This window comes from Loxodonta africana, chromosome 18 (assembly GCF_030014295.1).
Source record: "Loxodonta africana isolate mLoxAfr1 chromosome 18, mLoxAfr1.hap2, whole genome shotgun sequence".
NCBI lineage: Eukaryota > Metazoa > Chordata > Mammalia > Proboscidea > Elephantidae > Loxodonta > Loxodonta africana.
The window spans coordinates 38373897-38445985 of NC_087359.1; the positions used below are offsets into that span (position 1 = coordinate 38373897).

Genomic DNA, 72089 nt, shown 5'->3' on the forward strand with positions numbered 1-72089 from the left:
TCTCATGTCCTGAGATCTCTATCCTGCAGTGAGGAGTTATTCTTGTCTGGAATTCATACTTCTTTCTACTTACTTTTTAAAAGCCATTTATTCCAAGCCCCACATCTATAAAATGAGCCTCTGCCCAGGATGGACTAGGGACAAAAATCCATATTGGGACACCTTCAATCTATGTGGTAGCATCCTGTGTATCCTATTTTCCCGTTCACATATTTCCCCAGAGGCACTTTTGATTTTTTTAAAATTAGTTTTCAGTCTGATTTGCTCCAGTTTACCACGTAGTTTATTTTCATATTCTGTTTTATAATGGCCTCTGGGTGTTACTTTTTTTTTTTTGTACAGCTCTTTTCTAGCCTTTTTGGTTTCTTCAATTTGAGCTTAAAGTCTTTCAAGGCAATCCTCTTCACGGATACAGTGAATACTGTTTCATGTTTTGGAATATTCTAAGGATATTTATTCTTAACCCTTTTGCAGTAAAGTAATAGTCTGCTGTAAAGTGCCCACCTCTTTGGATAGTTCATCTTCCTTTAGCTTGAGTTTTGTGAGAGGCTTCAAGCAGTTCATGTGTTCTCATAAGCTCAATTACTTCCTTTTCAAGACCATCATTCTCAAGTTCTGGGATTAGTACTGCTGGGCCTCTCGTGGTTCACATCATCAGGGAGTCTACAATTTTTTAAACCTTTTGGGGATTTTGGGATATGGGGAACCGAAACTTTCCATCTAAAGAGAATCTGAAAATGTGAGAGGCGGTGCTCTGGTCACTCTGGACAGTGTCACCTTTTTGCCAGGTTCCCTACCCAGATACTGAGGGGAGGGGGGATCCAAGGTAGACTTTCAGCCTCCCACCAAGAGTTCAGCCAGAGAACAGAGAAGGGGTGGGAGACTCCCACTTGGCGCAATTGGGTACCTGCCCTGAAGAGAGTGGGGTCTTTGGAGGAAGGAAGGAAGAAAGAAAGGAAGGAAGGAGGAAAGACAGCAGGGTGGCCTCTTTTCTCTGTCTTTGTCTGGCCCCTGTGCTGAGCCAGCCCTGAGCCGAGGAAGGCTTCCTCTAGCTTTTCTTTTTTAATTCCTGATTTTCTTTTTCCTTTTGCATCCTTTGATTTCTTTTCTAGACTTGTACCCACTATATACACCTGCTGCCATTGAGTCGATGCCTACTAGACTCATAGTGACCCTATAGGACAGAGTAGAACTGCCTCACATGGTTTCCAAGGTGCAGCTGGTGAATCTGAACTGCTGGTCTTTTGATTAACAGCCAAGCTCTTAACCACTATGCCTCCAGGTTTCCTCCCCAGAAGCCACATTTAAATTGTTTTTAATTTAATTTAATTTTTAATAATAAGGAGCCTGGATTCCAAACACCCCTCAGCTCTCTCCAGCCCCCAGAACCCTGTCCCGGCTGGTCTTTGAAATTCCCTGGGACCTTTCAAATGGTAGGTAAAGTCTACATCTCAGCCTGGATTTTTTTTCTGCTCATGCCCAGGCTGAGGAGACTCCAAACTGAAACAAAATAAAGTCCTATTTCTCTCTCTGGCCTACTTGAATTTTTAGTTTCAAGAGGAAAGGAATTTGTTGCAGTTTCACAGTGGGTGAGAATTTAATAAATGTAGGCGGTGGTGGGTCACCCTCCTCACGAGGACATACGTGTCACCCCGTGAGGCATCTGAAACAGTGCCCACAAGCAGCCACCCCACAAACAGAGCAACAAACGGCAGCTTCATCCTCACACACAGATGCCCTGACCTACGGTTTGAACAAGCCAATTAACCAGAGGCTGGTTAATTCTTTCACCAGAACCAAGGTAGGGAGTCCAGAGAAGCCTCCCTAAGAGAAACTGATGGTAGTCTTTGACAGACGGACAAACGGGAGAAGAGGGTTGACATTTGGAGTTAAAGAGATAAGAGAATTTCAGCGCACGCAGAGCCTAGGGGATGTCCTAGTGAGCGGGACGGCTGTGCCTGGTGTGTGTCTTGGACAGGAGGGCAGCTGGCGCTAGATCAGCCAGAACTCATGTTGACACAGACACAGATCACCCAGCTCAGCGCCACTAGATTGGTCTTATAAGATGCCAAAATAACCAGCCGGCTTGGCCAGTTCCGGGAGAAATCAGCCAGAGCCATTGTTTGAATTTTCCTAGACAAAACCATACTTGGTTGGCCAGAATTTTCCCTTTCCTTGGGTTAACTCTTGTAGGGAGTTAGTCAGGCTCCCTTTGCCCTTATCTAGCAGTGGAGCTCCAAGGCCAAGAGCTGACTGATCTCACAGGCATAGTGGGGGGAATCTCTCACCTCTCCTGATTCAATATTGTAGGGAAAGTGTTTTGGTTTGTTGTTTATAAACGAAACAATCTAGAGGGATCAACTCTCATCGAATTTCCTTCAGTGAAACTGAGGTTACAAGCTGAGCAGCAGGGCCAGAGACCACCCCACAATTTAAAAGTCCTAAAATGAGTTTTTATTTTTATTATTAATCTTATTTTTGGTCATCTCCTCTTGCTTGGTGTGACAGTGCCATAGCCACGTTTACACACAGAAAACTGGAGCATTTGGGCAAATACTCAGATTCCAAGCCCCCTCCCCCATTTTAGCCACACCAGTGAAGTAACTCTCTGGTGGGGCAGTGGCTAAGAGCTTGGGCGCTAACCAAAAGCTCCGCAGTGCGAATCTACCAGCCGCTCCTTAGAAACCCTATAAGGCAATTCTACTCTGTCCTATAGAGTCGCTATGCATCAGAATCCACTTGACAGCAATGGTTTTTTCTTTCATTCTTTTAATGAGTTATGGGACGCCAGGATGGAAGGGGGGATGAGATTCCAAGGGCCCTGCTCAGCTGCCGCTGATCTTTCCTCTCTTGAGCAGCTTCTTTGTGGGGCGACTAACAAGGGGTAGCAGAATTGCCAGTAGAGGGGTAAAGGAGGCAGAGCACTGCCATCAGTGAAAGACAGAGAGAAGGCAAGAGAGGAAACTGCTGGTTTGGGGGTTAATTTGTCAGTTTACAATTTCCGTGACGTTGGGAAGATCTTTCTAGCCCCTGGGAGGCTGCTCTTTGAGCAGAGCCTGAAACAAGGTTTCTCTTGGTTGCCAGGAGCCTGGGGATGGAGGGAGGGTTGGGGAGGATGGCGCACTGGCTTTCAAGTCAGAGATCATTCCCCTCCCCCGTTCCGCACCAGGGCTCATTTTGGGGGCTCCTGGCTTTTTTTTTGGCAAGTGGGAGAGCCTTGTCCATCCACCAACCCCACTCCTAGCCTGGATGCTCTCCATCCCAACTTGAGCTGGACCTACCTGTCTGCTCTCTCCCGCGCACGCACAGTTATCCCTTCAAGGTTGCCAGATATCCCACAGACCCAGAAACTACCTCCAACACCCCCTTATCTTCTTGACCAAATCCTGGCAATTCTCTTTATCGCACTGTACCTCCTTTTCCCTATATTTTTGACAAGGGGACTCAAGACAGCTAAGGAGAGAGTCCAGGGAGGAAAAGGCAGGATTTGGGCAAAGTTGTGGAGAGGGGGTAGACCCCAGATCCACGTTTCTCCTGCGTGGACGAGAGTTGGAGTTGGTCGCTCCAGGGACAGGAGAACAAGCGCCCATCCGGCAGTCACCCCAACCGATGGGAGCAGTGGACCCACAGGCGCTACCCGGGCTGCCTCCCGGCTCTCGCCTCCTGTTTTAATTTCGGTCCCCAGCTCGGTGCAGAGAGCTTGGGAATCCCCGGCCCACTGGTTTCCTCACCAAATCCTCGGATAACCGGCACAACGGGCCGGCTTTGTTTCCAATAACGTGCCGGGAGCCGGTCCAACCCGGTGAGATTGCCCGAAGCACGGCACCAGCTGTGGGGATGGATTGCGACAATGAGGGGCTCTCCGTTTCCTTCCTCTCGAACCTTGGTTTGGGCCCTCATCTCTAACTGGAGGTGGGGTGGGGTGGGGAGTGGGAGGCAGCCGAGGGGCAAATAGTATTTACTTCCTTGAGGGTATGGAGTATGCTATCTCTGCCCGTTCTTCATTTTCTGTTGCCCTTCGGTTCCTCCCGAGGCGCCGGCCTCTGGCGAAGACCCAGCTCCCCTCGGTTGACTTCCCTGCCCAGGTCGCCGACGCAGAAACCGTACCTTCTTGGGCGAGCGCCGCCGGGTCCGAGGGCTAAAAGGTCCGCGATCTACACAGCCAAGACTACCCGGAGAATTCGAGAAGCCCCGGCAACAAATATGCTTCAACTTGAAAATGAACGATTAGAGTTCGGTTTAATTTTTGGTCCGAATGGTGTGAATAATTTCCCCTCTTCAGTCTTCAGGCGGCGATCTCTGCTGTATAGATCTAATTTGGGAATTAAAAAGAGTTTCTGTATTTCCCACCTCCTCCAGGACATTTTTTTTTTTTTTTAAGCCGGACTACCAGTTTAAGTAACTAGCTTTAGCATTGTTCTCCTTGAGTTAAGCTTTGCAAGTTCGCGGGCGGGAAAAAAGAAAAACAGAACTTGGTTTTTATTTTTAAAAACGACTTACCAAGTCAACTGTCCGATTTTTATTAGTTGTAATTATCTGAGAAAAGTCTACATTTTAGTTAAAAGATTGTGTAGACCAGACCTTAATAAGCAGAGACAGATTATATATAAAAAAAATATTTTAACTTGATTTATATTTTCAAAATTAACCAAAACAAACTTGTATTGGTGATATAATTAAAATTAACACTATTAAAATAATAATTCCCAGACTTTAGATATTTTAAAAGATAGAGGGTTTATGCTAAAGGAAAGAATTCAAAAGTTACAAAAGGACATACACTGAAAAGAAAAGTTGGTCTTCCACCACTCCTTCCTCCAGTTTCTCTTCCCAGGAGCAACCACGGTTCCAAGAGTCCTCTGTATCCTCGAAGATGTGTGTATAAACATATCTTTTTAACATAAATGGCAACATACCATCTACGGCTTTATATTTTGCCTTTTATTATAAAACTTAACACATCTTAATGAAGGCTCTGTATCTGTTCTAATGCCTACTCCTTTTTAATGACTGTAGATTATTTTATTATATGGATATACCTTCATTTATTTAGGCAGGCAACTGACTATTGATGGGTATTTAGCTTGCTTCCATTTTTATTTTCCTTTTTTTTTTTTTTGGCTCTTCAAACAAATTATTCTGTTATATATGCAAGCAGACATGTACAATGTATTCTTCAAAATGGCCTGTATCAAGGGATACGTGCATTTTAAATTTTCCTAGCACTCGAAATACTTTCGTAGGTTTAGAAGCAATTTGTGTGTCCTTTTCAGAAAAGCAGCTGTTGGTGTCCTCCCATTTTTCTATATTTTCTAATTTGCTTTTATGATATTTTACTGAAATGTAATGTTGTAATTTTGTTTTCATTTTGTTAGTAAAGATTATACATATGAAGGATCTAAAATCTATACATATTGTATCTATATGTACTGGAGTTTTTCTGATGATCATTTCCTGGAGGTGGAGGGCAGATTGCAAGGATGTGGAATTTGGACCCACTATTGCCCATCGGATTTTTTCCTATGGAGTTCCATTTTTATTGGAAAGTGGGGAGGTTTTTTTCCTTAATAATTTCCCCATCTTCTCAGACTCTCTTTAAGTTTAGAAGACCCAGAAAATCCCTCGCTGGCTGTGATGGAAACAGCTTGAATGCTGCAGAACTGGAGACCTCAGCCCCGGTGCCCACCACAGACTCCTTTCCTCTAAGCCTCAGCCAAATCCAGGGCCAACACCCTTCTCTAGTTCCCACTGCCCCCAGGTCACCAGACTGTCACCCCAAGACCCTTATAAAAACTAAAAGAAAATTGCCTGAGGTCTAAGATAAGAGCCCACCAGCCATCTGTCAGATGGCTTTTAAAGATTCGCCGCTTCCACCCAGCAGAGACGTGATGGTCTGGTGCCTTCGACTCCAGTTCCTGGAGAACTGGGAGTTGACAGCAGGTACCCCCTCGGCGCTCCCAAGAACTAGTGGTCACCATGCTTATTTATGTCCTCAGATGATGGGGTACCTGGGATGGATAGCAAGGACCAATCTGTGTATGGGAGGGTCAGCAGGGCAGGAAAGGGGGGCAAGATAGGAAAGCGAGGACTTTCATCCGAGAATACGAGGATCGGACAGCACTGCAGAGGCCACGTCTACCTATCTTGAAATGTGCCTGGTGAGTAGTCGGATCTCAGCGCTCAGCCAGACCACCCCGCATCCTGCAGCCCAAAAGACCAGACCCTGGCTTTACATTCCCAGGTTTGCTGCAGACACAGACAGCCCTTTGCAGCTACACCGGATTTTTCCCTGGCTGGTCAAGGCACTTTCTACCTGGTCGGTGCTTTCTTGGGGGTTTATTCCTCAGCCCCGAGTTCCTGCCACTTTCAGGAATTCTTTGGAACCCAGAGTGGTTTACATTCATTTATCCTACCTAAGACATAGACAAGAAATTGGGCAAAAACAAAGGCAGGTCTTTAGAAGAACTCTGGCCTTACAGAGCTCCAAGCTCAGGAGCTAGGTCTACCCGAGCCCAGAGAGAAAATCGCTAACATTTACTGAGCACTTACTGCGTGCCAGGAACTGGCTAACAACTTCGAAGGCAGGGGAACTTCAGTCTGAGCTAAATCCCTCATGGCACTCTTTGAGGTTTAAAAACCAGATGTACTTTGTCCAAGGTTTTGTTACAAATTTTTACGCCCTCAGAATTGTTGGAAGTGAGGTGTGTATTTGGTTAATCAAATTTTAAAGTTTTTTTTAATATTCAGATAATGACTTACTATCTATTTCTTTTTGTCGAAAGACCCCACCCCAGGAGAGGTCTGAAGGGCTTTCTTAGGTGCTTTCTGACCAAACATTTAACTTTTTGGGCCCATTATCAGATTATTTCAGTTGGGAAAATATACTTCTGATTTATCCAAACAATTGCTTGAATTAGTGTAAACTGCACACTTGAGTTTAGGATTCTGCCCTCAATTTCCCTTCCCAACCTCTTCCACCACCCTGCCTCTCAGGAAAAAGCCAGGCTTCCAGGGGGCTCTAGAGTCTCCTCTTTCCTGAAAGAAGGTATGGGGAAAGGAGAGCTAAGGAAGGATATAAGGCGGAACCAGCGTGTTGCTGGTAGCAGTGGGGGTGCCTGGAGAGAGCAGCTGTGGGGAACAGAGACCAGATTTGTAATGGTGGCTCCCTCCACCCTGGACAGATGGTCTGTGAACCTGGGACCATGACCCACAGTGGCTTGGTCCATGTTCTGTGATACTAGGGGGAAAACAGGACCATCCTGATGTTTCCCAGCAACTGGTTGTTTCAGTGTGTAGACACTGTCCCGTCAGTCTGACCTCCATTTGTTTATGAGCAAGTTTAAAAGTTTAAAAAAGTAAAGGAAAATAGGAAGTCCCCATATTCAGGATTGAGGTGAGAGGGATTTTAAGCTTCAATTTCTGAAATCATTGTTGCCATTTTTTGCCAATTTCCCCTTTCTGTCTCTTAGAGCTTCTTGGAGGTGGTGTCTATGCAGGCAAAGCGGGCTGTGGTAGTGGAGGTAGAGCAAGGGGAGAGACAAATTGTGTGTCACAGAAAATTGGCTTCCCATTCAAAAACGAAGACTGGGGCCGGGTAGTAAAAGGCCAGTGTGGTGTACCAGAGTCCAGCTCCCCCGGGGAAGCGCAGGCACACCCTGAAAGACCCCCCAGCTTGGGTCAGGGAAAGGACAGGTAGAGAAGTCTAGAAAAGCAAAGAAGTTAACGATGTTTGGCTGTCTGGGGGCTTATCAGTTCTTCGCAGTCAGGCAGGGGCTGAGCAGACAAGGTGGGGCAGATGACTGCTGGGCTTGGGGCAGCGCAGGTGAGGGGCTGCCTGGGGGCCGGACTGCCTCACTGATGCAATCTGGGATGACAAGGTGGCTGAGCCCTGGGGACATGCCTCTTCAGAGACCCCAGGTGGAAGGAAGGGGGTGGCTGGTGAAATATTAGTCCCCTTGGGCTCTGAAGGCCAGGAAGAGGTTAGTTGGAAGATGCAGGTGGGAAGAGGGAGAGGCTGCTACCTCCTTCTTTCCCCCATCCTAGGATTCATTTCCCCCAGCCCCTGGAACCTGATCCCCTGGCTGGTGTAACCTTGCAAGCTCTGGATTTCTTTCCCCAGCTCCTCGCCCCTGTTCCGCAAGAGTGGAGGAGTCTCTTAGCTGGAGGCGAGGAAGGAAGGGCAGACATTTCTGCCCATTCAGTGGAGATTGCTCCAGGCAGGTTCACGCCAATCTTAAAGTGACTTCGGGGTGGAGTGAAGCCAATAATCGAAAACCCCTCTCCACAGTCCTGCAAGCCAATCCTTGGCAGCAGTGGCCGGCCAAGGCGGAGCAGCGCCCGAGGTCCTTCAGAAGGGCCCTTCCCAGTTCTCCCAGCATCGGCGGGCATCCAGGCCTGGCCCGCGCGTTGGGAGGACTGGCCGGGTCTCGGGTCTAGGTGTGGATGGCTGGGAGCTGGGGAGTCGCGGAGGCGTTTATTGGGGGGCGGGGTGGGATTTCCAAATGGAGATTTCCTCACACTTGGCCCGGCCTGAGGCCGCTGGGTGGGGGGCCGGGCTCGGGTGCCTCCCTGCGGTCAATCAGGCTTCTGACCTCAGCGCCAAAGCGCCATCCTGGCCTCGCTCCGGAGGGTAAACATCCTCTGCACTTTGGAAACTGGTGGGACAAGAAAGGCGAAGGAGTGGGGAGAGGAGGAGGGAGGCCGAGGGAAGGGGGTTCTGAAACCCTCGCACTCTCCTGCCGGGAAACCAGCGGGGCCTTCACACTGGGGGCAGCCTCCCTGCCTTTTGGAGGCGGCGGAAACAGCTCGTTTCTCTCGGGTCAGATAAAGAAGCGGTGCACCCGGGACTTGGAAACCCGACTACGGAAATGCTCCAAGCCTTGGGAGGATGGTAGGGAGGGGGCTGCGGAAGTACCAGCCTGATTCTCCGGTGCTCAGAGTCACCTGAAGGACGTTTCTCTGAAGGGAGACTGCACATCTATGAAGGGATAAAAACGCACAGAGGCGATTTTTCTGAGGAAAAGAGCAGAAATCCTCACTTCTTTGGAAGAGGCTGTGTTATTAAACTTTAAGAACACAGTTACCGTGGCTACCATTTTTAATGTTGAAGACCGTGTGGAGAAAGGCTCTTTTTACTCCTATTTCAAAGACACTCTTGGGCCAAAAGCCCAGCTTGGAAAAAGCTGTGAGGCAAGACAGACCAGAGCTAGACCGCATCCCACGGCATAGACCCCATTCCACTGCCCCCAGCTTCAGGTCATGAGCAAGTGTCTTCATCTCCCTGATCACTGTTTCCTCATCTTTAAAATAGTAACAGCAGCTAGAGAGCTGATGCTAGAGTCAAATCCACACAGTCAGAAGCCCAGCACAGCATAGTCCAGCGCACAGTGTCCACAAAAATGTCCCTCCAGCCTTAGCTTCCTCTTAGACTTTGCCAAGTCCTCAAGTGCAGGGTCCCAGAGAAACACTCAGCCACTTGTCCTCTGCCCAGTCCCAGCCAAGCGACTATAATGACTGAGAACTGCCTCAGAGGAATAGTCACACCCAACCCCACTCTTCTTCCCACAGCCCCCTAAGCAGGAAGGAAGGAAGGAAACGAGAGAACCGATTTTCCTCCCTTATAGCAATCAGGTGGTAGTCCTCCATTGCCAGAAACCCAAGAGGTCTGAAAAGACATAGATGCCTTTAAACTAAAGTTACTTTGGGCAATGACTCTTCTATCAGTCTGTGTTTCCGGCGCCCCATTTACTTCGCAGATGAAAATAATTCAGGACAGTGGCCTGGTAGAAAGCTCTGCCTGGGTCCAGGAGATCAGAAAACCGTCCTTCGAGTTGATCTCCGGACTAGCTATGACCTGGATATTTCCGAGGCCGGGTTTCCTACTCTGTAAAATTGGCGTAACCGCTATCCTCACCCTGTATTCTTCGAGAGCCCTTATGGGAACAATGACAAGATGGAGGTGACTGCGCTGGGACGCGCAGCTCCGTTCACGTGCGTGGCCTTACACTGATCTCCATACCAGAAACAACTCAGCGCACGCAGCTCATGTTCAAACAATCGAGATCCGGGAAGGATGGCGGCGGCGCCAAGGTCTCGCTTGGCCTTGGAGTCACCGCAGGCCCTGTTCAGTTTGTCTCCGACACATACTGGTTTACACCACCTACCGGGTCTAGTGTTCCTGTGTGTAAATGGGGTGGTTTTGAGGATAATAGTGCTTGTAAAGCGCTTTGGGCTAGTGCCTGGCGCATAATACACGCTAAATAAACAGCAGAGATGCGTCTTCGTAAGGGGAAACCAAAGGAAGCCCCGTTCACGTCGCCCGGGAACTGACTTCCCTTCTCCCGGGCTTTGGGGTCGGAGACCGAGCCAGAGCCGCTTGGGCGAAGCCGGCAGGAGAACGAGAGAGGAGTGCTTGATAACGGGGTTGGCTAGCCCAGCCCGGAGCATTTCTACTGGGAGCTCAGGCGCAGCTGCCCCAACCTCTATCCCTAGTTCTTCCAGCCTGGGGCGATCCCCTTTCGACCTCGCTTGGGCGAAGCCCGGGCTTCCCCGCGAGTTGCCCTTTCTTCCCTTCTGATTGCGGCCGCAGTGTCAGGTCCCAGGCCCTGACGCCGGAGCCGGGATGCGTCCCCGCGGGAGAGCTCGCGTAGGCGCCCTCAGGCGCAGTGTCAGGGAAGCGCGTAGGGAGCAGCCGCCTTCCGACCCGGGACTCTTCTCCGCCTGTGCGCGGAGCTCAGCGCCCGGAGTCAGCCGCACTCCTTCGGGTTACTTGGAACACTTGGGCGGTGGCGAGCCGGGTTTTCTTCTCCGCTTGTTCTCAGCTCGCCCGGCTGTGCCGCCTGTCCCGTGCGCACCTTCTCCAACAGAGCTTCCAAAGCAGCCCGGTACTGACTTCGCTCTCCTTCCTGGGGACCTCCAGCTCCACCTGTCCTCTAAGTCCCCCCTCCAGAGACCAGAGAATGGGATGACGTGCTCCAATCACTACCTCCACCTGTATCTCCCGGCTCCTTTTGCGGATGGCGGCATTTCCCTGCAGGGTCCCCAGAAGCAAGACAAATGAAAAAGCTAAGGGGTGGGGGGACGTTAATTGGGTTGGAGCCGGCAGTCCAGCAAACCATTCCACTTTCCTTTTCCTGTCCTTTCATCCCCTCAAATAGGGGAGTTGGAGAAGCCATCGGGAAATCTGCTGAGGAATGGGGACCCAGAAAGGGACATCTGATCCAACAGCGGAGTTTTCTTTTCTCAATAAAAGCCCAGTCCTTCCATCAGACATGAATACAGCTACTGTGTATCTCTCCCTGAAATATCGTAAATTTCTCAACTGGGCGGCAAAGGCATATGAATCTTACCAGGTACACTGGGCCCCGGAGACACCAAGGGGCTGCCAGGTCATAAGGTGCCTATTCAGGCTATGTCCAAACACAATCAGATTATGATGTGAAAGCTGGAGGTCTTTAGATCTTTTGCCTTTAAAGAAAGAAAGGAAGAAGAAAAACAAAACAAACAAAAAACCACTGTTGAAAGAACCAAATAGTCGAGAAATTTTGTAAATATATTCACTTCATCAGACCTCCATTTGTGTTGGTGGGTATGGCAGACAGAATCAGGGATATCAACTACCTGTTTTCCTGGTTTAAAAACAAAACTAAGACCCTCTTCCTTTGATCTTCAGCTTCTGAGCTGCAAAGTGGAAAGAAAGAACTCAAGCCCCATTTAGACTGTGGGAGCTGTGTCCCTGAAGGGACTGTGGCAATTGACATGGGAGGGCAGGGTGGAGAAGTGGAAGGAGGCAGGGAATGAGAAATGCAGCAGATACTGAGTCAGAGGCCTCAGGACCAAGCCTGTGTCCTTGATGTTCCTAAGCCTCAGTTTCCTTGTCTGTAAGATGGGACTAATACTGATCTCACAGGACCGCTGTGAGGAATACACAAAATAACACTATGAAAATGCTTTGGATATGCTTTATCATTATCAGTCTTTCCTTGCCTGGATCAAATCGAAAGGGCCTTATGTGGAGACCAGGACAGGGAGGGCAGGGGTCCAGCTTGGATCCCACCAGGGATGTGTATGAACGTCCTCATGGCTACTGATGCCCTGACACGTGGGCTCAGTCGGCTGACTCTTGGTTTTAGCCAATCCAAGGGGAAGTGTGAGCCCACGCAGCGGGCCTGCCTCAGCCCCTGTTTGCTTTGGCCACACTGTGAGGGCCTTGCTGCCTTTGCCAACAGGATTTTGATGTTTGCTCTCCTGCCTGGAACGGCTGCTGAGGCAGCTGGCATCCCGCTCCCCATTATCAGTCTCACACTAGTACTCCCAGCAAGAGGGCTCTGCCTCATGCTACTTGCTCCAGCCAACTTCCTGCTGCTTCAGCCCCTCTCTCAGATGAATGGGGTCCCTTTTTATTATTGCCATAAGACTCTTAGGTTTGGGAAAGCAGGCTGGTGGAGGGATGTCACAGTCTTTCTCTTTAAAATGGCTGCCCAAGAAGTACATACCCAGGGACTAAGAGGAACCAGGAAGTAAGCCAGGAAAAGAAATCAGACAGAGACTCAGAGAAACCAGGAGCCAAGCCCAAGACTTTTAAAGAATGGCTTGCTTTCCCATATTTCTTTCCCTATGCTTCCTGGGGATAGTAAATGTTGAGGGGTCAAAAGGAAGAGGAGGCCCTTGCTGAAGGTCACCCCAGACCAGTCAGAGCTCATGGTTTGGGAGAGTCATGGAGGAAGCATGATTACCAGGTGGCTGTTGGGAAGAACACACGCTTCAAACAGTCACGTCCTCTCCCACCCCGAGCAGCTCCTGGAGCCCCCAGCCACCTCGCCCACATGCAGTGTGCCTTCGGGAGGCATGAAAACCCTCTACATGATATGCTGCCTACTTGGCTTTCCCAGGCTGCTGGTTAATAACTTAGAGTCACTACTACAGAATGTAAAATAATTGAAAGCAATGCATAGTAAATTGCAGTTTCAAGGTCTTCATTGCCTTCCTAACAATTTGCAAAACCCATTTTATTGCTTTTTCAGATTCCTGGAGTTGAAATGCCACTTCATGCTGTAATTAAGCTAAGTGACATGCCAGCTGTAAAGGCAAGGGTTGTGAATGATTACTTGAGCCGAATGTAATCATGCAGAATGGGTGGGGGAAGGATGCTTGGAACAACTGCCAATCTGCCTGACTTACGCCCCCTGCCAGGGTAGAAGGAAAATTGGAGTCTGAAACCACCCTTTAAGACTAACAAGAGTCACAGGGCATTTGAGGTTAGGAGCCATTCAGAGTGAGGTGAGCCAGATAAATGATTCCCAAACCTGGTTTTGTACTGGAACCCCCTGGGGGAGGGAGCGCTTTAAATCTGGGTACTCCCTGCCCCAGGTTGATTAATTTGGTCTAACAGGGACTACATGTGTCATAAGCTGTCCGGGTAGTTTGGAGCCTGAGGGTCAGGAAAATCTACCCAGTCCAAGATGGCCATTTTTAACTTGCTCTTCAGGAAAATTATTTTTCCATTTAGAAAAATTTCCTTCAGTTTTGCTCTTTTAAATCCATCTAGGGACAGGTACCCATCCAACTGCTTTATGGAACAGATACTCTCAGTTCCATTCCCCAAAAGCTCCTTTTCCTGATGTTCCTATTTCTTTCAGGAGACTCAGCTCTTTTGGAACCATCTTTGCTGCTTCCTTTTCCTTCTCCCCTCCCGACATTTAGCTGCTGTGTCGCAGCTCTACAAAGATGTTTTCTTCATCTGCCTTCTTCTTTTCGTTTCTACAGCCAACCAGCCTAAGAGAGGCTGCAGGGGCTCGAAACCTGGACTACCGCATGAGCCCCCTCACCACCTTTCCTGCCTTGTCTCTCCCCTTGCCAACCATTCCTTCTGCCATCTAACACCATGTCATCTTTCTAACATTGTTATGGATTGATCCCCAAAAGAAGATATGTTGAAGTCCTGGTACCTGTGAATGTGACTTTGTTTGGAAATAGGGTCTTTGAAGACGTTACCAGTTAACATGAGGTTAACTTATGAGTGGTGCCCTTATAAAGCAGGAGAAGAGACACAGAGAAACACACAGAGGAAAAATGGCCATGTGGTGATGGAGGCATATTGGAGTGAACTACAACTCTTGTCATACAAAGGATTGCCACCCATCACTAGAAGCTAGGGGAGAGGCACGGAATGGATTCTCACTCAGAGCTCTCAGAAGGAATCAACATGGCTGACACCCTGATATCAGACTCCTAGCCTCCTGAACCGTGAAACAATAAAATTTCTATTCTTATAAGCCACTCAATGTGTGGTATTTGTTATGGCAGTCTTAGGAAATTTATACAAACATTAAATAACATCTTTTTCCCATTCAAAAACCTTAAGTGGATTCCCACTACCCACTGAATTAGGTAAAACTTCCAAGGATAGCATTTTAGACCTGCTACAGTATTATTTCACTTAGCAAATATTTACCAAATCCCTACTATGTCCTAAATACATGCTAAAATCAGGGAACATACAGATGCAAAGAGATGGTGCAGCCTAGTGGTGAGACAGCCATGCAAACAAGTTCACTGTCATGATGATGGCAATATAAACAAAGTATATCTGCATTTCCAATATGGTCTGTAAACTATCTTTTCATCTACCAATTTTTCTGATTCAGCCAAATTAGACTAGACCATATTTCCTGATCATGTTCAGGGTTGTTTTTATTTCTTTCTAGGCTTTATACCTCAAGCCATACCTCATATCCACCTGAAGTACCACCTCCTCCAATGAAGCCACTTTGGTCTTCTCATCTGGCTGTGAGAGCATTTCCTTCCTTATCTGTGAACCTCTGTTATCTAACTCCACTGAACACTGCTTGGGGGCAAGAACTGCCACAAGCATCTTATATCCCCTACAAACGTTTAGCAGGCAGTTACTCTGCATAGCCCCACAGGGAAACAAGCAAGAGGCAGGTGGGGTTAGGAAGACCACCTGCCATTTTGCCTTCTCAATGAATAACCCAGAGCTGTTAAGATCTAGATAGAACTGGCTACACAATTTTCAGAGTTCAGTGCAAAATGAAAATGCAGGACCCCTTGTTCCAAAATTATAAAGAGTTTCAAGACGGTGACAGCAGAGCATTAAACTGAGTGTGGGACCCTTCTAAGCATGCAATCCTGTGCAACTACACAGGTCAAATGACCATGAAGCCAATTCTGTCTCCAGGATCAAAGATGCTGGCACCAAATTGTCCCTTAGATATAATTTTAACTTCACCTTATTAAGAAACTTTTTTTTTTTTTTTTAAATCAGCTCAGGAACCTTGATTAGTTGGGACTGGTGACTAGGGAAAAGAAGGGAGAGGAGATTTAGAGCTTCTAGGAAGCCCATGAACTCTCTGGATGCTCCATTTCAGCAAGTCTTACATCTTTTGCTTGGGTCAGGCTGTGATCTATGGCAATCTGATAACCACCACTGGGAAAATTGGCCTCTGTTCAGTCTATGTCTTCTGAATGGCATCATGAAAGAGTTGGTAAAGTAGGGTTTGAAATGATAATTAAGCTTTTATGTGCCTGCCCTGTTGTAATCAGGAACTCCTTCTGCTATCCAGGTGGGCCTTGACTTGCTTTCTAAAAAGATCCCTATACTAGGAGTTCTTGAAAGCCAAATCCAGAGGGGGATGAAGGTGTTGTGTATGTACATCCATTTCATGGTTGGACGCAAATGATTTGAGTCTGGCTTCTCCATTCAGTACCTTGGATAATGAAGGTCTTTTATCTGAAGGGTATTGTGGGCTTCAAAAACCCAGTATCCCCAAATCCTCTGACATCCTTGAGGCCAGAAATTCATTCCATCAGAAATCCATAAGGCAAAAGCTGGGTCAACACTGAAGCAGGTGCTTGACTTCAGACCTCCCGCTTCTTCTTCCACCCTTGCCCCATATGCCTCCAGAGTTGTCACCAGGAATTTAACTCAGGAAGAACAAGTGAGGCAAAAATCTTGGATCGTGTTCTGGAGAGGAGTGAGCTGGCAGATGAGGAGAGGGTGAGCTGTCATTCCAAGAGTCTAGCCAGGCCCATGCAGGGGTAGAGCAGCAATAGTGCTCCAGAGAGGGGTACCTCTGTCCACAGGCTCCCGGTAAGGAGGACAGGGTTTACTGCAGACCATTCATACAAGGAAATACTTCAAATGCTTTTGACCCATTTTCAATGGTCTTGGAGCTGTCTTAATGAAGGGTGCCCAGGAGAATTATCTCCCCTACCTTCCCTTGCCAATCTCTGCTGTATCAGGCTCATCAACCTGGCATTGAGCATGGCAATTTCTTTTATTAATTTACACCTGAGGGGAAAATGCTTTGTTTCCACAGGTCAATGGAAGAAACATCTACATCTCGCCTCACCTCTGTGTCTGCCAGCCAGATTGAGTTGGGCTAGTAAGGGAGGCAGCAGGAAGATGTTTGAGCACTCAGGTGGCAGGGCCTTGGGCTGGTTGGAGTGGTAGGAGGTCTGGTCTTTACCTGGTGAAGTTGAAACTGCCCTATTACCTTACTCACAGCTCAGAGTTAACCATCATGACCAGCTCTGTACCTGTCTTTTTTGGAGTTGAAGACCAACCAACACAGGCTTGTTGGTGGGCTGAGGGCTTTGGGCCTGTAGAAATTGTGAGTCTGCCTCTGAACCTCCCCTCCAACCCACCCATCCAAGGTGTAGTACTATCTGTAAGAGTGTTCTGGATGGTGATGCCATGTGAGGAACTCATAAGCATGCCACTGTGGGGCAACTGGGTGTGTCCTGGGGCAGCACTACTAGCCCCCAGAAGTCTTGGTCCTGCAGCACGGTGAGCTAACTGGGAGGGCACAAAAAGCAAGACTCTTGGCCTCAGTGGTGCTAATTGGAGGTATTTACAAGACCAGGATATCTGGGTGAGGAAATAAAAATTTCAGTTGATTCTACGGATATCGAAGACCCTATGAAAAGAAACAAATCATTTCCTAGAAGCAAGAGGTAAGAAGAAAAAAAAAAAAAAAAAAAAAGGCAGAGATCCAGTCTGATCCTGGGGGAAAGAAAAAGAAAAAAAAATTTCTTAGATTTTCCTAAAAAATCACCTCCAGAATATTAAAGTCAAGTAAGTCATCATCACCATTCCTTACAAGAGGATTAGGAAGCCCTTAGGCAATTCACATCCATTCATACCCATCATGAATAGAAACTTATTTTAGCTACACTACATTTATTCGTCTTCCTGCAGCTTTATAGCCCTGAACATTTGATATGCATCACTGAGGAGTAGCCAAGATGCCTGACTGGAGGTAATATAGAGTAGAGGTTAAGAGCACACGCTTGGGAGCTCTTACTTACCATTTGTGTGTCCTTGGACAAATTAACCTCTTTGGTGTCCTCACTTGAAAAGAAAATAGTAATGATATCCACCAATAATGAATGCAAAGCTTTTGGTACACGAAAAGCAAGCCCCTCTTGATCCAGCCCATGCTGGACTCATCACCCTCAGCATCATCATCACCACTGCCAACTACCACTTATTCAGTGGGGTCCCAGGCACTCCACTACAGAAAGCCATTTAATCACCCTTAAAATTATATAAAATGGGTTTGCTGCTCCATAAAACTCAACTGTTTTAACCCTGGGATCAGTAATGTAGAGGAAGGATAATAAGATTATAGAAATTTGGACATAAAAATGGAAGGATTTTGTCAGGGCTCCCTTCCTTACATGGGTCAGGAATGGCTCTAAGTTCCTAGCAAAGTGGTAAAGAGAAAGGAACACTGAACTAGTTGTCCAGAGTCTATCACTTATGTAAGGTTGGGCAAGTCATTTAGATGTCCCTGAGCCTTGGTTTTCTTCATCTGTAAATTGGGAATAAGGTAATAATGCCTTCCTTACATGAGCTATGGCAGGTAAACTTGATACATGTAAGGTATTACAATTACAATGACCAAGAAAACCACTGTTTGGACCTCTGCACTGCCCTTTCTTCATTCAACCACTGCTTATTCTGCACTACCCTGTGCCAGGCATAGGTGAGAATCCTTATTCTCCCACCACACCCTGCTCCATTTGTAAATCAATGCATTGATAGAGGGGCATTCTGCTGTATATAATCAGTCTTTGGCAAGTTTGCTTTGTATGTATTAGTCCTTTATAGTCTGTTTAGTTTGGAGAGAATTTTTAGATGCCATGATTTGACCTAAAAACAGAGGGTCAGCTTCTGAGATCTGGTAACCCCACATGGTTTTCGAGGAGGTCCTGCTTCGTCTTGGCCGTCTCTCTTCTACCTGCAGAAACGCCTTCACTGAAGAGCCATTTATTATGCCTTCAGTTCTAACTGAAGACTAATATTAAAAATGTCATTTGGAAGAGAGATAGTGTGGCTGCTGGAGCATGAGGTTTGGGAATCAGAAAATCTTTGCTCTATCATGTAAAAACTGTGGGACCTTTTGTATATTGAGCCTTAAGCTCTTTGAACCTTTGGGTTCAAAGTTTTTTTTTTTTTCCTCAAGTGCACACTTGTGATTGGAATTAAATTAGATAAAGTAAATATCTAGCAGAGTGTTGACACATGATAGGCTACCAAAAAAGGATAATGCCATGGGTTGAATTGTGTCTTTGAAAAAGATATGTTGAGGTCCTCACCCCTGTACCTGTGAATGTGATCTTGTTTGGAAATAGGGCTTTTCTTTTGTTACCAGTTAAATTAAATGAGGTCATACCAGAGTAGGGCAGGTCCTAATCCTAATCCCTTCTAAGTGATGTCTTATAAAAGGGGAGAAGAGACAAGGAGGAAAAAGTCACACACAGTGGAAAGACAGACACCATATGAAGACTGAGGTAGATGCATCTGTAAGTAGCAAAGGAACACCAAAGATTACCAGCAGCCAACAGAAACTAGGAGAGAGGCATGGAACAGTTTCTCAAAGTCTCCAGAAGGAATTAACATGGTCGAGACCCTGATTTGAACTTCTAGCCTATAGAACTATGAGAAAATCAATTTCTGTTCTTTAAAGTCATCTGCTTTATATTTTATTGTGGCAGCCCTAGGAAACTAAGACACTATTATCATCATTAATATTAGTAAGAAACGTGAGGTGGCAGAATGAATAGGTGGAGCACAGGGAATTTTTAAGGCAGTAAAACTATTTTGTATGATACTATAATGGCAGATATGTGACATTGTGTTTTTGTTGAAACCCATAGGACTGTACCCACAAAAAAGTGAGCCCTAATGTAAATCATGGACTTTCATTAATAATATCTATATTGGTTCATCGATTGTAACAATGCAAGATGTTAATATTAGGGGAAACTGGGGGCAGTAGGAGGAGTATATGGGAACTTCCTGTACTTTCTGCACAATTTTTCTGTAAACTCAAAATTGCTAAAAAAAAATAAAGTCTGTTATTAAAAAAAAAAAATTGTCAGTGCCTTCAGCTATTGTCCATCATGGCAGAAGAATCTATAATATAAGACTCCACACAATAAATTGCTCTTAAAAATTAGAGCCAGGGAAAGGCGTTTCTCATAAAGAACTACTAAACTTATTTTTACTCATCTAGGAGAAAATACCAAAACCTTCTCTGCCTACAAAATCCTAGTTTCTGGGGAAGCCTGAATCCAAACTGGACTTTAGTAAAGAATGACATGAATAAGCAGTATCTGATGTCATACCTCTTTACCACGCTTCAATTGAGAGGAAGGCTCTCCTGGTTCCCAGCTCACTACAATCTGAAGCTGGTGCTGAGTAACCATTCATGTGAGTGCCTATGTGTACTGGGATGTGTCAAGAGCTTAGGAGATACAGCAACCAACAGAACCAGTCTTAATCTTTGTGGAGACACAGCCTTGGGGTAGACACAGCCCCTGCCCTCAGGGATATCCCAGACCGAAGGTGGAGACAAAGTTCCGTGCCCTTAGGGAGTCTCTTGTCTCGTTGGTAAGACAAAAAAGGTAAAAATATGATGCTATGTTTAGCCTTTTCTGCCAAAAGGTTCAGAGCCAAATACAACTGCCAAGGCAGGAAGCACTTTATCTTGCCTTTCTGATACAATTATCTTCTCCCTTTCTCTGCTTCTGATCATTATTATTTCATTTAACAGTCCTATTGAATAATAATTTATATTGCAATCTATCATACCCTCCCACTTTTTAAATAATAGAAGCATAAATAGCAATATAAAATAGCTGCTATCCATAAGGTTTTCATTTAATTTAACTGATAACAAAAGAAAAATCCTATTTCCAAACAAGCTCACATTCACAGGTACAGCAGTTAGGACTCAATGTATCTTTTGAGGGGGACACGATTTAATCCATAGCATTATCCTTTTTATTGTGTGGTTTAAAATTGGAAAAGGTGTGCGATCAGGGTTGTGTCCTTTCACCATACTTGTTCAATTTGCATGTTGGACAAATAATCCGAGAAACTGGACTATATGCAAAAGAATGAGGCATCAGGATTGGAGGAAGACTCATTAACATTCTGCAATATGCAAACTACACAGTCTTGCTTACTGAAAGTGAGGAGGACTTGAAGCACTTACTAAAGAAGATCAAAGACTACAGCCTTTGGTACAGATTACACCTCAATGTAAAGAAAACAAAAATCCTCACAAGTGGACCAATAAGCAACATAATGATAAATGAGTAAAATACTGAAGTTGTTAGGGATTTCTTTTTACTATGATCCACAATCAACGCCCATGGAAGCAATAGCCAAGAAATCAAACAATGTATTGCACTGGGCTGCAAAAGACCTCTTTAAAGTGCTCCACAGCAAAGATGTCACTTTGAGGACTAAGGTGAACCTGACCCAAGTCATGGTATTTCAATTGCCTCAAATGCATGCAAACAATGGACAATGAATAAGGAAGACCAAAGAAGAGTTGATGCATTTCAATTACGGTGTTGGCGAAGAATGTTGAATATACCATGGACTGCCAGAAGAGTGAAAAAAAACCTGTCTTGGAAGAAGTATGACCAGAATGTTCATTAGAAGCAAGGGTGGCGAGACTATATCTCACTTACTTCGGACATATTAACAGGAGGGTCCAGTCCCTGAAGAAAGACATCACGCTTGGTAAAGTAGAGAGTCAGTGAAAAAGAGGAAGACCCTTAATGAGAAGGGTTGACATAGTGGCTGTAACAATGGGCTCAAACATAGTAAGGATTGTGAGGATGGCACAGGACCAGGCAACGTTCCATTCTATTTGTTATACATAGGGTCACTATGAGTCAGAACCAACTTGATGGCACCTAACACAACAGCATTTTTAATTAAGATTCCAGTACCAGAAAGTCACCAACCTTGTGCTTAAGCCAATGGGTGTGGGATCTGTAAGGATTAGGGAGTTTGGTTCCAATAAGAGGCCCACAGGTCAGGCCTGGCTTTAACAGGTTCCTCTGCCCAGGCCTGGGGCAAATGTAGGACAGTCTTACTACCCACACCTGAGATACTTGTTCAGAAGACAAATTCCCAGGGCTTCATCCCTGACCTCCTGTGTCAGAATTTCTCAGGCTGTGGCCTACGAAGCTATAGGCTTAATAAGGGCCCCCAGATGATTCATATTATCAGGAAAGCTGGGGAATCATCAGGCCCAGTTTTTCTCTGAACATGGTAAAGGTACCATCAGAGTCATTTAGAGGAACTTCTTAAAATGCAGATTCCTGGGCCCCCACCCCAGACCTACTGAATCAGAATTTCTGGGAGTAAGGCCCTGGAATATGCATGTTTAATAACCACCCATGGCGGTTGGCATGGATGCTGAAGGTTACTTGCTGGCCTTCCTGCAGTATGAGCAATTGGTCACAAAAGGGCCAGGTCAAGAGTGTCTGGCTGGTGCATGGCTATCTGGCAGAGGTGAGAGAGATGATTAAAATGTGTAGCCTTCTTCTATAGGCAACCAATCAGCACAAATCCCTCTACATGCAATACTGTGTTGTAGAGTTCTCTTAAGTTTTTACATACAAGCTTCCTTGAGAAGCATTAAAGTTCTGACAGAGGGCTTCTTTTCATCTTCTTGGTCCCTCGATACCATGGAATCAAAGCTTTGCTGCCTGTTGTTCTGTGGCCTCAGTATGCTGCACTGGAGGCCAGCCTCTAGGGCAAGTGACCTGGACTGGCACAAACATGAAGGGTGTGAAAATCAACTCCTCATGGCTGACACAGTTCTACTTTTGGGACCTGCATTTATGACTGTCTCAATTTGAGCCCCAAGTGTCCACAAGACCAAGTGCAAGGGGTGGGTGGATTAATCATATCAGAAATATACATCCCGATCAGGTCCTATTTTGACTCAGGTGAATCTTAATTGTCTACTTACCTGTACACCTTTATCAATCCAACTATCAATCTACCCAACATTCCAAAAATATAGAGAAAGTGCCTGCCAATGCAACAGGCACATTAAGGGAATATAGATGGGCCTACCTAGTTCCTCTCACATCCTTTTTGACCAGAGATCAGGGACTGACTGTATGCTTCCTGATCTGATATACTCGGGACCCTCACGGCACTTGTATGGCTTCTGCCAGGTCTGGGATCCAGTCGGGCTGGAGTGGCAATCACAAGTAGGTCATTCACAGAAACGTCCCGGCTGCGAGCACTCTGCAAGAGGAGGAGGGAGGACGCATCCAGCTGCATCTTCTCACCAGAGCTTCTGCTATGGGAGTAGGACTCCTGGGGCAGTGCCATGTTTTCTGGAGAGGCAAAGTCATTGACGTTATCAATTTGTGCTGGTGGGAAGACCACCTCCCACTAGGGTCCAATGGTCTAAAACTGGCTGAATTGATTCTAAAACTCTCCCAGAATCAGCCATTGCTCTTGTCCTCCAGATAGTTTCTCTTCCCAGTTTATTCATTTAAGCTCAAAACACACCTCTAACTGGTACAGACTTGGCTGAATGGGCTTCATCTGGAAATGCTGAAGAGGGTGCTTAGACAAAGCATTCTATTTTTATCTTCCCAATGAGACTAGAGACCCCCCAAGGACACGGACTATGTCTCTATCACCAGTCTGGGGTATCCCTGAGGGCAGGGGCTGTGTCTACCCCTAAGGATAGGATCTCCCAAAAGATTAGGACTGGCTCTGTTGGTTGCTGTATCTTCTAAACTCTTGACACGTCCCCGTACACCCAGGCACTCACGTGAATGGTTACTCAGCACCAGCTTTGGGTTGCAGTGAGCTGGGAACCAGGAGAGCTTTCCTCTCAGTTGGAGCTTGGTGAAGAGGTGTGACATCAGCTGTTGCTTCCCCATGTCATTCTTTACCAAAGTCCAGTTTGTGTTCATATTACCCCAGAAGTTCTGGGATTTTATAGGCAGAGAACGTTTCAATATTTTCTCCTGGATAAGGTGCTGGGGGGTCTCCTGCTGCTTGTATTGAAAGGAGACCATCGTGTCCACCTCTGAGCTGCTGCACTCGGAGTTGGCTGTTAGGGTCAGGTTTGGCAGAGCCTCAGGGGATGTTGAGACCTGGGTGGTGAATAATGAAGACGTTTCTACTGAGGTTGAGGGCTAAGGTCAGTACAACATTAATTCTAAGTAGACCTGACAAGCTGAAGATGCATGTTGTAATCCCTGGAACAACCCCTAAAAAAAATGCAAAAAGTTATAAGTAAAAAGGCAATTTTGTCATTGTTATTAGGTGCTGTCAAGTTGATTCCAACTTGTAGCAACCCCACGTGACAGTGTAGAACGGCCTCATAGGGTTTTCTAGGCTGTAGTCTATATGGAAGTAGATCACCAGGTCTCTTTTTCCATGGAGCTGCTTCATGGATTCAAACCAACAATCTTTCAGTTAGCAGCTGAGCTCTTAACCTTTGTGCCACCAGGGCTCCTTTTAAGGCAATGTTGTTGCTGCTGTTAGGTGCCATCAAGTCTGTTCCGACTCATAGTGACCCTATGTACCTTAGAAAGAATCACTGCCCGGTCCTGCACAATGCTCACAATTGTTGTTATGCTTGAGCTCATTGTTGCAGCCACTGTGTCAATCCATCTCGTTGAGGGTCTTCCTCTTTTCTTCTGACCCTGTACTTTTCCAAACATGATGCCCATCTCCAGGGACTGAACCCTCCTGACAACATGTCCAAACTATGCAAGAAGCAGTATCGCCATCCTTGCTCCTAAGGAGCATTCGGTTGTACTTCTTCCAAGACAGATTTGCTCATTCTTCTGGCTGTCCATGGTATATTCAATATTCTTTGCCAACACCACAATTCAAAGGCATCAATTCTTCTTGGGTTTTCCTTTTTCATTGTCCAGGTTTCGCAGGCATACGATGTGACTGAAAATACCATGGCTTGGGTCAGGCGCACCGTAGCCTTCAAGGTGACATCTTTGCTTTTCAACACCTTAAAGAGGTCCTTTGCAGCAGATTTGCCCAATGCAATGCGTCTTTTGATTTCTTGACTGCTGCTTCCATGGGTGTGGATTGTGGATCCAAGTAAAATGAAATCCTTGACAACTTAAATCTTTTCTCTGTTTATCATGACAATGTTTATTGGTCCAGTTGTGGGGATTTTTGTTTTCTTTGTGTTGAGGTGTAATCCACACTGAATGCTGTGGTCTTTGATCTTCATCGGTAAGTGCTTCAAGTCCTCTTTACTTTCAGCAAGCAAGGCTGTGTCATCTGCATATTGCAGGTTGTTAATGAGTCTTCCCCCTATCCTGATGCCCTGTTCCTCTTCATATAGTCCAGTTTCTTGTATTATTTGCTCAGAATACGCACATCATTCCTGACTTTAAACCATGCAGTATCCCCTTTTTCTGTCTGAACAGCTGCCTCTTGATCCATGTACAGGTTCCTCATAAGCACAATTAAGTGTTCTGGAATTCTCATTCTTCTTGATGTTATCCATAGTTTGTTATGATCCACACAGTCGAATGCCTTTGCATACTCAATAAAATACAGGTAAATATCCTTCTGGTATTCTCTGCTTTCAGCCAGGATCCATTTGACATCAGCAATGATATATATCCCTGATTCCATATCCTGTTCTGAATCCAGCCTAAATTTCTGGCAGTTCCCAGTCAATATGCTGCTGCAGTTGCTTTTGAATGATCTCCAGCAATATTTTGCTTAGTGTGATATTAATGATATTGTTCAATAATTTCCACATTCAATCAGATAAGCTTTCTTGGGAACAGGCATAAATATGGATCTCTTCCAGTCGGTTGGCCAGGTAGCTGTCTTACAAATTTCTTGGCATAGACAAGTGAGCACTTTTGGCACTGCCTCTGTTTGTTGAAATATCTCATTTGGTATTCTGTCAATTCCTGGAGCCTTGTTTTTCCCCAATGCCTTCAGTGCGGCTTGGGCTTCTTCCTTTAGTACCATAAGCTCCTGATAATATGCTACATCTTGAAATGGTTGAACGTCAACCAATTCTTTTTGGTATAATGACTTTGCATATTTCTTCCATCTTCTCTGATGCTTCGTGCATCATTTAATATTTTCCCCATAGAATCCTTCACTGTTGCAATTGGAGGCTTGAATTTCTTCTTCAGTTCTTTCAGCTTGAGAAATGCCAAGCATATTCTTCCCTTTTGGTTTTCTATCTCCAGCTCTTTCTTTGCACATGCCATTATAATACTTTACTTTGTCTTCTCGAGCTTGTCTAAGACAAGGAGTATTATCAGAAATAAAGAGGAACCTCTCATGAGGATAAAAGGGTTAGTACATCGTGAAGACAATTATAAATGTGCCTAATAAGAAAGCTTCAAAATACATGAAACAAAACTAAAAGAACAGAAGGGAGAAATAGACAAATTCACCATCATAACTGAGATTTTAATATCCTTCTTTCAGTAAATGATATAAAAAATAGACACAAAAGAAAAACATACCATGCTCATGGGTAGGAAGACTCAACATTGTGAAAATGTCAGTCCTACCCAAAGTGATCTACAGATATAACGAAATCCAATCCAAATACAACAGCATTCTTTATTGAGATGGAAAAACTAATCACCAACTTTATCTGGTGTTTTAAGCTGGGTTCTGTAGAGAAGCAAAACCAGCAAAACATATAAATATATACAGAAAGAGAGATTTATATCAAGGAAATGACTCACGAGATTTTAGAGGCTGGAACGTTCCAAGGCTGTGGATCTACATACAGACTTCTCCTGATTCACCCAGCCACAAGGGCTGGCGAACCCAAGATTGGCAGGTAAGCTGATAGCTCAAGTCCCAAGAACTGGAGATCAGACGAACAGAAGGCAGCTACAGGATCCAGCACACACAAAAGCCAGCAAAGTCCACCAATATTTGGATACAGGCAACACGCCCGAGGAAACTCCTTTTCAATTGATTGGCTACTCACAGCAGATTCCATCACAGGGTGATCACATATAAACACTGAGAATCATGGCCCAGCCAAGCTGACACACAATCTTAACCATCACATATGGAAGGGAAAGAGGCCTTGGATAAGCAAAGCATTATTGAAGAAAAAGAACAAAATAGGAGGCCTCACACTACCTGATCTCAGCATCTACTACACAGCCATGGTAGTCAAAATAGCCTGGTATTTTAGAATGAAAGACACATAGACCAATGGAACAGAATCAAGAACCCACATGCGAATCCATCCACCTATGGTCAGCTGTCTTTGACAAATGACCAAAGTCCATTAAATAGGGAAAAGAGTCTTTTTAACAAATGGTGCTGGCAAAACTAGATGTTCTTCTGAAAAAAAAAAAAGAAAGAAATAGGACCCATACTTCACACCATATATGAAAACTAACTCAAAATGGATGGAAGACCTAAATATAAAACCTAAAACGATAGCCACCACATGTTGGTCAGTTTGCTGTACTGTCAGTTTGCTGGCTTGCATGTTTCTGTGATACCGAAAGCTTTGTCACTAGTATTTCAAATACCAGCAGGGTCGACCTTGGTGGACAGGTTTCAGTGGAGCTTCCAGACTAAACACAGACTAGGAAGAAAGACCTGGCAGTCTAGTTCTGAAAAAAATTTGCCAGTGAAAACTTTATGATTAGCAGCAGAACATTATCTGATACAGTATCGAAAATGAGCCCCTCAGGTTGGAAGACACTCAAAATACAACCGGGGAACAGCTGTCTCCTCAAAGAAAAGTTGACCTTAATGATGTGGATGGAGTTAAGCTTTCAGGACCTTCATTTGCTGATGTGGCAGGACCCAAAATGAGAAGAAATAGTTACAAACATCCATTAATAATTAGAATGTGGAAGGTATGAAGTATGAATCTAGGAAAATTGGAAGTTGTCAAAAATGAAATGGAATGCATAAAGATGGCTATTCTAGGTATTAGTGAGCTGAAATGGACTGGTATTGGCCATTTTGAATCAATCATATAGTCTACTATGCCGGGAATGACAAATTGAAGAGGAATGGCATCTAATTCATCATCAAAAAGAACACTTCAAGATCTTTCTTAAAGTACAACACTGTCAGTGACAGGGAAATATCCATATGCCTACAAGGAAGCTCAGTTATGAACCAATCACTAAGGCCAAAGATGAAGAAATTGAAGATTTTTACCAACTTTTGCAGTCTGAAATTGATCAAACATGCAATCAAGACGCATTGATAATTGGAATGTGAAAGTTGGAAACAAGGAAGGAGGATTGGTAATTGGAAAATGTGGCCTTGGTGATAAAAACAATTTGGGAGATTGTATGATGGAGTTTTGCAAGATTACCAATTTCTTCATTGCAAATACCTTTTCTCAACAACATAAACAGCAACTATACACGTGGACCTTGCCAGATGCAATACACAGGAATCAAACCGACTACATCTTTGGGAAGAGACGATAGAAAAGCTCAATATCATCAGTCAGAACAAGGCCAGGGGCTGACTGAAGAATGGACCACCAATTGCTTATATGCAAGTTCAAGCTGAAACTGAAGAAAATTAGAACAAGTTGATGAGATCCAAAGTACAACCTTGAGTATATCTCACCTGAATTTAGAGACCATCTCAAGAATGGATTTGACGCGTTGAACACTAATGACCGAAGACCAGATGAATTGTGGACATCAAGGACATCGTATGTGAAGAAAGCAAGAAGTCATTAAAAAGACAGGAAAGAAAGAAAAGACCAAAATGGATGTCAGAAGAGACTCTGAAACTCACTCTTGAACGAAGAATAGCTAAAGTGGAAGAAATGGTGAAGAGGAAGAGCTGAACAGATTTCAAAAGGCAGCTTGAGAAGACAAAGTAAAGTATTATAATGACATGCACAAAGAGCTGAAGACAGAAAACCAAAAGGGAATAATACACTTGGCATTTCTCAAGCAGAAAGACCTGAAGAAAAAATTCAAACCTCGAGTTGCAATACTGAAGGATTCTACAGGGAAAATACTAAACGATGCAGGAAGCATTAAAAGATGAAAGGAATACACAGAGTCATCGTAGCAAAAAGAATTGGTCAATGTTCAACCATTTCAGAACTGATGGTACTGAAGGAAGAGGTCCAAATTGCACTGAATGCATTGGTGAAAAACAAGGCCCCAGGAATTGACAGAATACCAACTGAGACATTTTGACAAACGGATGCAGCGCTGGAAGTGCTCACTTGTCTATGCTAAGAAATTTGGAAGACAGCTATCTGGCCAACCAACTGGAAAAGATCCATATTTGTGTCCATTCCAAAGAAAGGTGATCCAAAAGAATGTGGAAATTATCGAACAATATCACATACAAGTAAAATTTTGCTGAAGATCATTCAAAAGCACCTGCAGAAGTACATTGACAGGTAACTGTTAGAAATTGGAGCCAGATTCAGAGAGGATAAGGAACCAGGGATATCACTGCTGATGTCAGATGGATCTTGGTTGAAAGCAGAGAATATCAGAAAGATGTTTATCTGTGTTTAATTGACTATGCAAAGGCATTCAGTCGTGTGGATCATATCAAATCTGGATAACATTGTGAAGAATGGGAATTCTTGTACACTTAACCATGCTCATAAGGAGCCTGTACATAGACTGAGAGGCAGTCGGTGGAACATAACAAGGGATACTGCATGGTTTAAATTCGAGAATGACATGTGTTAGGGTTGTATCCTTCCACCATACTTATTCAATCTGTATGCTGAAAAAATAATCCAAAAAGCTGGACAACATGAAGAAGAATGTGGCGTCAGGATTGGAGGAAGATTCATTAACAACCTGAGATATGCAGATGATACAACCCTGCTTACTGAAAGTGAAGAGGACTTGAAGCATTTACTGATGAAGATCAAAGATCACAGCGTTCAGTGTGTATTACAACTCAACATAAAGAAAACAAAAACCCTCACAACTAGACCAATAAGCAACATGATGATAAATGGAGAAAAGATTGAAGTTGCCAAAGATTTCATTTTACTTGGATCCACAATCAATGCCCATGGAAGCCACAGGCAGGAAATCAAAAGATGCATTGCATTGGCAAATCTGCTGCAAAAGACCTCTTTAAAGAGCTAAAAAGTAAAGATGTCACTTTAGGGACTAAGGTGAGCCTGACCCAACCCATGGTGTTTTGTATCGCCTCACGTGCATGTGAAAGCTGGACGATGAATAAGGAAAACCAAAGAAGAATTGATGTCTTTGAATTATGGTGTTGGTGAAGAATACTGAATATAACATGGGCTGCCAGAAAAATGAACAAATCTGTCTTGAAAAAAGTACAGCCAGAATGCTCATCAGAAGCAAGGATGGCAAAACTTCCTTTCATATACTTTGGATATGTTATCGGGAGTGACCAGCCCCTGGAGAAAGATATCATGCTTGGAAAATTAGAGGGTCAGTGAAAAAGAGGAAGACCCTCAATGAGATGGATTGACACAGTGACTACAACAATGGGCTCAAGCATAACAGTGATTCTGAGGATGGCACAGGATCGGGCAGTGTTTCGTTCTGTTGTACATAGGGTCACTATGAGTCAGAACTGACTCAATAGCACCTAACAGCCGCAACAAAACGGTAAAGACCATGGAAGAAAAAAATAAGGACAACACTAGGGGCCCTAATACATGGCATAAGTTGAATACAAACCATAACTAACAATGCACAAACACAAGAAGATAAACTAGGTAACTGGGAGCTCCTAGAAATTAAACACTTCTGCTCATCAAAAGGCTTCGCCAAAAGAGTAAAAAGAGAACCTACAGACTGGGAAAAAATTTTGGCATGACATATTCGACAAAGGTCCAACCTCTAAAATCTATAGAATACTCCAACACCTCAGTAACAAAAAGATAAATAATCCAATTAAAAAATGTGCAAAGAATATGAGCAGACAGTTCACCAATGAAGACATTCAAGCAGCTAACAGGCACATGAGGAAGTGCTCAAGATCTTTAGCTGTTAGAGAATTGCAAATCAAAACTATAGTGAGATACAAACTCACCCCTGACATGAATAAAAAAAAAACAGAAAATAACAAATGTTGAGAGGTCGCAGGGAGACTGGAACTCTTATGCACTGCTGGTAGGAATGTAAGATGGTACAATCACTACGGGAAACAATATGAAGCCTCCTTAAAGAGCTAGAAATAGAAATACCATACAATCCAGCAATTCCACTCCTAGGAACATATCCTAGAGAAATAAGAGCCATCAGTCACATGAATAGACATATGTACATCCATATTATTGCAGCATTACTCACAATAGCAAAAAGATGGAAACAACCTAAGTGCCCATCAACAGATGAATGGATAAACAAATTATGATACATACACACAATGGAATACTATGCAACAATAAAGAACAATGATGAATTCGAGAAACATCTGACAACATGGACGAATCTGTAGGGCATTATGCTGAGTGAAATAAGTCAATCACAAATGGACAAATATTGTATGAGACCACTGTTATAAAAACTCAAGAAAAGGTTTATGCACAACTTTGATGGTTACAAGGAAATCCTGGTGGCGTAGTAGGTAAGTGCTATGGCTGCTAACCAAAAAGGTCAGCAGTTCAAATCCACCAGGCTCTCCTTGGAAACTCTCTGGGGCAGTTCTACTCTGTCCTATAGGGTTGCTATGAGTCGGAATTGACTCGACAGCAACAAGTTTGTTTTTCGTTGGATAGTTACAAGGGAGGGCAGGTGTGAGGAGGGAAATCACTAACTAACAACAACAAAAAGGTAGACATGAACAGCTTGGATAAGGAAAATCTAAATGACACTATCAACCACATAGATGTAACTGACGCAAAAAGCTATACTCAACAACTGCAGAATACACATTCTTTTCATATATACATGGAACACACTCCAAGAAGAATCATTTGTTGGGCCATAAAACAAGTCTTCGTAAATTTTAAAGGACTTAAATTTTACAGAGTATATATACTAACCATAAAAGAATTCAATCAGAAACTAACAACAAGATATCTAGAAAAGTCCCAAATGTTTAAAAATTAAACAATACACTTCTAGATAACCTATTGGTCAAAAATGAAATCACAAGGGAAATTAGAAAGTATTTAAAACTGAGTGATAATAAAAACGCAACATATCAAAACTAGTGGTAAACTCGTGTTTATAGTTTAAAACACTTATATCAGAAGGGAAGAAAAGTTTAAAATAAGTAACCTAATGTTCTACTTGAACATTAAAAAAAAAAATTAGGTAACAGAAAATTTACAAGAAAATCTCCAAACACGTGGAAATTAAACAAGACACTTCTAAATAATCTAATGGGTCAAGGAGGACATCTCAAGGGAAATCAGCCTTCTGCACTAAACAAAAATGAAAACAGAACATATTAAAATTTGTGGGATACAGCTAGAGCAGTGCTTAGAAGGAAATCTACAGTACTAAATGGTTACATTAGAAAAAATAAAGGTCTCGAAGCAATAATCTAAGATTCCCACTTAAGAAACTAGAAAAAAGAGATAAAAAGAAACCCAAAGTAAGCATAAGAAAAGCATTAATAAAGACGAAGAAATCAATGAAATCCAAAATAGAAAGACAATAGAGAAAATCAATGAAACCAAGACTTGTTTTTTTTAAGATCAATGAAAGTGATAAACTCATATCAACACTTACAAAGAAGAGAAAAGAAAAAATTTGCTAACATCAGGAATGAAAGACAGGCTATTGTTACTGATGCTGCAGACATTGAAAGGATAATAACAGGATGCTACAAACAACTCTTCACATATAAATCCAACAACTGAGATGAAATGGATCGATCCCTCAAAAACCACAAACCACTAAAACTCACTCAGGATAAAACGGATAACCTTGAGAGTCTTATAACTGTTAAAGAAATTGAATTTGTAGTTTAAAACTTTCCAATAAAGAAATCTCCAGGCCTAGAGATTTCGCTAGAGAATTCTACCAAACATTTAAATAAGAAATAATACCAGTTCTACACAATTTCTTCCAGAAAATAGAAGAAAAGGGAACACTTCCCAACTCATTTTATGAGTCCAGCGTTATTATTCTGACATCAAAGACCAAACAAAGACAGCACAAGGAAAAAAAAAGAAAAAACAAAACAACAGACCAGTATCTCTCATGAACATAGACCCAAAAATTCTCAACAAAATATTAGCAAGTTGAATCCAACTATATATATATATATATACACACACACACACCATGGACCAAGTGGGGTTTATCCCAGGAATATCAAACAGGTTCAAAAATACTTAAAAATCAATCAATGTAATCCGACATATTAGCAGTCTAAAGAAGTAAAACCACACAATTACATTAATTGATGCAGAAAAAGCACTTGACAAAATTCAACATTCAGTTATGGTAAAAACTCTCAGTAAGCTAGGAATAGAAGGGAACTTCTTCAACCTGATAAAGTGCATCCGTAAAATGCCTACAGCTTTCGACGTTAGAAAATAAATCAATGTAATATACCATATTAATAGAACAAAGGAAGAGAACCCCATGATCATCTCAATTGATGCAGGGAAGGCATTTGACAAAACCCAACACCCTTTCATGATTAAAAGACTCAACAAGCTAGGAACAGAAGGAAAATTCCTCAATCTGATAGAGGGCATTTATGAAAAACCCACAGGTAACAGCACACTCAATGGCGAAAGAGATTTTCCCGTATGATCAGGAACAATATTGTAATAGAAGTTCTAGCTAGAGCAATTAGGCAATATTAGGTATCAAATTGGGAAGGAAGAAATAAAACCATCCCTTTTTGCAGAAGACATGATCCTATATATAGAAGACCCCAATGAATCCACAAGAAAGCTACTACAGGTAAAAAATGAATGCAGCAAAGTGGCAGGTTACAAGGTTAATATACAAAAATCAGTCAGGTTTTTATACATCAGCAATGAGCAATCTGAAAAGGAAATTAAGGAAATAATTCTACTTACAATAGCATCTAAAATACCTAGGAATAAATTTAGCAGAGGAAGTGAAAGACCTGTACACTGAAAACTATAAAACAAAATTAAAGAAGACCTAAATAAACGAAAAATCTGTGCTCATGGATCAAAAGATAACATTTTTAAGATGTCAATACTACCTAAAGCAATCTATAAATTCAACACAATTTCCATAAAAACTCCAACAGCCTTCTTTGCAGAAATGGAAAAGCCAATCCTCAAATTTATATGGAATTGCAAGGGGCCCCAAATAACCAAAGTAGTCTTGGGAAAAAAAAAAAAAAAGAACACAATAGGACGACTCACATTTCCTGATCACAAAACATAAAGCTACAGTAATCAAAACAGTCTGGTACTAGTATAAGGATAAGACATATAGACCAATGAGAGTCCAGAAATAAACATGTACATCTATAAAAAACAAGTGATTTTTCGACAGGGGTGTTAAATTCACCCAATCAGGAAATAAGCTCTTTAATAAATGGTGCTGGGACAACCGGTTTTCCACAAGCAAGAGAAGAAACCTAGACTCATATTTCATACCATAAACAAAGCCACTAATGAACTTTGGTCTCTATACATTTACCTAGTCTAGTTATTTCATGTAAGTGAGATCATACAATGTTTGTTCTTTGTAACCGACTTATTTCAGTCAAAATAATCTTCTCAGGTTCATTCACATTGTAGCATGTAATAGAGCTTCATTTCCCTTTAGGGCTGAGTAATATTCCATTGTATGTATGTACCACATTTTGTTTATCCATTCTTCTGTAGGTGGGCATTTAGGTTGTTTTCACAAAGACATACTTTGATATATATAACCCAATCACATTTAAATATGTTTTAAATACATGCATTAAAAATCCCTACTAAGTGAGCTACTTGCATCAGGTGGACACATGAGACTATGTTTGTTGGCATCTCCTGTCTGGAGGGGAGATGAGAGGGTCTGGAGGGGAGATGAGAGGGTAGAGGGGGTTAAATTTTTAAGCTGACAAAATGGTCATGAAAAGAGAGACTGGAAGGAGGGAATGGGCTGTCTCATTGAGGGGAGAGTAATTGGGAGCATGTAGTAAGGTGTACATAAGCTTTTATGTGAGAGACTGACTTGTATACTTTCACTTAAAACGTAATAAAAATTATTAAAAAAAAATCCCTACTTTGCAAACAAACATACAAAAAGATATACGTTAAACACATTAGAATGGTTGCGTGTGGGGGTGGATGAATAGGAGAATGGAAGGTGAGTACAGGGACAAAAGGTAAAAATATATAGATAAAATAAGCAAAGGCACTGGGTGAATCAGCTATGATACAGTATCCTAAATAAAGGGGTTTGATCAAGTCAACGTTCTGCATCTGAAATCTAAAAAATAATAAAATGTTGCCACCTTATTCTTTTAAAAAATCTCTTCAGAGTCAAGTGGTACTGCTTTAATTATCTTAGGCTGATGAGAAAAGAGCAAAGGCAGTCTTAAGAAGTAATAATAATATTAAAATTATAACTAACACTTCCTGAGTGTTATGTGCCAGACACCATCTCATGGATCTACTCAGTGGTAGCCATTCTTACTGAAATCCCATTTTTCAGTTGGGGAAATTGAGGCTTAGGGAGATTAGAGTGACTAGATGGAAGTAAAAGGAGACTCAAAGATCCAGACAGAGGCAACTGGATTCCAAAGTATACTTACTTTTAAGTGTTTTTCAGACCATAGGTTGTAAATGTATTAGTAGGTCATGAAATTCATTTAGTGGGTTTTTTTTTAATTATTATTTCAAAAGAATAGAATAGCACAGAATAGAAAATATCAAATTAGCCACCATATGTAATAGGGCTAAGCATTGTTTTAGAAACTTTTTTCCAATTGTGTATATGTGATGGATTGTGAGACAAAATGTCTTTCTTACTGTTGGCTATAATTAAATTTTTTGAAAAACACTGTACTGACATTTGAACCGAGTAAAGGCCCAACAATGCTGAAGATTTTCCTGTAGTTACAGGAGAGGTATCACATGGGTGTTGATGAACCTAACTAAGTGTGATGAACGCAAAAGAACCTGAGCTGTAGCAGTCAGTATCACATTCCTGTGGCATCTTAGTTTCTGCAAAACAAGAACATCAGCTGTAACATTAAACTAATGTTTTTGATTTAAATTTTATTGGTGCTATTTGTCTTAAATTTGTGAGCTTCTTTTGGTTTTGTAATTGCCTAAGAGCTATAAGCATAAAGACTTTATATCTGGTTTTATTTATATACTTAAAGAAATACTTTATATATATTTAGGAATATATGTATATTTATATATTGGTAACATATATTTATTTATAAAATATATTGTATATGTATTTATATACATTTATAAAATATAGTTTATTATATATATATATATATACATATATATATATAATTTATCTAAAATGAGGATCTCAGAGCTTTTTCCCCCCTTCAAAAGGTGTTGGTACATCACTGGAGTTTGAGAAATACCATTCAGGTGGTAACCTGCCTAAGAAGCGAGGGATGGCCTTTCTAAAAGCCCTCCCAGGGGTGGTGCAAATGGTTTGTGCTTGGCTGGCAACCTAAGGGTTAGTGGTTCGAATCCACCCAGTGGCACCATGGAAAAAACAGGCCTGGTGATTTGCTTCCATAAGGATTACAGCCAAGAAAATCCTATGGAGCAGTTGTACTCTATAACACTTTGAGTCTCCTAAGTCACATATCAACAACAATAAAAGCCCTCCCAGGCCTGTACTCCTAGAGCAAGTATGCCATTCCAAAACTAGGGCTTCAGAAATGGGGAAACTGAGGCCCAGGGAGGGTAAGTGGCAAGTCAGGGTCAGAGAGGGGTCCAGAAAGCAGGACTCCTGCCACTGGTCCCAAAGCTTAGCGCTCAGGAAAGTGGACTGCTCTACTTACCACAGTGCCAGTAAATATGTTCACTGCAGAGGCGGACTTGGTCCCCTTGATCCTGAGGTTGGGTTTACCAAGCTCCATCCCAGAGCCATTGAAGCTTGAAGTCCTTAGGTCGGGTACAGAGCTGTACTGCCTCGCAGACGAAGGCTTGGGGAGAACAGGGCCACTCTCCGTCTTTGGTGCCTCCTGGTCGAGGCTGTTGTCTGTCTCATTTTTCTTTACATCGCTGACACTCAAGAGCAAGTCAGGTGTGCAGGACACTAACGTCAATGGCTGGAGGTGCTGGGAAGGAGGAAACCAAACACAGCCCTTGGAAACCCAGCTCTGTCCACTTCTGTATTCATCTGCACCCAAGAAGAGGTGCTAAGGAGAGGAGGAGAAGAAAAGCAATCTCTCTAATCTGGGGCTCTGACCTGGGGCTCTAGGACCCTGTAAGGGCTCAGGGGTGGATTTCGGGGGGGTCTATGAGTCACTTGAAACTGCAGTTTTAAAATTGAACATTTGTGTTCTTTAGGGCAGGAGATACCATAGTTTTCCTCAGACTCTCGAAGGGTCTGCGAACCTGACAAGGTTAAAACAAACTACTGTAATCCCATCTCTTCGGGGTGAGTCTTTGAGAAAAAGGGGATGGACTGAAAAGTCAACTGAATCTGTCCACTGAGCTGGAAAAGAGAGCTAGGCAGAGAAGGGGGAAACCAAAGACTTAGATTATGGAGGTAAATTACTCCCTAGAACAACTGGAAGCAGCCCAGCAGCCTGGGGGCCGGTCCACACTTGGACCAAGCAGGGCCAGTTATCCCCAGGTAATGTTCTGAAAGTCCCACCTCCCAGAAGCTCTTGCCAGCTGCCTGCTCTCTTAGCTGTGCCCCGGCCTGCTGGAGGGGAGCAGTCCAGTCAGGGACCATGAGCCCATACAGTGCTGGAGCCCGCTCCCCAAATCGGGACCATGCTTAGCCTTCCCTAGTGATTCTGCTGCCTCTACACTGATTGGAGGAGGCGAGAGGACGGACCAAGACAGAGTCGTCTACTGCCTGCATGGAAGGGTCCTCAGACAGATGCTGGGCTCTGATCACCCGCTGGGCACCTTGGCACTCCCCCACGAACCGGTCCCAGCCTGGGAAGGGTGCTGGGGATGCCTGCTGCCCTCCTATCCGGGTTTACTTGTTTGGAGGTGTCGGTGGTGGCCTCCCGCTCCTGCCGCTGTTTCTGCCGCAAGCTCCCCGCGTGCTTTCCCCTCACTTGCTCGCCTGCTGATTCCCCCTGCATCTCTGTTTTCTTCTCTTTTGTTTGGAAGGCTTTTTTCTCTTGTTTTAGTCTCAGCTCCTGGATCAGCTGCCTGCTCATTGAGGAACAAAGGAGTGTTGTGTGAGTTAGGAAAGGGCTGTGAATCCAGGGATTCTCCCTGAGGAATGGACAAGATGGAGCAGGGAGATGGAAAGAAGAGGCTCCCAAGTGCTCTGCACATCTATCCCCAGTGTGTCCAATCGGCACTCATGATTGAAGACCAAAGAGCAGGGAGTAGTCAGTCTTCCAACCATGCCATTACCAGTCTGGGGAATAGCATTCAAATAGACATGTGGAGTAAGGGGGCTACGCAACCCTCTACCACACCACCAGCCCTCTGCCCACTTCCCAGTAGGCCATTTCCCACACATGTCAGTGACGGGAAGAGGTGGAGTAGAGAAGCTAAAGGCAGGGCTCCAATGGCAGGGGCTCCCATGTTGGGCCACTTCACGTGCTAGTCCTCTCTGGTCAATGGATTCTGGGAGGGGACAAGGGTATTATTATGTTATTAGTGGAAATAGCACCATCTTGTGAGTCAAAAGATAGGGGGTTCTAGTCCCTCTTGTGTCATCATCTTGCTTGACTTACCCTTCAATAAAATGAAGTGGTGAGTGAGGACTGGACTGGGTGGTATGAGTCCCTTCAAGCTGTTAGATGTTACATGTGCATGAATCCATGAGGTAGCTCTGAGGGGTGGGGCATTCTGGAGTGGGGTAGGGGTGTCTTCACTCTGCTTGTCTCAGGGATGAGTTTCTAGAAATGGCCATCCATCTACTTAACATCATTCCACACCAGGGTCTTACAGCTCCTGGTCCTTATGAAATCAGAGCAAATGTTCCTCTGGCAACTTCCAGGTTGGGGACTGAAGCTCAGAGGCTCTCCTCTTCCCTGCTGTCCCAGGCCTGTCACCCAGCAGGCCAATCCCTGCAACACCCAGCCCGCCTCACCCCAGGGGGCCTTCCTACCGGGTATACAGCTCCCGAGCCCTGGAAGCAACAGTATTCTGGAAGAGGGAGTTGTTATCCTGGAAGAACTTCTCATACTTCTCCGAATTCAGACTGGGATAAATCAGCCGGAATCCTCCACGGTTTTCCTTCTCATACTTCTCGGTTTTCTCCAACCACACAGCTTGGAAACCCTTGACTTCCTCAATCCTGTTGGGAAACAGAACACAGGGGTGCGTTTAGTTTTCTTAAGACAAAGCTTGGGGGATTATGGTACTTCGAAGGAATATGTCCAAACTGGCTGGATGTCATCTAGGGCCAGATGGAGGCCTTGCACATAATAGCGGTCAATCATTATTTGCTACATAAATGCAAGTATATTTCCCTCAGAAGACAGTCTAGCTCTCCTGGGACAGCCATTGTCATAATGCACTAAAAGCTGGTTAGAAGAGTCTTTCTTCCAGACCACCAAATTCTCTCCTGTTACAAGTAAAACCCATTTCCCCCATGGCTTAGTTCTGATGAGGCTAACTGTTCCCACCTTCCCGTTCACATTCACAGCTCTGATTACCCTTCTCTAGAGAATGGCAGCTTGCGTTTTCCTAAATTTGAGAGCCTTTTGGATGAGCTTGGTGAGTTTTTATGATCTCACTCCTCCTCACAGACCCCGGGGGAGGTAGAGGTCAGGTCGGGAGGATTGATAAGCCGCCTTTTGCAGCAGAGAAACCAAAAGCCGCTGAGATAGCCAGGGCCAAGTAATGATGAGGACACTGATTCCGAGGAGGCTCTGGTTGCTCCTTAACATGACTCTTATTGCCTTCTTAAGGAGTTTAGAGACAGCATGGCACAGTGGAATGGGTTGTGGGGTCCCAGGTGGCAGACCGTTGGGCTCTAATCCAGCCCTGCCACTTACCCACAAGGTGATGGGGCAACTCTGTTCCCTTTTTTGAGTCATGGTTGTTGAATGAAGGCCCCAGGGCTCTAAAAGCACCTACGAAAGGCAAATGCTGGCCAGCAAGAAGCAGAGGGACATTAAAACCAAAAAAACTAAACCCAATTTCAACTCATGGTGACGTCACGTGTTTCAGAGTAGAACCGTACTCCACAGGGTTTTTAATGGTTTTAATCTTATGGAAGTAGACTGCCAGGCCTATCTTCCATGGCACCACTAGGTGAATTCAAAACACCAACCTTTCAGTTAGTAGTTGAGTGCAAACCATTTGTACCACCGAGGTAAAGGGACATCAGCTCCTGCCAACACAGTGACATGGAGGAGGACAGACAAATCTTTTTCTTTTTTCAGTAAAAAAAAAAAAGTATGGTTTCTTTTTTTATATTGGTAATTACAAAATCTTCATATAATACTAGTAAATTCATATCCATTATATATAGTTTACATCTATAACTTACTTTTCCATTTTTAGAAAGAGAAAAATGTTCGTAGTAAAACTATTCAAACTGCTACATTCTGCAAATATAACTTATCTTCCAAATAGGATTATCATTTGTTAGAAGTCACCACCTGCTACCCAACTCCAAGCAAGATTCTTAATAGTCTCTAACACAATTTACAGTGCCAGCCACTCTGATAACCTTTTTCTATGCATTACCTCATTTAATTCCTTCCAACAACCTTATGTATTATTAGCTTCATTTCACAGAAAGAACACAGGCTCAGAAAAGTGCCATAAAGCCCACATAACTAATAGGGTGTCATATCATAACTTGGACCAGGACAGGCCAGTCTTATTGGAAAAAGGGAAGTCATGTAGAATGGGATTCCCTGGGGAAGGGGGAGGGCTCCTGTACCTGGTCTCCCGAGAATGACATTGCTGCAGGAACCGCCCCCGCTGTCTCTCCTCTTCCAAGACTTTCTTTTTGTCACAGGTTCCCAGGTTGATCAGAACCAAGGTGTCATACAGCAGACTGTCTTTCACCTCTTTGTCCAACCAGGAGTCGGTGGAGAAGCTTGGAGAGTGGTTGACCTATGAGAGCAAGATGGCAGCTGGGAGCTGGCCTGTCCAGAGTAAAAATGGTGCTTCTTAAATGCTATCAAAGCCTGCTTTGGGGCCCTGGCTACCAAGGCAAGTAGAAGGGAGAAGAAAGAGGGTCTGGACTAGAGCCACAGCAAGGAAAGGAAAAAACAGAATTCCCTGTAGTTTAAACAGCTTTTATTTCAGTCCTTTCTTCTTGAGAAGCATTGAGGTTTCCCTCCACCCGGTGTGCGTATGTTCATACATGCACTGTCATTCCCTAGAGCAGGATGGGAGGGGGCAGCCCAAAGGGACAGATTTTTGGTGGTAAAAGTAGAAAGAAGAGATACATCAAGAGCCTGACCAGGGTTGAGAGAGAGACAGGTGGGAAGAGGAAGAAGACTCTTTCCCGCACACAAAAAAGTCCATATTGTTCAGAGGCAGTGGTAAGACTTCCAATGTGACTTTTGTAGGATCCTAGCAGTCTCAAGAAGGCTTGCTCCTGGTGGCTAATTCTGTTCTCTGAATAAAAGCTCCAAAAAACCATATCCTCTTTCCCACCCACAGCTGGGAACAAGGGTTGAGAATGGAGGAAGGCCAGGCCCCAGGAATCTGATCTATAATTTTGGGTTCTTTGTTCTAAAGTCTGGCTCTGGGTCACTGGTACCCGGTACTTGCATCTCTAACTTGCCCCCCAAGATGCATTCTGAAAGGCCTCCTTGAGAGTGTTCTTGAGGACAAGTCCAACTGAGAAGAGAGGCAGCCACCAAGAAAGTTTGTTTTCCTTCTCCTCTCACCATCCAGTGGGCCTGAGTGGCTCTCCCACCCATTTCCATGGCAGCAGACACCAGGCCGCTTTCTGTTGGTGCTTGGAACTGAGTGGTCCAGGCTCCTGAGAGCCAGGCATGGCAACTCCTGCCTCATACTGAACAGTGAACTCAACCTAATTTTGACAAAGAACACCCATTTAAGAGATGACTCTGTTACAAAAGGTAGAGCTATCTTTAGAATCACTCTGTGCCCAGGATCAGGGTTTCCAAGTCCGGCTGGACCTGGAGAAGGCAAAAGCGATTCTCCAATTCCCTGCCGTCTACCCCCCTCTGGTGGCCACTTCTGGACTAAAAGAGATGCTCCAGGTGCAGAGAATACCAGGGAGGAAGTAGCTAGAAAAGTTGATTAAAGCAGTCAGGTGTGTCTGGAAAAGCTGGGGGACCCAAGTAACTGGGCACAGTTTTCACCCCTCGCCCAAACCTCTCTACCTCCAGCAGCCAGGGTTTGAGCTTGCAGTCCAACAAAATGTCGAAGCCCAGGATTTCAAAACAGGCACTGTTGAGTGTGTGGCTGGGGAAGCAAGTGTGGTAGTTGTGCTTGATGGCTGGGTGAGCCGAGATGATCGTCTTGATGATGACATCCTCGATATCTCTCCATATCTGCTCCACGTTGTAGCCATGGGTCTCCATGTGGACGTTGAAGGTGGAGAGTTTCCTAGAAGAGAACCACAAGCAGGGCAGCTGACCTTTGGTCATCTAAGGCCGTGGCATGCTGGAAACCAGAAACTTCTAGAGAAGATAAGTCTCCAGCATCAGTAGGGAGGAACGCCCAGGAGCCAGGGTGAGACCACGACTATGTTAGCACATGACGGGGTCTGCAGGAGTTACAGGGCCACATTCCTCAAGCCACCCGAAGCCCTGGAGTGGGGGTGAATATAAAGACGTATAAGACATGGCTTGGGCACTTTCGGAAACCCTGGTGGTGTAGTGGTTAAGTGCTACAGCTGCTAACCAAAGAGTCGGCAGTTCGAATCTGCCAGGCGCTCCTTGGAAACGTATGGGGCAGTTCTACTCTGTCCTATAGGGCCGCTATGAGTCGGAATTGACTTGATGGCACTGGGTTTGGTTTTTTGGTTTTGGGTACTTTCACTGTGGCCCAGAAAACACTCGTGGGCTAGGGCAGGGATTTGGTATCCTGAGTGGAAAGGGTAATGGATAGGAAAAAAAAAAGATACCCTACATGGTTTTGTCTTGGTGGCAATTGTTTCGCAGCCCTTGGTGTTCATTAGAATCACCTGGGGAGCCTTTTAAGAATACAGATACCTGGGTTCCACCTTGGCTACCTGAAGGAATTCTGGGAACACTAAAGGCACAGAAATGTTGTTTTAGTGCTGCCCACAGGGAAAAGGCAGCCAGGCATTTTCACAATAGGGTTATTAACTACCCCAGACAAATCAGGACTGTTCAAATTTTGGCACTGAGAGTCCCACATCTCAGTCCCAGGCAAACCGAAATGATTGGTCACCCTATCATAGAGATCAGAGGATGTCTCTCCTGTGTGGAAATATCTGAGTGGATACTTCAGTCATTTCCAAGCTGGGCAGTACAGAGAGAGGGTGAATCTGACAGATCCGAGAGGTGGGGACATATACCCACATCCTTACACGCACAAGCCCGTGGACACAGAGCGCATAAGTGGGAAGTGGACACAGGAGGAGAAGATGCAGAAGAATGAAAAGCAGAGGAGAGAATGAAGATAAGAGACATGGTTCACCCAGGCAATTCAAAAAGCTCATGAGACCCCAGAGATTAGGGTCAAATAGGAGAAAGCAGGGCCAGCCAGCCGATGAGCATTTGCTAAGTACTTTCTGTTCATGCAAAACTTTGTGCAATGAGGGGATGCTAAGAAACCACCACCTATGTCAGGGAAGCCTAAGGACATTTGGGGAATCAACGCACATATGAAAGAACCAAGAATGCATTTATATAAAGACAGATAAGCAAAGGTCACTCAATATAGAGGCCCAGCTCCTCTACCTGCTATTGTCAGGAAATGGAGCATTGCACATAAATGAGTTTTCCAGATCACTTGAAGCCAATCCTTTCAAGTGCAAAAAAATGTATTTAATTTGCCTAATTGGGAAATAAATCTTCCTGAAATAGATTATACTCTCTTCTGCCTTCTTATAACAAAGGTTATAAAACATAACATAACCTTTTCTTGATAACTCAGACACATCACAATGAATATACATTATTGGGTACTTTCATAATGCCCTGTGGTTATTCAGTTCAATTTAATACATCAGATGTGCCAGGTACTCTACTGGGCCTTGGAAATGAAAGATAATGATGACCTAGTCTCTGCCCCAGAGTCCTGCCAGGTTTTCAGTTTTTCTATCTTTTCCTTCACTATGACTAAAGGATTACCCCTACTTAGTTTGCAACCTGGTAGGGGACTTACTAGAAGTGCAGATGGCCTCAAGCTGGAGAGGAAGGAACTTGGGGAAGGCAAGGCAATCAGTATGAGAATCATACTGTCTCAAAAGATGGTGAGAAGAAAGAAGAAAGAAAGAAGGAGAAGGAAAGAACTCTGCAAGGCAACATGAAAGCACCTAGAAGACCAGGCACCATTCCAACCCTCAAAGGGCTTAAGTACAATTGAGAGCACAAGATAAACATGCAAAGAACAGTTAGGGACTATGGCCACCATAAGGGTGGTGGGACTTGAGATAGGAAGGTCACATGGACAGTTAGACTCAAATTCCACAGCTTGTCCTTAGAGATGGAACACAACCTTCTCATCTGATAGGTGAGGAGACAGAGGCCCAAAGAAAGGAAGGGTTTAACCCATACTACGGTGGTTAAGTTACTGGGCTAGAACCTACGACCAGATCAGAGGAGGCTACGTAGAAGCTTAGTGAGACAGAAGAAGGGCCTTTAATGATATTTTAGATTATTGATGAGCAAAGGCAGAAAGATGAGAATGAGCAAGACCTATATACTGAATGTGAGCAAAAAAAAAAAAGTATCCTGGTAGAATGCCATGGAGTGAAGAGCACAGGTAGTATGGCTTAGTGGTTAAGGGTACAAATTTAAGAGGCAGATGGCCTGAGTTTAAATCCTGGTTTACTGCTGCCTATCTGTGTGATACCTTTCCATGCCTCAGTTTCCTCATATACAAAATACAAAATCCCTACTTCATCATGTTGCTGTAAGAAATGAATGGATTGAGGTACGTAAATTGCCTAGAATGGTGCGTGGCATATAGCAAGCACCTGAACAAATAAAATGTGGGCTATTAATGTAGAAATAACAGGGGAAAATGGGGTCTGGTCAAATTATGGTAAATTGGGCAGAGGAATTTGAACTCGATGCTCTAGGCACCTGGAAGCCATAATGTTTTCTTTAGAGTAGAAGTAATGAGTATACAGAATGTATAATAGTAACAGCTTGCATTGGCGGTTATTCTTTTTGAAGCCCATTCATACACCTCATCTCACTAGATCCTTATGGCATATCTGTGAAGCAGGCCAGCTGGTATCCATATTTTATTATCTCATTTTAGACATGAGAAAATGGAGGTACACAGAGGTTAAGCAGAGTGCCTGGTGCTAGGGAAAAGAACATGGAGGCCTATGCAGTCATCTGGGTTTGAGGTTGAAGAGAGGCTGGGCCTGGTGGAAAGGAAGGGACTCTGAGAGACATCTAAAGGATGAACTTCCAAGGCTGAACGGCTCTCTGGAAAGGGAAATATCCAAGATGATACCAAACCCTTTAATCCTGGAATTTGTTGTTGTTAATTGCCATCAAATTGATTCCAAGTCTTGGCAATCCCATGCATGCAGAGTAGAACTGCTCCATGGGGTTTTCAAGGCCGTGACTTTTTGGAAGCAGATCACCTGGGCTGTCTTCCGAGGCACCTCTGGGTGGGTTAGAACTGCCAATTTTTTGGCTGGTCAAGCGCTTAATTGTTTGCACTACCTGGGAACTCCTTCCTGGAGATTAGAAAGTAGAAATGGGAAAGCTGAGCAGAGGAACCAGTGTGCAATGGTGGGGTGGGAGCAAGGAGAAAGAATGCCTTTACACTGGAAAAAGCTGAGTTGGAGACAACAGGGAGATATCCATCTGATGCTGAGGAGAGATGCACCTGGAGCTGGGGGAACAGAGGCTGAGCCGAGCAAGGGCAGGGCTGTTGCCATGAGAGCAGATGACTGTCCCAGCAGAGAGTACGTTAGGAGAAGAGCAGAGGGGTGAGGTCAGATCTAGGGTGAGAGGAAGACGGAAAGAAGGAAGAAGGAGGGAAGGGGAATGTAGGGTGGCAGAACAGTACTGGAAATCACCACACCTCACCTTAGTCCTGCCATCACCCAAAGCCCCCTCCATCATGGCCTGAGTGTTCCAAAGCCTGCAGTTGGGTGTCAGTTCTCATAAGAGAAGAAACATGAGGCGTATTCCTTGTCATTCAGTCTCATGCATTCCATGTCATTCAGTCTCACAGTGACCCTCAGAGGTGAGCAGGTAGACTCAATGCTCTCATTTTGGACCAGGAAATGGAGGCTCAGAGAGATAAAGTAACTTCCCCAAGTGTGCTTGGCTGGCAAGTACAGAGCTGGGCCTAGAAGCCAGGCCTCCCTGATCACAAATGTTCAACATGCAACAGCACAGAAGGCTCTGCATGTGCTCTGGGAGGTGCCAGCAGTCTAGGTGAGGAGAATGGGAAGGCAGAGGCAGCTTCCTCCCCAGTATTCGCATATCCCCTTCAAGCAGGTTTAACCTAGTGATTTGCCATTTGCTTTTTTTGAACTCTGCCACCGAGGAAGTTGCAAAAGTCATGTGCCTTTCCAATACTTTGAAGCCAAACTGACGACCTGTTTATCAGTCCTTTGAAGCCTTGCATAGCAGAAAGAGCACGAGCCTTGGAATCTCACAGGCCTACGTTCTCATCCTGTTCTAGCATTTATAGCTATGTGACTTTGGGCAACTTAATCTCTCAGAGACGCAGTATCGTCATCTGTAGAGATGGCATCTAACTCATAGTTTCTCCACCTACAAATGGCAGTCATAATGCCTTTGCCATAGGGTTGTTGTAAATAGACAATGGAAAAAAAAGCATGCAAAGCACCTGACATAGGTCCCAACACAGTCTGTTGTAGTTAGGTGCTGTCGAGTCAATTTCAACTCACAGCGACCCCATGTGACAGAGTAGAACTGTTCCATAGGATTTTCTAAGCTGTAATTTTTTAATCTTTATGGGAGCAGATCACCAGATCTTCCTTCTGCAGAGTCCGTGGGTAGGTTCAAACCGCCAACCTCTTGGTCAGCAGCAGAATGCTGAACTGTTGCACCATCAAGGCTCCTTCAACACATACTAAAACCCATTGCCATTGAGTCGATTCCAACTCACAGTTGATTCCAACTATAGGACAGAGTAGAACTTCCCCACAGGGTTTCCAAGGCTGTAATCTTTACAAAGCAGACTTCCACAACATTCTCCCACAGAGTGGCTGGTGGGTTCCAACCACTGACCTTTCAGTTAGCAGCTGAGTGCTTAACCACTGCGCCACCAGGGCTCCCTTCAACCTACACTAAAACTGAACCAAAAAAAATGAACCCACTGCCATCAAGTCGATTCCGACTCATAGTGACCGTACAGGGTTTCCAAGGCTGTAAACCTTTACGGATGCAGACTGCCACATCTTTCTCCTGTGCCAACACACACTAACAACAACAACAAAAAACCCAAACTCCTTGCCTTCGAGTCAATTCCTACTCATGGCAACCTTATAAGACAGAGTAGAACTGCCCCAGGCATCCATAAATACTGTCTCCTTTTCCTCTTCCCTTTTACCTGGTCATGTTCAGATTCTTTAGTCTCCCTTTTTCTTAAAACTCACAGGAGACATGGTTAGACAATAACATGAATGCAAAAGCCCCTTTGGGAAGATACTTCTGTGAGTTCCCCCTATTTCCTCCTTCTTTTGGGGAAACTTAAAAGCCATCCAGTCAGAGATCATGCCACACTAGGGCATCGTGACACATCCTTTGAGAATCTGTAAGGGACCAACACCCCAGGGAACCACAGGCCAAGGAAAAACCGCCTGGCAGGTCTTTCTCACGTGGCTGACTACCAATCAATAAATATCTGGTGATTGGGAAAAGTCAGAAGTGCCAACAGTAACAAGGGTATGTTTTGGTGTGTTGTGTGTATACTGCTGGGGAAACAGTTCATGTTTATCTCTCCTCCTCCCAGTCTCCCGGGATTTACGACGAGGCCTTCTTTTAATGATTAACAGCCCAGAGAGCAGAGAGGAAGCAGTCTGTTCTGGGTTTAGAGGCAAAGTAATATTTTCTGAGACCATATGACCCAGGATGGAAGCCCCTCTGGGGACTGACAGGGCTTGGGTATGATTCCAGAGGGCAGCTCTGAGGCTGGTGGGGAAAGGAAAGAAAAATGAAGCTGCTTCCTTACCTCTTGCTGCCAGAGTGAGAATCTCGAATGAAATTTGAACTGTGCTTATTAATGGAATAATTAGTCAGGTGCATGCAGATATCATCCTGGGAAAAGAGACACAAGTCTGTGGGTTCAGGCAGGAAGGACAGGCCTCCTGTTTCCTCTCTGTACCCTCCCATGGCCCCTGGTGCTTAAAGGAATAGAAAAGAAAGGAAACAGTTTAGGGTTTATTTAAACTGGCAAAATAGAGGCAATAAGAAGGGGTATTTTTTTTTTTTATCCTATGGCCTGGAGTATAAGAAGAAATTCCAAATCCTCCTGAGATTGATGCCCTACCTGAAGTAAGCTTCAGGAGCCTTGGGAGGGCCTCACCAGAGACCATCTCCCCCTGAGTAACACTGAATCATGGGGCTGGCTTTACAGTCAGGCAGACCTAGACACGAGTCCCAGCTTCGCCTTCTCCTAGCTGTGTGACCTTGGACAAGAACCTTACACTCTCTGGGCCTTAATTTTCTCATCTGTAAAATGGGGGTAATAACCCCTATTTCTGAGTGCTCCTTAAGGAGAGAATTTATGTAACCTGGCACATATTAAGTGCTCAGCAACTGATAGCCTTATCCATAATATTTTGATAACATGGGTTTAACTAGGATTTTTGACCATGCTAAGAAGAGGGCTAGGTGGTGTGTCTCTTTAGCTCACCAGGTTATCTGTGCAAGGGTAGGAGTAAGACGTTGTGGCAAAGCGGGCCAATCCTTCATTGTATACGAAAATCCTGAGAGGGTCACAGGATGTCACCAGCACATAAATCCGGAGGTCAAACTTGAACCCATCAATGATAAACGGCTGGGAGGAGAGAACAGAAGTCACACAGCATCAGAGGAGAAACTGAAACTCCTATCTTGTTCTCATGGTGTCAGTTCCAACATCGCCTAACGTGATAAAGTGCAGGTGTGGCCGGGGTTGGGAGAGAGATAAGGAGACTGGGGTGCTATCCCAACATGTAACCTTGTACAGTCACTAAACCATACCGTCCTCAGTTTCTTGATCTGTTAAATGGCGTGAGTAACCACAGCCAAGAGTCATCTTGACAACTAAACAAAGTAACATTAAAAAGTCCTTTGATGAAAGGATATATTTTCACCAGCTGAGGCTATGCTATCGCTGCAGTTCTTCAAGAATGCTCCCAGCAGAGGTCAGCACAACTGGACTAGACCAAAAGTAAAGAAGTTTCCTGCATAAACCGAATGCTTCCAAGGCCAGAGTAGCAGGGGCGGAGGTCTGGGGACCATGGTTTCAGGGGACATCTAGGTCAACTGGCATAAGAAAATCTATTAAAACATTCTGCAACCCACTTTGGTGAGTGGTGTCTGGGGTCTTAAACTCTAGCAAGTGACCACCTAAGATGCATCAATTGGTCTCAACCCACCTGAAGCAAAGGAAAATGAAGAACACCAAAGACACAAGATAATTATGAGCCCAAGAGAGAGAAAGGGCCACATAAACCAGAGACTACATCTGCCTGAGACCAGAAGAACTAGATGGTGCCCAGCTACAACCGATGACTGCCCTGACAGGGAACACAATAGAGAATCCCTGATGGAGCAGGAGAGGAGTAGGATGCAGACCTCAAATTTTCGTAAAAAGACCAGACTTAATAGTCTGACTGAGACTAGAAGGACCTCAGAGGTCATGGTCCTCAGACCTTCTGTTAGGCCAAGACTGGAACCATTCCCAAAGCCAACTCTTCAGACAGGGATTGGACTGGACTATAAAATAGAAAATGATACTAGTGAGGAGTGAGCTTTTTGGGTCAAGTAGACACATGAGACTATGTGGGCAGGTCCTGTCTGGAGTGGAGATGAGAAGGCAGAGGGGGACAGAAGCTGGCTGAATGGACATGGGCAATACAGGGTGGAGAGAAGTGTGCTGTCTCATTAGGGGGAGAGCAACTAGGAGTACATAGTGAGGTGTATATAAATTTTTGTATGAGAGACTGACTTGATTTGTAAACTTTCACTTAAAGCACAATAAATATACATAAATTTATGTATATACATATTAAAAAAACAAAAAAGAATGCTCCCTGCAATGCCGTCTCATGGCCATTCCTGTCCCAGAGATCCAGTTCTTCCCTGACACGCTTCTAGAGGGTTCCAACTCTGCAGTGAGCTTATGTCACTGTGACCTCTGACTGACCTACAGCCAGGGAGTAAACGTGATTACCATGATCTCTTCAGGACTATTCCCATCCCCCAAATGGGGCAACAAACCAAAGGTGCTTTCCGCTGTCATCTGTTAGAGGAAATAGGCCAGCCTGGTAGGGCTAGATCAAGTGACAAGAGTGCAGGAGTACTGCAAGGCCAAGGGACACTTTGGCCTAGGAGCTTATCAGCGTCCTTGGTCTAAAGGCTTGGCCTGACAAAGTCCAATGCAGAGTACAGGACTCAGCCTCACCTCGTTTCATCCCCCCTTTTCACATTCTGTCCAGTTAGAGCCTGAGGTTGCCATGGGTGATAAACAATCACAATGAGGACGTACCTTTGAAATATAGAGCTGACAAATCATATCCTCCCCTGGCTTGATTTCTCTCACCCTCCGCGTGATGAATATACCTCTCCCTTGGCAGCCTGAATCCGGCTTACAAATGTATGTCTTATTTTTTCTTGACCTGCTGTAGTTCTGCAAATCTCCCCAGCTGCCAAGCAAGGAGGGAATGTGATACGTCTTTAGCTGGGTTGCAATGGAAAGCTAGGCTAGCTCTTTAGGAAGAAAAGAAACACTAACTCATGTGACAAAAGCCCAGATATTGCTAGAAGCCCAGAGATCCAGCAGCCGGAGAGACGGTAGCACATACACAGTGGAGAGAGTGTGGGCTCTGGAGGGAATTCAGGCCTAGACTTAAATCCAGGCAAACCACTTATCAGCTGTATGGCTCTTTGCAAGTGACTTGACCTCTCTGAGCCTCAATTTCATCGTCTATGCAGTGAGGCTAATGACACCTATCTCCTATCATTATGATATGGTGCTCACCATGTCGTAATGCAGGCAAAGTGCTGATATACACTGTACCCTGTAAAAAAGGTACCAATGATCTGAGTAGTTTAGCTTTCTGAGTTTGTAGGTAGATTTGGATCTGGCTCATGCTCTGACAAGTTATGTGAACTTGTCTATTAAGAGACCTCTCTCTGGGCTTCAGGTTTTCATCTGTAACACCTCCACTTCATTCCAAGTGCGGGAGGGCAAATTATATCTTTGAGTGTACTTTGAAGGAAGTACATTCAGAAGAAAGAAAGAAGCCAAATTAATGGATTGCAAGTCTCAGTCTTTTGTACCTCTTGCTTTGCATTTTAATGCAGAGGAAACTTGTGACCACTGGGGAAGTCACTTAATTGCAATGGTCCTTAATGGCTGTGAAATCTGGAGGCTCCTGTTGGCCTGATGGCAAACACCTTTCCTTCTTAGTTGCTGCTAAGCCATGAAAGTTGTTTCAGACAAGCTAAAGAGAAGGTGGGAAACCTGGAGCTTTTGGTTTGGGCCTGTTGCCTCTGGGTTGGGGAGCACTGCTGATGGTGAGATTCCTCTGGTACCCTTGCCGTTAAAAAATAATTCTGATTGCAACGTTTCACTGCCATTCCACCTGCGCCATCTCAGCCATCAGATTGTACCCCAGGTCATGCTCATGTCATCTCATGTTTCTCCTACTTCTTGATGGTGTAGTCCAAAGGCACTTTACATACCAGCAACAGATGTCCAGTTTCAAGATGGATAAAATGAGACCAGAGAAGGGGAAGGTCCAAGTGTCATCCATTGTTCCAGGCACTGCCCTGAACAAAGGCCAGGCACCTCCCTGCTCCTAACCTGGGTGCTAACCATTACCTACTCCACTCTCTCCAGAGGTGTTCCTGGTGCTTAAAAATTCAGAAACTGCACAGAGAGATGGTTGGAACAAGTCAATTATACAAGTCAATTTGGGTTCATGATATCAGCTTTCAGGGTCAGAACACTCATCCCAATTGCAGGCACCCAACCCCTGAATGTCATCTAATTTTATAGGCAGAGATTTGTGTTTTCTCAACCTTGGACACACCCTTTATCCTTTCTCTTCCTGAACGGTAGGAAGAGAGATGGGAGAACATATGGGAAGGGAAAATGGTAACCAGAAAATCAGGGGCAAGAGGGAAATGTAAGCTCGGGGTGAGGGGTGGGAATGGGAACACATGTGGACACTCACTCAGCAGGAAGACACCAGGTCCTAGGGAAAAAGTGGAAATCTTTAGGGAACATCTTTAACATGCGGCTCATATTCCTGGCCAGCAAGTCCTTGCGGCAGATTTCACTCATCCCAGGGAAGTGATTGATTTTCTGCAAAGGAAGCCGGAATTCATCAACAATGGGGAAATATGGACATACCCAAGAGATTTGCTGGGGGTACAGTTCTAAAAATGGGGGCCTCTCTGGCAGCCTCATTAGGCAGATGCCACACTTATACTGAGGACAAGCTCTTATTCAGATACCTGATAACTTTTCATTTCCATCACCCGCTCCAGTGATACTGAGTAGTCTGTCCAGTAGAGAGTCCAGTCATCATTTTCCCCGCCCTCTCGAAGGCCATACTGTTGGGCAGCCCTACGCACTGTGATGGAGTTGGAGAAAGAAAGGCCTGTTAGCCCAGGAAGTGGGGGAGAAACATGGGATGAGGAGGCTACATTTGAAGGTGCTCCCAGACCAAGTACTTAAGTGAAAGAACTGGTCTTCTTGGGACTGGCAGGCATTTTGCCCTGTCTGGGCACACACCATTGCTGAGAAAGGAACATGGAGAGTAGAAAGCTACTGAAGAACACAGCCTGTGCTCAAAGATCCCCACAGAAAGTTATCTCTGATGAATATTTTACCCACTCTGGCTTCTCCTTGCCAGGAAACAGGTCTCTGGGTTTCCTCCAAACACTAAACCACTGAATGCTCAAGGAATACAAAGTAACCCTTAACATCAGCCAGAGCCAAGTTTGATCAGTGAGATAAATTAGCAGAAAAAAACTTTACACGATGCATTTGAAAACCATATATATGCTAGAACATCCTTCTTCTCCCATTCCTGTTTACATTAGTAACTGGGGGTTGGCTCCAACACACACTCAAATGACTTTAAGGGCCTGGGAAGGGGGAAGTGCCTGTAGTGACCAGGAGAGTGCCTGACCAGCCTAAAGCATTCAAATTCAAATTCAAATTCAAAATAACAACAACCACAGCACTGTGCTCTGGATTATGAAATAATAGGCCACATTCAACTCATGGATTACCAGTTTGTAACTCGTGCTCTAAAGCAGAGCCATTGACTACAGTAAAAGCTGCCTTTTCAGCAATCATATCCCCAAACCATCATATACAGGAATTACATGTACTGAGGTACACACCACTGTGGTCAAAACCCACAGTTTCTGGAAAGATAGTCCCAATGTTTCAATACTTAATCGAGCTGAGAGAACCAAAGAAGAGGATTCAGAGACACCCCTTTTCACCCTCAAGAATACACAAGAGTGACCCTTCCCAACCCTTTGGGGAATCCAGTGGGCCCCAGCATAGACCTCTTGAATACAGATGCTCACCACTCTCGTATCTGCAGTTGGATAGGTTGATCACCAATCATCTGGAAAAGAGAAGAAGGAAAGCAGCCAGACAGAGAGACAGACACGCTTGCCAGAACAAGTGACTGCACCCAGAAACATCCATCCAAGATGGAGCTAATAAAACCTAACCTGTTGGGGCAGCCTGGTCCTCTGCCACACTAAATCTGGTTTTACCTTTCCCATTACTGAAGACAAGGATCCAAAGGGATGTACAGTGGCAGAAAAAAAAAAAAAAAAAGGAATCAGAGTACTATTACTCTGTCCACGAGGTAGAAATTCTACCTCGTTACAGCTAATTTTGCTTGCAGCTTCATATTAACATCACCTCCTCAATCCTTTTACTCCAGTGGCCCATCAGGGACATGAGCTGAAAATCTTTTTGACCCGAACACTTAATTATCTCCTTCACCTTCCTCCTATTAAGGGAAGCTGTGAGTCAGAAGTATTAGTCCTGAGACTCACAGCTTAAGTCAAGTTGTGGTTATTGCCATTGAGCGGATTCTGAAAAAGTGGGCAAGCTTTCAGGCATCAGTCAGAGGGGCGATTCATTTCCTCCAGAACAGAGTAAGGCATGGGAAAATATTAAACAAGAACCGGAAGGCAGAAGTTGTGGTCAGATCCCGATAAGTGGGTGTGGTCTATTATATTTCAAGTGTATTAAATTCCCAGGACAATAAACACGTTATAAAAATATGGAAATCCTCTCTCCCCACCCATCAAAAAAAATAAGACATTCTAGACACAAATAGAATGAAGATTAGGACAAGGCACGGATTTAGATTACATGCCCATAATTTGACTTTATAAAATAGATCAGCAAAAGCGGATTATATTTATATGACCCAGAAGTGGTGCGATTTTGACAATCCCACACACAGTTTCTGCATTCCTTCTCCTTTACCCTCTCCTTAGCAGCCAAGCCCCCATCCCTACAGGTCCCTCCTGTTCTCCCCAACATAGATCCCCATTTCTGATCTTTCAATCCTAACCTCTTTTTCTTCCTCTTCTTCTTGCCTTGCTGATGGGCATTCCGAAGCCCCTTTTGTGCCCCAGTGCTCTCTCTCACAAAAGCCAGGGTGATGATTTTTCTTGGATCTTCTATGTAACTGTCCTCCCTCTCTTCTGACTCTGCCCTGTCCTCGCTTTCCAAAGTCTCACACAGCAGCATCTCCCTCTCCTGGGAGGAGGCTCTGGGGAAACACTCAGCCTCCCTGGATAAAGGGGAGAGGAAGCAGCAGTTAAATGGATCTTCCTGCAGGGGGACCCCCTCCCTTGCTCAAGGCAACAGGTTGTGGTCTATAAAATGCCACTCCACCACCACGTTGGTGCAAGCTAGGGAGTGAGCTGATTCCATATTTTGCCTCTGAGTACGACCTTGGGGATGCATGCAGCCAACCCTGGCCTTGGTTTTGCCCTCCTGGGGTTTTGAGAAATGGGCTGAGACGCTACGCATGATACTACCTGGTAAACAATCTTATTATTAAAGTTGAGTGGGTGTCTGGAGACAACCACTCATAACCAAGCCCTAAGCCTTACTAGGTGAGGGAGTTAGTCCCAGAGGGTGGGGGTGAGGTGCTTTGAGGAGGTCTGTTAACTGTTTCGACACTGTATTGAACCTCCCACAAGAGCAATCTGCTGGCATGAAAGTTAACGCAACTGTCTTTGCTGAAGTACAAGCCTGTCTTGTAGCTGATTTATCAATAAGATTCAAGCCCAGGGCCAGAAGTAGACCTTCAGAGACCTCAGCCACGAAAAGGCTATGCTGTCTCCCCCATCATCCAACTAAAAAAAAAAAAGCTCAACCATAAAATAATATAAGGAAATCCAGGAAAGATCTCACTCCCCTCATTTTTTATGTTAGAAATTTCAAAACAAATGTTTTAATGCCCCTGCTTCACTAATCCTTAGGAATGTGCTTGGTCTGGTAGCCTGGAATGCCCAGGTCCCATTAATTGATTCATGTTCCCTTCACATTCAAGGCCAAAAAATCAGCTTTTTGGTGTTCTTTCCTCCTTACCTTCTAAAACTCTACCAACCTCCTTCTCACCATTTCAATCCCTCTCCTTTGAAGTTGGTAGTCTTCTTGCTACTTACTACCTGCTCTCGTATTTGTGGAAAAACTTAATTTATTACTATGGAAATAACATAACATTAAAGGAAGTCAGGAAAATGGGGTAAGGTAGAAAATCACCTGTAGCTTTCCTACCCTAACATAGCAACTTTGACCCTTTTGTACGTTCTCTTTTATTCTTAATTTCTAAGCATAATTATTCTTATACAATTGTAATCATAATATGTAAACAATCTTCTATCTGCCTTTTCCCTCCTTAGCATCGTATCATAAACATCCTTTTGGTTGTGGCAAAATTTTCATGTTTCTGGTTTTCAATGGCTGTGTAATATTCTGTTGAAGGTACATGCCTAAGTTTAATCAACCATTATCACTGGAATTGTAAATTGCTTTCAATTTTTATATTATATAAATAGCTCTAAGATGAACATTTTTCATATGAGAAGGCCTTTTACTTCTTTAGGATTATTTTCTTAAGATAAATATCCAGAAGCAGGATCATTGGGTTACAGAATATAAAAATCATATAGCTTTGGGCGTGGGTATGTGTATAGATGTGCGTGTGTGTGTATAGATGTGTGTGTGTGTGTGTGTGTGTGTGTGTGTGTGTATCTCCAGCCAACCAACCAGTTGCCGTGGGGTCTTTCCTGACTCATGATGACCCCATGTATGTCAGAGTAGAACTGTGCTCCATAGGATTTTCGATGGCTGATTTTTTTTGGAAGTAGATCGCCAGGCCTTTCTCCAAGGCACCTGTTGATTAGCGGTGAAGTGCTTAATCATTTATACTACACAGGGATGCACATGCACACACCCGTATCTCTCATCATGTTGTTTCCCAGAGGAATTCCAACAATCTGGACTACCACCAGAAATATGCAATTATGTGGATACCAGACTCATCTTTTGGGAACCATATTCCCTCTTCACCCTTCCACCTCTCTCTCCCAGACAAAAGCTGGTGGTGGGGAGCTGTCTAACTGTGGAGGCTACCTACAAATAATTTAATAATAAGCAAGCCCACATAGAGGTATAGTGCTTTAGGCTTTTCAAGTCAAGTTCACATACATAATTACATTGAATGGTCACAACCACCCCAGGAGGGAAGGCAGAATTATTAAGTCAGCCAAAGATTGCCATTTGGTTCTCTTCTTGCTGAAGAGGGCTGCCACTTATATTCAAGGTCACTCTATGCGGACACTTGAACAGGGGGAGAAAGCTGTGCTCAGTGCAACCGACAGGTGAAACCTGAGCCCTGTGAGTCGATTTTTCCCAGAGAACAGGCACATTCTTAGCAAGGTTCAAGAGGACTAAGGTATATGAAATCTTGACCTTGGGAGTTTCCCTTCCTGGCAGGTAAATGGCTACCTCCACTCCCCTAGCCCTCCACAACTCCTGTTTACTGAACCCTTGAGGAGGAGTGGCTCCGTTTACCTAAAGGTTAATGTTAACTTACAGAGAGAAAACTGACCCTGAATTTGGCCTCTGGAGTTGTGGGTTGTCTTTGCCGTTGTTCTGGTTCTTGCCCAAGTGGTAGGAACAAGTCATGTCTGCCTCCATCTGTCTGCCTCGAAGAGAACAAAATAAAAATTGTCAAACTGTACATAGTTCTTGCATGAGAGGGCCTCAGGTACATAAGAACAAGGAATTGAGCTGCCAACATTCTCCTGTATTCTAGGTCCCTATGACACAGAGCCACCTGGCTGGCACCTGAGAAGGTACCAAATGGCAAACAACAATCCTTGCCATGTGTGACTAGTTTCGTTTTGTCTCTGGGCTCATTGTTGTCTCTTCCCTCAGTTTTCCCCTCTGTTAAATCTCTGAATCATGCTGGCCTTCTCTCCAAAGTTGCTTGAAAGAGAATATCTCATTCAAAGGTTGCCTACAGAAATGTTCACTTGGCCCATGCAGTGTATTGTTGTTATAGTTTTAAAATAGAAGTAGTTACCAAAAATTAAAAATGCAGATTTCTCATAAAAATCCAGATTGCCAGTTTCTTTTGGAAAAGTAGGTCTCCATTCCTTCATGCCAGCAATCAACTAGAGTCCATAACAGCTTCCCCTTTAGCCATTTTCTGGTTGGCCCCAGTCCCTAACACTCCCTATTGTCTCAGGAGTCAAATTTCAATTAACCTCCTCGTGCCTTAGTTTCCTCCCTTGTAAAATTATTTGACCCAGTTACGGGAGTTATATGAATTAACTCCTTTGAGTTAATACAACACGAATAATGTGCTGAGAGTAGTATCTGGCACATAGTAGGTGCTCAATAACTGCTATCTATCATTATCAGCTGTGGGACCCTAGACTGGCTATGTCTGAGTATTCTTGGCCTCTAGAACAGTGTCTGGCACACAGCAAATGTACTTATGCTACTTGAATGACTAGACTGGAATAATGAAATAAATACATGAACTAATTTAACCTCTTTAAGGTTTATTTTCCTCATCTACATATAATAGAAGTATTCCTGTGAGCATTAAATTAATAATTTTTAAAACATCGACCATTGGTCCTTTTCCATGGCAGGCACATAGAACATTTAATTTCGTTCACTTATAACAACAGCTGCTATTTACAACCTGTTCTACTCTGTCCCATAGGGTCACTATGAGCCGAAACCAACTTGACAGCAACGGGTAACAAGTGAAACAGGCATCATACTAAAGCATTTTAATGTCTCATCTTCATACTATCATATCATAGGTATTATCTTTCTTCTGTTACAGATGAGAAGACCGAGGCACAGAGAGATTGAGGTAGGAGGCAGAGCTGGGATTAGAAGCTACATCTATCTGACCCCACAGCCTGTCCCTCCTCTAAACTTCAATCACTGCCTCTCAGCTGATCACCCACAAAAAGTGTGACCATAAAGTAAAGCAACTCATCTCCTAGCTCCCAGAAGCAGTCTGGGTGACTTTCATCCCTTAAGAATCAGTTGGCCTACATAATTTTCCTTAAAGCCATCTGTTTCTAAATTCCCATTTCCAACAAGGGGCCTGAATCTGCCCAAATTTTCCATAACCTGGCAACAGCTCTATTGCTTCTACTTTATTTTCACTCTCTTCCTTTCCCATTTTTTCCACCAATGACCACATTATACCAGGACTCTTCTTAGAACACTTTCTAAGCTCTTAGGGAATCCCTGGATATTAGAGCTAGGAGGGACCTTGGAGAGTGTCTAGTTCAACTCCTTTCCTTTTTAGGTTACTGAAGCCCAGTCGCTGATAGGGGAGAGGACTTGCACACAGCCAGAGCAAGTCCATGGAGCCAGGACTCAAGCTCTGGCTTTCTGCTCCCTTTAATCTTCTTTCCATTATGCCAGGATAGTGGGCAGATGGTGAGGTAATGTGTGCTCAGAGCTTTAGGGAGTTAAATGAATAAGAGCTGTGCTACCAATGTAGCAAAAATGGTAAATAGTATCTTCAGTTTCTCTTAATAACACAAGAAACATTCAGTTCACCTTTCCAAGTAGGCTAGTTAAGACAGTGAAAACACACTGACCTTTCATTAAAATATTTTAGTGTGGGGTTTGATCTTAGGATCCTCCAGCCCAGAAGCTGCCAACCAAATCCTGGTTCCCAAAACCCCACTGCCATCGAGTGGATTCCAACTCATAGCGACCCTATAGGACAGAGTAGAACCGCCCCATAGAGTTTCCAAGAAGCACCTGGCAGATTTAAACTGCCAATCTCTTGGTTAGCAGCCTAGCACTTAACCACTAAGCCACCAGGGTTTCCTGGCTAGACAGCATGAAAATGCCCTTCGTTGGCCACCAGGGGGAGGCGATGAGCACTGGGACGGCTCCAAGCAAACAAGTAGGTTTTTTGAGGAGGGACCGTGACATATTTCCACTTCTGAAGAAATGCACGGGTTTCTTGTTGTTAGGTGCCACCAAGTCGGTTCCGACTCATGGCAACCCTGTGTGTAACAGAACGAAACATTGCCTGGTCCTGCGCCATCCTTTCAATCCTGGCTATGCTTAAGTACAGATTTACTACACTCCTTTCCCCTGGAGGTGGTGGGGAGAGGGGCAGAAGGATGGAAGATGTCTAGTGCTTTCTTTTGCAAAGTTGAATTAATGTGGGTGTCCCATAAATGGAGGAGAGCATAATTTAGTAGTTGATTAAGACAATAATGATAGGGAAACATGTTTCAAGTTTTAGCCAAGTTTTTTTCATCCCTGATCTTCATACCTGAACTTTTCTTTCTGTTTGTAGACCACTGAAGAGTTCTTCTACTGTGTCTGCCTGTGGCCTCCTTCTCTTCCCTCATATAATAGGTTTTCTGTACCCTCTTTTTCATCGTTTGGTATTTATTCCCCTATTAAAAGCACCCTTTTGAAGGCCTCTTGGAGAAGGTCAGAGTGGAGGGAGAAAAAGATGTGGAGGTAAGACCACTGGGTCTTGCTTTTAGCTTTGCCTCTCTGACTCAGCATGTGATGAGAAGCCAAGTACCAGTAATTATTTCCTCCCTCATTCCCTACCTTCTCTGTGATTACAGGACCACTAGGAGGATAAAAGAATGACATCTAGAAAAGTGCTTTGAGCTTGGATAAAATAAGATGCCTTTTAGGGCTTTTCTGTTTTTTATTTTATTCACCATTCTAATTTCAGCACAAGGCTTGAAGGGATCTTTGGACAATCAAGGGAGGGATGGGACACCCAATTGCCTAAGGGCTTTGCCCATAAGAAGTGCTGAGAATGACAGATCACATTCACTGAAAACAAAGAATCTTGCTGACTCAGATGCTCTCTTTTATTCTGCTAGAAACTGGGGAGTTCTGCAAGACTGGAAGATCATCAAATCAGGCTCATGCCCAGCCATTTTCGCCACAATATTCAGTGCATTTACTAGCAAAGACAGACAAATCCGGATCCAAATCCCAGCTCTACCACTTACCAGCAGCAGTGTGGCTGCGATGAGTAATTTAGCCTCTTTGTGCCTCAAAGGTAAAATGCAAACAATAATATTCATTTCACAGGGTTGTTTTAAAGATTAAATGAGTTAATATTTCTAATGTTCTTAAAGCAGTGCTTGGCTCAAAATAAGGGCTATATTTTAAAATGGAAACCTGGTGGTAGGATTGGTATATACATGAAATAACTTATCGAAGTGCCTGGCACATACCGGTGCTTAATAAACATGAGCGCCTGTTCCACTTCATTCCCAAACATGAGTTACATTTTTCCCAGGGTTCATATCTCAAGGGAGAACTTTCCTCAAGCCTAGAAGTTTTCTCTCAGGAGGGTGAGAAGTAACAACTGAAAATGAACGAAATTAGGCTGTGGAAATGGTGGGGGGCATCTGCAGAAGGCTTTGTTGGCCATAAAAAACAAAACAAAACAAAAAATAAGTTGTCCTTCTGGAAGCTTTCTCCAACAAAGGAGGGAATATGATGAGAAGGACCCCATGAAGGGGAAGGAGCAGGCAGAGACAGTGGCCTGGATCCCAGGGACCGCTGGTATCCAGTGGTCAGGTCTCTGGCCTCATCAGGTCTAAATAACTGGGGAAGGGCAGGAAGTGAAGGTGCACACAGAGGGCGACCGGGGTTCATGGAGCGAAGCAAGAACAGGAGTACGGAGCTGGGAAAAGAACGGGCGGGATGTGGTCAAGGTCCTGGCATCCGGGTCTTGAGAGTGAGACAAGAGAATGCGGGTATTTTAGAAGTGAACGCAACATGGGGCAGGGAAGGGGGCGGGCGTTAACAGGTGGGACTGAGAAGAGCTACGGAGCCAAGGGGAGCAGTGGCCGTGGTTTAGTGGCTTTACGCCCTAAAACGACGCCAAGGAGGTCAGGGGGTGTCTCTGGGGTGGAAAACAGGGATATGTAGAACCAGGCTTTTAATGGGGAGGTTACTAGGAGGCCACGGTCTGGGGCCAGCACCGGGCTTTGGGGCGCTCTTACCCGCGACTCCTAATGCCCTGTTCGCCCCCGCTTTGCGGCCCGTATCACTCGCAATCACACTGGTGGCCCCCCTTCTCGAAGGATTAAGGAGACACACTCCCATTGGCTGCCAGAGAAGCCCTAACCCCAACCCGCGCTCTTCCTAACTTCGGGTCCGCCTGGCCCTCATATTTGCATACAGGGCCTTCTGGGCCTTCGATTGGCCCTTGTCGTAGGCTGCCATGCCCCCCGCCGAATGCAATTAACCGCCCTTGAGCTCCGCCAGAGAAGCGCCCCAGGTTGTCCCGGGAGACGCCGAGGACGCTCGGATCGCGCTCCTCCGCTCGAGGGGACCGACTACCGGCTCGCCCCGCGCCCGGGCCCTCCCAAGTCCGCCCAGCACCGGGTTGGAGCGCCGTGCGCAGGCAGGCGCTGCTGGAACCCCTTAGGCCAGTGCGCTGGGCAGGAAGGAGAGGAAAAAAACCCGAAAAACCCGTTGCCGTCGGATGGATTCCGACTCAAAGCGACTCTGTTGGACAGAGTAGAACTGCCCCATAGGGTTTCCAAGGCTGAATCTTTAGGGAAGCAGACTGCCGCATCTTTCAAACCGCCCACGTTTTGGTTAGCAGCAGAGCACTGCGTACTAAGGCTCCTGGGACAAGGGAGGGGCCCTTGAATTTACACTTTTGGAGGGTAGGAGCCCTGGTGACGCAGTGGTTAAAGCGCTCGGCTGCTAACGGTTCGAACCCAGCACCCGCTCCGAGAGAAAGAAGTAGCAGTCCGCTTCCTTAGGAACTTACAGCCTTGGAACCCCTATGGAGGCAGTTCTACGCTGTCATTACCGGGTCGCTATGAGTTGGAATCGATTGGATGGCAATAGGTTTGGGTTTGGTTTTGGAGAGGGTAAATATCAAAAGAAGCAGGAAGCTCCGTGGGGAGAGCTTTGGATTAAGATCCAAATCAAAATTCAGGTGTATTGTCTGTGTAACCTTAAAAAAAAAAAAACCTTAAGCAGTTGCTACTACTTCTCTGAGGTTTAGCTTCTTTAACAGTGAAGTGGATATTGCGAACTATCACGAACTACTCAGACCTGTCGAATCAAGACATCTCTTCCAGGTGTGGGAGTAATGACCCCTCCATTGAGCTGACCTCCCAGACCTAGGAAGAGTCTGTGAAACTTAAGGGCTAGGGGTGTTGGCTACCCAACAATCATCTTGTGGTCCTCAAACATGTGGGGAAACCTAATAGTGACTGGATCCAAGTAACTGTGGTTTTCCTTCAGTTTCCATCTTAGTGAAGCCCAAACTACTGCCTGCAAGATTGTCTGCAAAAGACTGGCAGGCAGCAGAGCTGTTTCTGCCTGAGGTAATTTAGGATTTGGTGAAAGAGTAAAGGGTCAACTTTAAGTTCCTGAATACTAGTGTTTGTAGGAGACTTATGGGTTAAGCCAAAGATTTCTTGTTGCCAACGTCCATCCCGCTTCATTCTTGAGAATTTTCTGGGTGCTTGACTGGAGCCACTGAAATGTATTTGCTCCTGTGAAAAAGAACTCTCTAATCCAAAAGATATATCAAGGATATACCAGGGACTGCCAGAAGAACAAACAAATCTGTCTTCGAAGAAGTACAACCAGAATGCTCCTTAGAAGCAAGGATGGTGAGACTTAATCTAGCTTACTTTGGACGCGTTATCAAGAGGGACAAATCCCTGGAGAAGGACATCATGCTTGGGAGGGTGAGGGAAAAAGAGGAAGACCCTCAAGGGGATGGATTAACACAGTGGCTGCAACAATGGACTCAAACATACCTGCTACTGTGAGGATGGCGCAGGACTAGGCGAAGTTTCGTTCAACAAATACATGGGGTTGCTATGAGTTGGAACCAACTCAATGGCACTTAATAAGAATAGGAAGTCCAAAGGAGTAAAACTATGGATCATTACCCTCTACCGAGGGCAGAGCTCTATGCTGAGCACTTGAGCGGAAACACATGAGGAGGAGAAAGAGTCCCTTCTTAGGAGACCATCTTAGTCATCTACTGCTGCTGTCTGTAACAAATACCACAAGAGGATGGCTTTAACAGAGAGAAATTTATTCTCTCACAGTCTAGAAGGCTAGAAGTCCAAATTCAGGGTGTCAGCTTCAGGGGAAGGCTTTCTCTCTCTGTTAGCTCTTGAGGAAGGTCCTCGTCATCAATCTTCCATGGAGCTTCTCCTCCCAGGAACCTCAGGTCCAAAGTATTCGCTCTGCTCCTGATGCTGCTTTCTTGGTAGTATGAGGCCCCCAGCTCTCTGCTTGTTTCCCTTTCCTTTTATCTCTTGTAAGATAACACATGATACAGGCCACACCTCAGGGAAATTCTCTTTACATTGCAACAAGGATGTGACCTGAGTAAGGGTGTTACATCCCACCCTAATCCTCTTTAACAATCTAATCTGGCCTAATTAACTATAGACAGAGATTAGGATTTACAACACCTAGGAAAATTACATCAATCACAAAATGGAGGACAACCACACAATACTGGAAATCATGGCCTGACCAAGTTGACACATATTTTGGGGGGACACAATTCAATTCATGACAGAAAACTGTAGTCGAATGGGCTAATGGAAGGAGCAGGATCCGCATCTCTGATGTGGAGCAAGTTGGAGTTAATCCAAGGAAGTTTCCTGGAGGATGTAAGCTTTTAGCAGATTCATTGGGAAATTTGTGCCTGTGAGTGTGCCTGTGAGTGTGCCCAGAACTTCATGCTGCACTGTGATAGGATATTGGGGAAATGACAAGAAACCTCCCCTTCATCTGCCTGACCTGCCGGGAGGCTAGAGGCAAAGGCATGGCTTAGCCCCACACGGACACTGAAAGCCTTGCTTAAATTCACCCTGGAGAGAACGGAGGTCCTGAGGTGGAATCCGTGACCCATCTGCTGCTCTTCCAGAACCCTCTGTGCAGTCAGGTCCTCTTCCCTCTTCCCTCCAGGTGCCCCCAGACTGTAGTGCTCCTCCTCCTCTCTGGGGTCCCAGGGACCCAGGTGACCACCATCAACTGGCCACCCAGCAGATGCTTCCTCAAGACCAACTGCCATAGCTCTGTTCTCCTCCCCCATTACGCCTCTTTCTTTCCCCAGGGTCCTACCAATCTACGCTGCCAGGCTCATGCTTAGTCTTGGGTCCCTCTGGAATAATATTGTAATGGAAATGAGGAGAAGATTCAGGAGGGAGCAGCAAAGATTTACCGCTTCCAGAAGATTTCCATTAAAATCCCTGACAACTGGTTATTTATGAGAGGGCTGGCTGCAATGGAGCTAATAGGCCAGACCCTGGAACCGTTTTCCTTTCAGGGGTGATGACAGGAACAAACACAGGGTGAACGGTAGGTAGAACTGCCCCCAGTGTAGCACAAAGCAGGCTGCAACCCTGTCAAGCATACCCTCCAGGGCCAGAGAGTGACAGCCAGGAAATCAGCATTGGCGATTTGTGCCAGGCAAACCAGAAACAGAAGCATCCACATGGCAAGCACTAAGGGACTTTCTGAGCCTGGATGTGAAAGACGGAAGCAAAGTGTTGAAGGGTCCTTTCAGTCGTCAAAAAGTTTGGAGCTTGTCTCCTCCTCTGAGCTCCAACTCAGAGGCAAGAGTGTGGGGGGAAAAGAAAATCTGGGACTGTTGTTTTCACTGTCCACGGCACCCACCTGACTAAATAAACGGTAAAACAACAAAGAAACCCTTACAAAGTTGTTTGCTCTGCAGTTGACACGTAGGCTCTGTTTCTGCTTGAGACTCTTTAAGTAGTTTACAAAGAAAAGACAGAGTCCTGCTTCTGCTCCCCTGAATCAAGGTCCCTCCCTCCCTGAAGCCTTTTCTTCCTGTCCCCATCAAAATATAGAAGTCTTGGCGTATGTACCAGGGCTGGGGTAGGGAGTGGGGATGAGGCAAAGATGCTTCTTAGAAGGAGAAATTTTGTAAGCTCCAGGCTTATTTTAAGTCTGCAATACAAGAGGGAATGTTGTAAAGTGTGTACGGTTTCATAGACTTAGGATTCTTGTTAAATCAGAAGTGTTCTTCGAGACCACCTGACATTTCTCTTGTTTTCAGATAAGGAAACTGAGGCCCAGAGAAATGATATGATTTGCCCAGGGCCTTATAGTGGGTTCATACAGCCCACTACTCCTTCCTCCACAAACTCTTATCATTGTTATTACTGAGGTGGAAAGAAAAAATCGGATCAAAAAGTTAGAGCTAAAAAGTTTTGCTCGGTGGAAAAAAACCGTTCAAAAACAGGAAACACCCCTCCAAAGTGATGAACTCAACACATTACGGTTTTGATTAGCTTATGGTGGTGCAATGGTTAAGCCTTTGGCTCAGAGAGAGAAAAGACCTGGTGACCAGCTCCTGTGAAGACTACTGCCTAGGAAACTCTATGGGGCAGTTCTACTCTTCATATAGTGTCACACATCAACAACATATACAGTACAAACTGTTAGGGGATTTCCCAAAAGGGAAATTTAATGATTGGCTGTTACTCACTTCATCGGCAGGAGGCAGCTTGAATTGGCTTATTAAATGTTCGAGTCTGCATTCTGTAGGCTAGTTGTGGCTTATCTGATTATTTAAACTTTTCCCAGAACTGTCTTTATCACAAGTTTTCCCTTTCTGAGAAAGGTTAAGAGTTAAGTTTAGAAATGGGGGACCATTCTCCTTAACGGTGAAATAGAAATAGAAATTGCTGCCCAGCACCACTTGTGAGGTGTCGCCATTTTGAATGTGTACCTGATGGAGCTGAGTGAGCCCCTGGAAATGGGGTTGTCAGTCAAGTGTGATGGAAGCTTCTGGGATTCTGTTTCACGTTGTTCTTCTTCATCCCCCTCCACTGTCTGGGGAAAACAGCTTGTCCCGAAAGAAGCAGTTCATGCTTGTTTATGTTTACAGGGCATCCTTTTCTCGGTGTGAAGGGCTCCTAGAAACAAGTTCCATAGAAAGCACCTTGACTCCAGGTGAAATTACAGACACATTACTTGAGTACTTTGGTGGGTTCCAAAGTACTTTTTTTACATGTAGCAAAAAGATCCCATGCAAAATAGCCTTTTTATTTTTCTTCAAAGTGCCTGGGGCATCCATTTCCCATTAACACTTACTTTAGGTGGGTCACACTATATGTATGTGTGTTTAATGGATACATAGTATACAGGCCTCCACATATACATATTAGTATCTTTTTTTTTGGTAACAGTGGTAATATATAGTGAAATCCAGACTTACAATGTGGTTAAATCCATGCAGAATCTTTGCCTTCTAAAACAGTTTAATGATCAACTTAAATATTCAATGGTTAGGAATGAAGAAGTAAATTATGATAAAATAACTCATTGTAATGAAAAAGAAGAAGCCAATAATTATTAAGTTTTGTAGCAATATGAAAAAAAAAATTTTAACCTAATAGTAAAAAGCCAAACCAAAACAAAACAAAAACTGTTGCCGTCAAGTTGAATTCAACTCATAGAGACCCTATAGGACAGAGTAGAACTGCCCCAGAGGGTTTCCAAGGAGTGGCTGGTGGATTCAAACTGCCAACCTTTTTGGTTAACAGCCTAGCTCTGAACCACTGTGCCACCAGGGCCCTTATCAAATAGTGGTAAGTGAAAAAATGTCACAAAATCTATAACTATACATAGGTCAAACATGTATACAAATGTATAAAATGTATACAAAACTGAAACATTAAGAGAGAATTTTCTAAACAAGGTGAAATCATGACTCCCATATCGCTGTTGTTGTTGTTAGGTGCTGTAGAGTCATTTCCAGCCCACAGCGAAAAAAACATGACAGAATAAAACACTGCCTGGTCCTGCACCATCCTCACAATCATTGCTATGTTTAGCCCAACGTTGCAGCCACTGTATGAATTCATCTCAGCCTTCTTCTCTTTCACTGATTCTCTATTTTACCAAACGTGATGTCCTTCTCCAGGGATTGGGCTTTTCTCATAACATGTCCAACGTAAATGAGATGAAGTCTTGCTATCCTAGCTTCTAAGGAGTATTCTGGCTGTACTTCTTTCCAGACAGATTTGTTCATTCTTCTGGTGGTCCATGGTGTATTCAGTATTCCTTGCCAACACCTTAACTCAAAGGCATCAATTCTTCTTCAGTCTTCCTTATCGATTGTACAGCTTTCATGTGCATGTGAGGTGATTGAAAGTACCACGGCTTGGGTCAGGCACACCTTAGTCCTCAAAGTGACATCTTTGCTTTTTTACACTTTAAAGAGGGCTTTTGCAGTAGATTTGCCCAATGCAATACGTTTGCGTTGTTTGATTTCTTGACTGCTGCTTCCATGGGGATTGATTGTGGACACAGTAAAATGAAATCCTTAACAACTTCAATATTTTCTCCATTTATAATGATGTTGCTTATTGGTCCAGTTGTGAGAATTTTTGTTTTCTTTATGCTGAGGTGCAATCCATACTGAAGTCTTTGATTGTCATCAGTAAGTGCTTCAAGTCCCCTTAGCTTTCCACAAGCAAGGTTGTGTCATCTGCATACTGCAGGTGGTTAATGAGTCTTCCTCCAATCCTGATGCTACATTCTTCTTCATATAGCCCAGCTTCTTGGATTATTTCCTTGGCATACAGATTCAATAAGTACGGTGAAAGGATACAACCCTGATGTACACCTTTCCTGATATTAAGCCACACAGTATTCCCTCGTTCTTCTAACGATCACCTCTTGGTCTATGTACAGGTTCCTCATGAGCACTTAAGTGTTCTGGAATTCACATGCTTCACAATGTTATTCACAATTTGTTGTAATCCACAAAATCGAATGCCTTTGTACAGTCAATAAAACACAGGTAAACATCTTTCTGCCCCACGTGTCTGTCAGTTTGTCATACTGTGAGGGCTTGCATGCTGCTGTGATGCTGGAAGCTGTGCCACTGGTATTCAAATACCAGCAGGGTCACACCCATGGCAGACAGCTTTCAGCTGAACTTCTAGACTAAGACAGACTTGGAAGACGGACCCAGCAGTCTACTTCTGAAAAGATTTAGCCAATGAAAACCTTATGAATAGCAGCAGAACATTGTTTGATATAATTCCAGAAAATAAGCCTCTCAGGTTGGAAGACACTCAAAAGATGACTGGGAAACAGCTGCCTCCTCAAAGGAGAGTCAACCTTAATGATGTGGAAGGAGTCAACCTTTCGGGTCCTTCAGCACGACTGAAAATCAGAAGTTGCAAACATCCATTAATAATCAGAATGTGGAATGTATGAAGTATGAATCTAGGAAAATTGGAAGACATCATAAATGAAATGGAACACATAGACATTGATATCCTAGGCATTAGTGAGCCGAAATGGACCAGTATGGGCCATTTTGAATCAGACAATCATATAGTCTGCTATGCTGGGAATGATAACTTGAAGGGGAAAGGCGTTGCATTCATCATCAAAAAGAATATTTCAAGATCTATCCTGAAGTACAACGCTGTCATTGATAGAACGATATCCATGCACCTACAAGGATGACCAATTAATGCGACTATTATTAAAATTTACGCTCCAACTACTAAGGCCAAAGATGAAGAAACTGAAGATTTTTACCAACTTCTGCAGTCTGAAATTGATCAAACATGCAATCAGACGCATTGATAATTACTGGTGACTAGGATGCAAAAGTTGGAAACAAAGAAAAAGTATCGGTAATTGGAAAATATGGCTTTGGTAATAGATACAATGCCAGAGATCACATGATAGAATTTTGCAAGACCAACGACTTCTTCATTGCAAATACCTTCTTTCACCAACATAAATGGTAACTATACACGCGGACCTTCCCAGATGGAATACACAGGAATCAAATCAACTACATCTGTCGGAAGAGGCAATGGAAAAGCTCAATGTCATCAGTCAGAACAAGGCCAGAGGCCAACTGTGGAACAGATCATCAATTGCTCATATGCAAGTTCAAGTTGAAATTGAAGACAATTAGAAAAATCAACAAGAGCCAAAGTACGATCTTGAATATATCCCACCTGAATTTAGAGACCAACTCAAGAATAGATTTGACACGTTCAACACTAATGATCAAAGACCAGAGGAGTTGTGGAATGACATCAAGGACATCATACATGCAGAAAGCAAGAGATCATTACAAAGACAGCAAAGAAAGAAAAGACCAAAATGGATGTCAGAAGAGACTCTGAAACTTGCCCTTGAGTATCAAGTAGCTAAGGCAAAAGGATGAAATGATGAAGTAAAAGAGTTGAACAGAAGATTTCAAAGGGTAGCTCGAGAAGACAAAGTATTATAATGACATGTGCAAAGAGCTGGAGATAGAAAGCCAAAAGGGAAGAACATGCCTGGCATTTCTCAAGCTGAGAGAACAGAAGAAAAAACTCAAACCTCAAGTTGCAATATTGAAGGATTAATTGTGCTCATGAGGAACCTGTACGTAGATCAAGAGGCAGCTGTTTGGACAGAACAAGGGGATACTGATTGGTTTAAAGTCAGGAAATGTGTGTGTCAGAGTTGTATTCTTTCACCATACTTATTCAATCTGTATGTGGAACAAATAATACGAGAAGCTGGACTATATGAAGAAAAACAGGGCATCAGGATTGGAGGAAGACTCGTTAACAACATGCGTTATGCAGATGACACAACCTTGCTTGCTTAAAGTGAAAAGGACTTGAAGCACTTACTAATGAAGATCAAAGACCACAGCCTTCAGTATGGATTACACCTCAACATAAAGAAAACAAAAATCTTCACAACTGGACCAATGAGCAACATCATGATAAACAGAGAAAAGATTGAAGTTGTCAAGGATTTCATTTTACTTGGATCCACGATCAATACCCATGGAAGTACACCAAAAACCAAAACCCAGTGCCGTCAAGTCGATTCCGACTCACAGCGACCCTACAGGACAGAGTAGAACTACCCCATAGAGTTTCCAAGGAGAGCCTGGTGGATTCGAACTGCCAACCCTTTGGTTAGCAGCCGTAGCACTTAACCACTACACCACCAGGCTTTCCACCCATGGAAGTAGCAGTCAAGAAATAAGAAGACACATTGAGTTGGGCAAATCTGCTGCAAAAGACTTCTGTAAACTGTTGAAAAGCAAAGATGTCACCTTGAAGACTAAGGTGTGCCTGACCCAAGCCATGGTGTTTTCAATGGTCTCCTATGCATGTGAAAGCTGAACAATGAATAAAGAAGACCAAAGAAGAATTGACCCCTTTTAACTGTGGTGTTGGAGAAGAATATTGAATATACCATGGACTGCCAAAACAATGAACAGATCTGTCTTGGAAGAAGTACAACCAGAATGCTCCTTAGAAGCAAGGATGGCATACTCTGAACATGTCGTCAGGAGGGATCAGTCCCTGGAAAAGGACATCATGCTTGGTAAAGTAGAGGGTCAGTAAAGAAGAGGAAGACCCTCAATGAGATAGATTGACACAGTGGCTGCAATAATGGGCTTAAACATAACAACAATTGTGGGGATGGCACAGGACCGGACAGTGTTGTGTTCTACTGTACGTAGGGTTACTATGAGTTGGAACCAACTCTATGGCACCTAACAGCAAACTTCTTTCTGGCATTCCCTGTTTTCAGCCAAGATCCTTGTGACATCAGCAATGATGTCCGTCATTCCACATCCTTTTCTGAACCTAGCTTGAATTTCTGGCAGTTCCCTGTTGTGGTACTGCTGCAGTTGTTTTTGAATGATCTTCAGCAAAATTTTGCTTGAGACTGATATTAATGATAGTGTTCAATAATTTCTGCATTGTTAGATCACCTTTCTTTTGAATGGGCACAAGTATAGATCTCTTCCAATTCAAGGCTTGAATTTTTTCTTCACTTCTTGAGAAATGTTAAGTGTGTTCTTCCCTTTTGGTTTTCTAACTCTGGGTCTTTAGGCATTTCATTATAATACTTTACGTTTTCTTCTTCAGCCACCCTTTGAAATCTCCTGTTCACCTCTTTACTTCATCATTTCTTCCTTTCACTTTAGCTGCTGTACATTCAAGAGCAAGTTTCAGAGTCCCTTCTGACATCCATTTTGGATGTCATCCATCCATTCTTTCATGACTCTCATACAGATATAAAAATGAGCATGTGTTAAAGATTTATTGAACTCATCCAATGAGGGAAGTAGGCAGATGTTACTGGTGGTTTAAAAAAAAAGTCAAGAAGCACAAATTTACCTGAGTGAAAAACCTGTTGCCATTGAGTCAACCTGATACAAGACAGCAATTCAGATACAATGATCTAGACCAGAGGCAAGCTCTCAGAACAGAACAGAAAAACTACATAAACTCACCTGTTTGTGAGGCTAGCTCAAATAACAGGCTCATACAATACCACACAACACAAGCAACCCAGTTTCTTAAAATGTATACAGCAATCTTTGGTAAGATCAACTCAGATCAACAGGAAAACGGGTCCTAGATAAACTCATCAAATTGCCAGAGTCTCAGACAGATATCAGAACTTCTGATAAAACCTGAGCATCAAAAAAAAGAGGAAAGAAAAAACAAAGCAAATGGGAATTCATTTTCCTAAAATGCAAGGAAAAAGAACAGAGGGACACACCTTTACTTCTAAATTACTTCAAGGATATTCAGCTTATACACCTACAGCTCATTTATTGACTACCTTGTTATCTGACATTTTATATTTATGACGATAATAAAAACTTTACTATCTTGTACATTAATGAGTCACCAGGCATGGCGGCAGTGGTCTCCAGGTGGCCTCTGGGAAGCTGAGCCACACTGCCCTGTGTCCTCCACCCCCTCCTGTCGGTGGGTGCACAGCCTCCAGCTGCCACGTGGG

At 44.1% G+C, this 72089-nt stretch overlaps 1 protein-coding gene across 1 annotated transcript; it reads right to left on the reverse strand.

The window, feature by feature from the left end:
* Window positions 1-22411: 22411 nt before the first annotated feature.
* TTLL6 (tubulin tyrosine ligase like 6) lies at window positions 22412-52222 on the reverse strand. The gene is made up of 12 exons (XM_023553389.2): window positions 52187-52222; window positions 51904-52034; window positions 50211-50367; window positions 48372-48515; window positions 47688-47773; window positions 41705-41930; window positions 40282-40457; window positions 38494-38682; window positions 37406-37580; window positions 36248-36526; window positions 23127-23496; window positions 22412-22680 (listed from the first exon to the last, which is right to left on the reverse strand). Exons 1-12 carry the CDS (start codon window positions 52205-52207, stop codon window positions 22412-22414), a joined length of 2223 nt encoding a protein of 740 aa, XP_023409157.2. The 5' UTR covers window positions 52208-52222.
* Between the last annotated feature and the right edge of the window lie 19867 nt (window positions 52223-72089).

Bases quoted from the DNA above. Each gene is read 5' to 3' on its own strand.
- TTLL6 (XM_023553389.2), bottom strand. From the start codon at position 52,207: ATGGAAATGAAAAGTTATCAG. The intron at 50,368-51,903 runs GTGAGTGTCCAC...CTTGCTTGGCAG, and splicing joins ACCTGGTGTCTTCCTGCTGA to CTGGGGAGATTTGCAGAACT. The intron at 47,774-48,371 runs GTGAGCTAAAGA...CTCTTTTCCCAG, and splicing joins ACCCTTGCACAGATAACCTG to GATGATATCTGCATGCACCT.